Source organism: Pyrus communis, chromosome 11 (assembly GCF_041283825.1).
Source record: "Pyrus communis isolate YQ-2024b chromosome 11, ASM4128382v1, whole genome shotgun sequence".
NCBI lineage: Eukaryota > Viridiplantae > Streptophyta > Magnoliopsida > Rosales > Rosaceae > Pyrus > Pyrus communis.
The window spans coordinates 29,366,146-29,420,160 of record NC_142575.1 but is presented as its reverse complement, the minus strand read 5'-3'; the positions used below and the strand labels follow the sequence as shown (position 1 = coordinate 29,420,160).

The 54,015-nt window shown below is 36.7% G+C and overlaps 7 protein-coding genes and 1 long non-coding RNA gene across 15 annotated transcripts; 1 reads left to right on the top strand and 7 right to left on the bottom strand.

Annotated features, from left to right (window-relative positions):
• Positions 1–5,563: 5,563 nt before the first annotated feature.
• On the bottom strand, positions 5,564–7,953 carry LOC148693249 (F-box/LRR-repeat protein At3g59190-like). Its single transcript, XM_088680375.1, has 4 exons — positions 7,832–7,953; positions 6,599–7,545; positions 6,049–6,183; positions 5,564–5,953 (listed from the first exon to the last, which is right to left on the bottom strand). Exons 2-4 carry the CDS (start codon positions 7,535–7,537, stop codon positions 5,639–5,641), a joined length of 1,389 nt encoding a protein of 462 aa, XP_088536501.1. The 5' UTR covers positions 7,538–7,545; positions 7,832–7,953; the 3' UTR covers positions 5,564–5,638.
• Positions 7,954–10,468: 2,515 nt separating this feature from the next.
• On the bottom strand, positions 10,469–12,946 carry LOC137741341 (F-box/LRR-repeat protein At3g58900). 2 transcript variants are annotated; one of them, XM_068481067.2, is made up of 4 exons: positions 12,794–12,946; positions 11,386–12,344; positions 11,009–11,143; positions 10,469–10,915 (listed from the first exon to the last, which is right to left on the bottom strand). In XM_068481067.2, exons 2-4 carry the CDS (start codon positions 12,334–12,336, stop codon positions 10,613–10,615), a joined length of 1,389 nt encoding a protein of 462 aa, XP_068337168.2. In that variant the 5' UTR covers positions 12,337–12,344; positions 12,794–12,946; the 3' UTR covers positions 10,469–10,612. The 2 variants fall into 2 exon arrangements, with proteins under 2 accessions (XP_068337168.2, XP_088535277.1); XM_088679151.1 differs by lacking the exon at positions 11,009–11,143 and having other exon boundaries at positions 12,794–12,927.
• A 1,410-nt stretch (positions 12,947–14,356) lies between these two features.
• Positions 14,357–17,092, bottom strand: LOC137743417 (FBD-associated F-box protein At5g60610). The gene is made up of 4 exons (XM_068483304.2): positions 16,876–17,092; positions 15,569–16,550; positions 14,865–14,999; positions 14,357–14,788 (listed from the first exon to the last, which is right to left on the bottom strand). Exons 2-4 carry the CDS (start codon positions 16,535–16,537, stop codon positions 14,537–14,539), a joined length of 1,356 nt encoding a protein of 451 aa, XP_068339405.1. The 5' UTR covers positions 16,538–16,550; positions 16,876–17,092; the 3' UTR covers positions 14,357–14,536.
• Positions 17,093–22,797: 5,705 nt separating this feature from the next.
• Positions 22,798–25,156, bottom strand: LOC137741396 (F-box/FBD/LRR-repeat protein At4g26340-like). 3 transcript variants are annotated; one of them, XM_088680107.1, is made up of 5 exons: positions 24,999–25,156; positions 24,737–24,837; positions 23,606–24,624; positions 23,270–23,404; positions 22,798–23,189 (listed from the first exon to the last, which is right to left on the bottom strand). In XM_088680107.1, exons 3-5 carry the CDS (start codon positions 24,608–24,610, stop codon positions 22,911–22,913), a joined length of 1,419 nt encoding a protein of 472 aa, XP_088536233.1. In that variant the 5' UTR covers positions 24,611–24,624; positions 24,737–24,837; positions 24,999–25,156; the 3' UTR covers positions 22,798–22,910. The 3 variants fall into 3 exon arrangements, with proteins under 3 accessions (XP_088536233.1, XP_088536234.1, XP_068337219.2); XM_088680108.1 differs by having other exon boundaries at positions 23,270–23,401; positions 24,999–25,122; XM_068481118.2 differs by lacking the exon at positions 24,999–25,156 and having other exon boundaries at positions 24,737–24,838.
• Positions 25,157–26,763: 1,607 nt separating this feature from the next.
• Positions 26,764–28,908, bottom strand: LOC148693248 (uncharacterized). 3 transcript variants are annotated; one of them, XR_015953078.1, is made up of 5 exons: positions 28,636–28,908; positions 28,466–28,534; positions 27,754–27,815; positions 27,002–27,069; positions 26,764–26,856 (listed from the first exon to the last, which is right to left on the bottom strand). It is a non-coding gene; the product is annotated as an uncharacterized LOC148693248 (long non-coding RNA). The 3 variants fall into 3 exon arrangements; XR_015953079.1 differs by having other exon boundaries at positions 28,466–28,508; XR_015953077.1 differs by having other exon boundaries at positions 28,466–28,904.
• A 4,550-nt stretch (positions 28,909–33,458) lies between these two features.
• LOC137741893 (putative FBD-associated F-box protein At3g50710) lies at positions 33,459–34,534 on the bottom strand. Its single transcript, XM_088680342.1, has 2 exons — positions 34,151–34,534; positions 33,459–33,953 (listed from the first exon to the last, which is right to left on the bottom strand). The coding sequence occupies exons 1-2, from the start codon at positions 34,532–34,534 to the stop codon at positions 33,459–33,461; spliced, it is 879 nt and encodes a 292-aa protein (XP_088536468.1).
• A 7,024-nt stretch (positions 34,535–41,558) lies between these two features.
• Positions 41,559–44,637, top strand: LOC148693247 (copper-transporting ATPase PAA1, chloroplastic-like). 3 transcript variants are annotated; one of them, XM_088680318.1, is made up of 5 exons: positions 41,559–41,787; positions 42,176–42,215; positions 42,833–42,930; positions 43,731–43,964; positions 44,389–44,637. In XM_088680318.1, exons 3-5 carry the CDS (start codon positions 42,919–42,921, stop codon positions 44,470–44,472), a joined length of 330 nt encoding a protein of 109 aa, XP_088536444.1. In that variant the 5' UTR covers positions 41,559–41,787; positions 42,176–42,215; positions 42,833–42,918; the 3' UTR covers positions 44,473–44,637. The 3 variants fall into 3 exon arrangements, with proteins under 3 accessions (XP_088536444.1, XP_088536445.1, XP_088536443.1); XM_088680319.1 differs by lacking the exon at positions 42,176–42,215; XM_088680317.1 differs by lacking the exon at positions 42,833–42,930 and having other exon boundaries at positions 41,559–42,215.
• A 3,976-nt stretch (positions 44,638–48,613) lies between these two features.
• Positions 48,614–49,703, bottom strand: LOC148693246 (uncharacterized). Its single transcript, XM_088678938.1, has 3 exons — positions 49,452–49,703; positions 49,242–49,301; positions 48,614–48,908 (listed from the first exon to the last, which is right to left on the bottom strand). The coding sequence occupies exons 1-3, from the start codon at positions 49,544–49,546 to the stop codon at positions 48,713–48,715; spliced, it is 351 nt and encodes a 116-aa protein (XP_088535064.1). The 5' UTR covers positions 49,547–49,703; the 3' UTR covers positions 48,614–48,712.
• Between the last annotated feature and the right edge of the window lie 4,312 nt (positions 49,704–54,015).

Here is a 54,015-nt window from a genome sequence, read left to right as displayed (position 1 = left end):
TACATGTTTATTAATGATTGTCTTTAATTTTTTTACTGTTAGTTTCTATCTATATGTGTTAACTAGGTACATTTTGAGCAATGCTCATTACGTCACCCCCCACCCCCATCTATTTATAACCGTAAGATTGAATAAATCAAGAGTGAATTAATGGACATAAACAAGGAGGGAAGCACAGGAGAACAAATAAAGAGTTTGAAAATCATTTCCCTTCTACCTTCCTCTTAACATGGTATCTTTCGAAAATTATTTCGTAAAGTAAATCCCGCCCAACAAACTTTGAGATCCCGACTATGTACTCGTGAAATGCCCCCTTTTAGAGAGGTAAGGAAAATAAATTATACGGAAACAAGCAGAGCCAAGAACAAAATATTGAATGGAACCTTATTGTAAGGGGAATATTTTTGCTTCCCACATTCAAGTAATGTTAACGCTCACAACCATATTTACCAACGTTAAATGAGTTCAAATTTTGAAATCTGTGTGGTGGATAGTCACAAATCTCAAAATTTAAACTTATTCACGATAGTTAATAGGGTGGTGCGCATTACCATCACTCCAGCGAGCAAAACTGCATCCTATTGTAAGAACTAAAAGAAAAAAAAAACGATTACAATTTCTAGTTAACCAAACAGATGATAGAGAATTTACAGGGTTACGAAAAGAAAGGTACCTGAAACGGTCCAAGATAGCTGCCCCAGTAAAACCCTAATGGCTGCGAACGGTAGACTGTGTTTGGTTGATGAGAATCGGCGAGAATATGAGAGCAACGTGAGTATATAAAATACACTAACACACTCTTTTACTAAACTCACCGTTTTGTTCCTTCCCTTCTATAATCTTCTAGCTAATTATAAAATACACCCTGAGGTTTGGGTCTCATTCAAAACATGACCCAACCTTTCAAACATTTTAACTTAATCAGATCAATTTTTCCCCCGCTCTGTCCTCAGTTAATGGAATGTACTAATAGTTTCAACTTTGAACTAGTGTGGTTTCAATTGTTAACAATTTTGTATTGTCACATCCCGGCCCGGGCCCGCTCCACCACCGTAGCACGATATTGTCCGCTTTGGGCCTCGACCACGCCCTCACGGTTTTGTTTCTGGAAACTCAGACGAGAACTTCCCGATGGGTCATCCATCCTGGGAATGCTCTCGCGCGCTTCTCGCTTAACTTCGGAGTTCCTACGGAACTCGAAGCCAGTGAGCTCCCAAAAGGCCTCGTGCTAGGTAGGGATGAGAATATACATATAAGGATCACTCCCCTGAGCGATGTGGGATGTCACAAGTATGTTAGGTAGTAAACTGAATAAATTGAAAGGTTTTATCCCTTTTACTTATATATATTTGTTGGTTTGGGTAACCTGACAGCGTGACTCACCCAAGGGGAGCCGAGGACGCAATACCTTGGGGTGGGAACCATGGGTTTAATTAATTGAAGGTAACATCCAATCGAAGGTATATAACATCAAGTTCATTAGCATTACGCGTAATGGCAGTGCGAATCCAACCATCAATACGAGTGTAATCCCTAACATAGGAACAATGAAGACAAATTTTCTGAATGCCTGTTGAGCCGGGAAAGTAAAGTACACGGCCAACAAAACTCATACAACCAACAGTGTCAACTTATCTTTGTTTTCGTAGATATGTTTTTCCATCTTGTAGACAGAATGCTGCACCTCATCGCGTATTTTGTTGGAAGGAAGGAAAGCATGTGGCAAAGAACTGGTCCGGTAATCCATTGATCCTGTCTTTAACTCTTGCTTTACTCATTTGCACCCTAATGCTTTTTTCACAACAAAAAGTATATTCAATTCAATCACTTTTGTAAATTTGGTACTCAAAGACATTTACACTTCAAAATTTCAAGGAAAAAGTAAAGCATTTATGTGTTTTAGTTTGTTATCAACTGAAGGAGAGGAGAATAGTACATGATAATTTCTTGACTTTTGTATATCTGAACATTTTGATGAAGATGAAAACAAAACTAATAATTAAAAAACTACTATTATTCCGCTCTATTTTGCTACTTCATTCTCCTTAGATATCTACTCCATGTAAACCCAGCGAGAGCCGAGAGCAAAAGAAGAGAACGATTTCAACTTCAGATTAAGATGGAGGACGGTTTTATAACAGTATAGATAATTAAGGGTTTCAACTCTTATAATGACTCGAAGGGAGCTACTTATTCAATACGGGTTTGTATTTGCATTGCATGTTTATTTATAATTGTCTTTTTATGTTTGGTTTCTATCTATGCATATTAGATGCATTTTGAGCAGTAAGGCTCGTCGTGCCAGCCCGATTAGATGTATCCTTTTTTGTTATAAACGAAGTTCACTCATACGGTCGATAAGAAATGCTGTCCACACTCCCCCTTGCACTCCTCCTATTTATAGCTACATTTGTATAAGAATGTTAGATAAGTCTTTTTGCGTGGGATTCTTTTTTTTTTTTTTTTTTTTTTTTTTTGCAGCAATTGTTTTATTAGATTGATTAGATTGGCAATTGAAAGTTGTAAACTCATAAGAATGACGAATTCCAGAGATTATTTGGCATGGGCAACCGGACCACCTGATCACCCGGCCAAAGAATCATCCAATGCGATGAGTGCCTTTGGCTTCCTTAAACCTAAAAAGAAAAGTGATCCTCAATCTTTTTATTTCTAGGAAACAATAGGACTGGACCGTTCAAGCAGAATTGTAGCTTTTTTGATATAGACAACAAAGCTTTTAGTGTGAAAATAAATTCACTTGATGCACCACTCCGTTTCCGCTTGCTTAAGAAATGATATTAAAAGAAACCATCATCCTGCTATCACCACCCTAGCCATAAAGGAAAAGTATTCCCTTGATGTCCAACATGTCAACTTATTGCAACTCAAAATATCTTGATGTTCTTATGCAAAACTTCACTATTCTTCAACAAATAGATTGAAACTTCATGTTTAAGATCGGAACCATTAATTTTTTAAATCATTTTGTGAATATCATCTCTGCTAAAAATCAATGAAACATGAGATCAATTAGTCACGGAATTGTATAAAAAACAGACAGTCTATCTATTTACTACAATTGATTGACTAAACGACCTTAGTTTTAATTGACTTTTTGCATAATTGATCTTTACAAAGTGATTAATAATATGAACAATTTCGATTATAAACACTTAGTTCTGTAAATTGGCCATGAAGTGTTTTGAAGAGGAGATCCTCCTCAATCCTCCTCAACCATGTGGAGCTAAGCATTATTCCTAAAAGAATCTAGAGAGCATGAAAACTGTGAGCAGATTAACTTTCCTTGATCATGTTCTAAACTACAGTCTGCTACCTTAATCTCCTTCATCATGTCCTACACACACATGTAAATTTTAGCATTTTTCAGATATATATATTAGCATGCCATCAAAATTCCGAGACTTTAAGAAGCTAAACAAAGTGGATAGGAAACATTTGCAATGGAAAATAAATGATTGAAAATCTATTCATCTTCAGATTAACAAGGTGTTGTGCCTTGGCCCGTTCGTTAGTGCGGAACCGAGATTCAGATTACAACCTCACCAAAATCACACACAGTTGAACAAAATAAAATACAAGAAATAAAGACACCGAGAAATTTACGAGGTTCGGCAAAAACCTGCCTACGTCCTCGGAGAGATATTGCTCTTCACTATGAGAAAAACAGTACAAGTTACACATGAGTTAAATCGACATAACCCAATCCCATAACCCTTGTACACCCACTCACAGAATTTTCCCAAGAGCCTCACTCTACCCCAAGAGTTCTTTCACAAGAGATCTTTCACTCTAGCTCTCTTGATTTCTCTCACCCTTGCCCATGGTAGAGCCAAATGCTCACACCATCTCTTTTGGATGCTTTCCTTCTCTTATCCATATCCTTATTTTGCCAAATGCTCTCTTTTTATGCTTTTCTTAATCCAAGCCTTCTCCCACAAAACATGGCTTTGAAAAAGCCACAAAACATGGCTTTGAAAAAACCACAAAACATGGAGCAATTTAAGCCACAAAACAAGCCACAAAACAAGGAAACATTTGGCCATTATCCAACAATCTCCACCTTGGCCAAATTGTACCAAAGTCCATTGGCCTTACGTACCAGCATGCACACTTTGAATCAACATCGTTGGTCCTGTTCCGATTCAGTTACTGCCAATGCATGTGCAGCTGCTGCAAGCTAAAAATCACCATTTAGCTTCAGACAGGATCTCAACACATCCTCGTCTCCTCCAGCAGGTTTTCCTCCTCTTCATTGTCTGCAACCTGGAAACTCTGCAGCGCGCCTATTTCCAGCAACAACCTATCGAGCCAGACAAAATTCCCGCACTTCCTCCTACCTCAGGACCTTCTCATCACCTGTGAATCCCATAGCTCCACCTGCTGCAAAACCCCTGCAACACTTGAGACTAAACATCACCAGGAGAAGTGTTGCTTCGAGTACCTAGAGGGCATACTCAAAGTCTTCCACCACAAACTTGCTAACCAGGCCTTGCACCCGTAGCACTGTGGACCCTTGCCTCCGGAACCGGATCTGAACCTGCTGTCTCTCTCAGATCCTTTTTCCAATTTTCTTCCACGATTTCAACCTTGAATAGTTTAAGCAGTCTTGTGCCCACCATCATCCATGGTCTCTTGTGTGTATCATTCCACACCAAAGAAGCTTGCACCTGCTCCAAACTTACTGTTTCTTTCCTTGCAGTAAAGTTTCACAAGGTTCTCGTACAAATCTGAAAGTGAGGTAAGAAGAAAGAGGCCTTTGTCTTCTTCCTCAACATCAATTTTCGCAGTTGATCCAAGCATCCCTAAACACGGCTTCCATTTCTTCAAGCTTCCATTACTCTCCTTTACCAAGAGCAAAACCGCCTCTCCCTTTAAACTGCTCAACTGAAAATTCCATGGTGAACAACAAATCTGGACCTCCAACGAACCAAAGCCACCAACGATGCTCTGATACCAATTGTTGTGCCTTGGCCCGTTCGTTAGTGCGGAACCGAGATTCAGATTATAACCTCACCAAAATCACACACAGTTGAACAAAATAAAATACAAGAAATAAAGACACCGAGAAATTTACGAGGTTCGGCAAAAACCTGCCTACATCATCAGAGAGATATTGCTCTTCACTATGAGAAAAACAGTACAAGTTACACATGAGTTAAATCGACATAACCCAATCCCATAACCCTTGTACACCCACTCACAGAATTTTCCCAAGAGCCTCACTCTACCCCAAGAGTTCTTTCACAAGAGATCTTTCACTCTAGCTCTCTTGATTTCTCTCACCCTTGCCCATGGTAGAGTCAAATGCTCACACCATCTCTTTTGGATGCTTTCCTTCTCTTATCCGTATCCTTGTTTTGCCAAATGCTCTCTTTTTATGCTTTTCTTAATCCAAGCCTTCTCCCACAAAACATGGCTTTGAAAAAGCCACAAAACATGGCTTTGAAAAAACCACAAAACATGGCTTTGAAAAAGCCACAAAACATGGAGCAATTTAAGCCACAAAACAAGGAAACATTTGGCCATTATCCAACACAAGGAAGGTGCTTTAATTTACAACTTTGATTAATCCTTCTTACAACAAGAATTACACGTTGTAACAGCTAAAAATCGCATCTCAGAAAAATTCGACTTGGCAAGTCCCTGAACCAGTTTGGAACATCACGATTTCCTTGTCTAGCTTCTCACTTCCACAAGAGAAAACGAAACTATAAATAACCATCTTATTCAGAACTTTGCCGTTCTCTAACAAATACTTTGCCACTTCCATCTCATCATAGCCTCCACCGAATCCCCTTATCGTGATAGTCTTGAGGTGTGATGACACACAAATAGCCACCGTCTCTGGTGTATTCCATTGAGGTCCTAGGTATACCGTTGAGTATTCTTCAACCTCTTCTTCATCGTCAGAGAATGTAGTGCAGCACAGTTCCTGCAGGTTATGTAAAAAAGAATGATGAAATGAGAACAAAATATAAAGAGCTACATGTTGGTATCATATAGCACATATGGAAATACACATCTTACGTGTTCATGTTCTATGACAAGATGTTCCAGTTTAGGCGATCTCTTGAGCAGCTCTGTTAGCAATTCCCAATGGTAGCGATTACGAACAACCAGCTTCAGTTCGCTCAAGTTACCAAAAGCAGGCAGACTACAACCCTTTGTGTAAGACGAAAGTGTTAATCAAACATAATCCGGCCCATGAAGAAGTTTAGCATTGTTCATACATAACAAACTATTTCAGATCATCATAAAATTCCAAACTGAAAGGCATTCTTTCAGTACAAACACCGTCTGGTACAAAGAAAGATTATGCATATATGGGGTATAAATTAAGACTGGCATAATGCAGGATGAAACGGATGGTTTATCCCTCATGTAGTTTGAAATATCAAGAAAGGAAAGTGTACAAACTATTTCTAAGTTGTCTTGCACGTAAAAAGGGTTTTTTTTTTTTTTTTCTTAATACTTAACAGTTCTCTTTCTGTACTGTTATTCCAAAACAAAAACAAATTTACTTCCTATAGTCATTTCTACGAAACAGCTTGAATGGAACAAGTTAGGGCATGCTTACCTTCAACAAAAAAGCTGAAAGATACATATCTTTAACCTTGGAAATTCGGGCAAGAAGCGAAGCTGAAAGTTTAGGGAAGCCGTGATGAGAACATCCACCAATGAGATAGAGATTAACTATAGACTTTGAACTCTCCAAATTATAGTTTGAAAAAATAACCTCCATCACATCAAGTGTTTCAAGCTTCGGAGCATTAACAGAGAAATTGTTACCATCAATGCCAAGGGCCCCCAATCTTAACCTTATTCTTAGCATCTTCAGCTCAGGCGCAGAGATTTTAAAATTCAAAGCATCATATCCAACAAATCCATCTATCGTCAAATCTTCAAGTACAGGGCAGCATGAAAAAAGCTTTTCCGCTAACTCATTGTTAGGAAAACAGACGGTAACATGTAGGAACTTCAGACTTGGGAAACACCCTGACTCAGGAGGAACATAGCTTAGACAATTTGAATTCAGCTTCAAAACCACCAGTTTTTTGTACATGAAAACACTTTGAGGCAACTGAAATATCTTATTTCTGAATGATTCAATACAAAGATCAAATTCAACTGCATTACGACCAATGGCAGAGCAAATCCAACCTTCAATGGGAGTGAAATCTTCAACAATTGAACAATGGAGTCGGAACATATGAATATCCGTTTCATGTAAGGAAAGTACATGATCAACAAACATCGCGAAATGCACATAGTCATTTCTGTCCCTGTTTCTCTCAGAAAAATGCTCATGCTTGTCGTCTAAGTCTATATTGGGAACAAAAGCCCATAATTTCTTCCATCTTTTAGAGAGAACGCTGGTCCTCACAGCATATTTTGTTGGAATTAAGGAAAGTATGTGACAAAGAACTGGTTCTGGCAATTGACTGATCCTATCTTTAACTATTACTTGTGGCTTTGGCTTCTTTCCTAGCATGAGAGGCTTTGACTGAGAACCCATTTTTGTCTCTGTAAATTGTGATAAATTTGAAAATAAATAAATGAAACTCTATTCATCATCTTCACAGATATCATGCAATGCTGTCTAAAAGATGGAAGAAAAAGAAAATTCAATGAAAACTCTTGGGGAAAGATTGTTCCATATAGAATTAGCAATTGAAATTTTATTGCCAACAAACAACCCATAGGAGAAGGGCTTGAATCTTCAATTAATCATTTCTCAGTTTTCTGAGAAAACTTTTCTCAGTAGCCAAATAGATGGTAGAGGAAGTAAAAGGGTTGTGCAGAAAATTACCTGAAACGTTCTGAGATGACCCAGAAAAAACTTGCTGTCTTTGCTGCAAAGTAAGAAGTGAGATATGAGGCTTGAACCCTCTAGGCTCCCAAGGGCAAGGTTGATAAAATTTGACTCTGACAATCATTTTTAAGGTGTATGTGTTGTGACTTGTAAGCCATTGCTACGTGACTTTGTAATGTTGTACAACGTGTTAATGTAGTGTCATTTTTGTGACCATGTAAAATATAATGCTTCAGACTTTGTCGTGTTTTACAACGTGTTAGTATCGTGTTATATTTGTGTTAGTGTAAAACAATGCTATAGTCCGTCCAAACCCATTAATGTATCCTTCCAAATATGCAAATGGAAGCTCATTGGCAAATTTGTCGTGTTGTATTGTTTCCATATTTTTTTTTTCCAATTTTTTTTTTGTCAATCGAACACCAAAATATAATTAAGGCTAAGTATACTTCGTATCTCTGGCAATCCTTTTTAAGGGTTTAGGGTATATGTGCTGTGGCTTTGTCATGTTGTACGAGTTAAATATCGTGTCATCTTTGTGTCAATGTAAAATATACCGTTTTAGACTTTGTCATGTTTTACAACGTGCTAATGTCACATCATCTTTATGTGAGTGTAAAATGTAACGCTTTGGTCGGACCAAACCCATCAATGTATCCGTCCAAATATGCAAATGGAAGCTCATTGGCAAGACTTGTCATGTTTCAAATTTTTTTCATTTATTTTTTTGTCAATCGAACACCAAAATATAATCAAGTCTAAATATGCTTGGCGTCTCTGTGATCTAGTACTATATAGTACATCTTGGTCCATATCTTTTAGAAACTGAAAGAAAAAAACCTACAGATGCTATAGTAATTTAGGGGAGGGGCCGGGATGGATTGGTAGAAAATAAATCCCATCTAGCTTTTATAGTACAATGATAGTTAGGATGAGTTTCTGAAAGACATCCTGCTAAGGACCTCTACTGCGAGTAAATCCTGTTGGGCTTCGTTGCTCCGAATTGGAAGTTCGATAAATTATTATAGCCTCTTTTGTCCCCAGAATGGCTTTATGAAGCAGCCTTGAGGTATGACAACAAGCAAGTAGGCACAAATTTTGGGGTGTTCCAATGTTATGCTCCGAGACCTCTACATCCTTTCTGTATTCTGGCTCTGGGCAAATATTTTCTTCGTTCTGTCGGTAATTTTAAAAGAACAAATTGAATGGGAATACACAATATTATAGAGGTGATATTGGTACCACATAACATAAGAGAAAATACATCTTACATCTTTATGTTTTAAGATGAGAGATTCCATATTCTGTGATCTTTTGAGAAACTCCGTTAGCAGTTCCTAGATGTATTAATTTTGAAGAACCGAATTCAATTTTCTCAAATTATCAAAAGCAGGCGCACAACGAGGCTTGGAATTAGGTCAAATGAAAAACCAAGAATTAAAAGTAAAGACTTCTAATTTACAATCCGCTCGGTTACTTGGAAACTTGAAACGTTTATAATTTATATATGAACTGATATTCTACTCTTTAGAGAAAATCTTTTCAACCTAACATTATCGAGAATTAGCAACTGAAATGAAAGATTGCACTTGCAGATAATGCAAGGGGCTAGGTTTGAATTTCCTATTCATCGTTTCCAATTTCTCAGTAACCAAACAGATGGTAAAAAAACCAACAACTTATGAAGCAGCACAACAATAGTGGCAGCGAATGATTTGATAAAAGTCTGAACCTTCTAAGCTCATGCATATCATCATGTGTGGAGTTTGCTAGTAACACTCTACTATAGCATAGTCATTCTGCGTTTATTCACTTGTTAGCACTTTGAACAATACACATTCTGCACTCCGAGCAAATGGACACACAAACAACGGGGTTCCCTATACGCTTTTTGGGACGAATTATTATGAACACACGAACCCCGAGCAAATGAATGATTATAATTAAGATAGATTACACTTATTAGTACTTTAAAAATCTCATTATGCACTCCTCGTTATTGTATTTTTCTTTTTATTTATAGAGAGTTTAGAGTGCAAACTAAGAATATTTTAGTGCTATGAAAACAAATCTACTGTAAGACGCTAGATTTAAGATATATTTAATAGTATATTTGACTGCGTTATAATGAAAATAGAAAGTGTAACGGTTATTTTTTATAATTTTTGAAAGAGTCATACGCAACATGCTATTGCACAGAAACAACACGTGTTTAGATTGAAGCTTATTGAGACATATTAAAAATGAATAGATCCTTTGAGTTCATTGGTTGTGTCATGAACATTACATACTACACTCATTTTAATACGTTGAAATCCATTGATTTATAAATATATTAAAATTTCGATTAAATACACCCCTTAAATTATTTGTTAATTTAGTGCGCAATTGTAGACATCAAAGTTTCGGTGGTCAAGTAATGAATCCCACACAATCTACCACTTGCAACGCTGCTAGAATGTTAGAGATTAGCATGCTGATGACAATGCTTTATATGTTGGATTAACCATACATACGTAGGTATCCGCTTCGAACGAGTGTCAACTGGTTCACCATGTCCAGAGTTTCCAGATTTTTTATTACCTACCAAAATCGTAAGACTTCACATTCGATATGTTAACTTCACACACCAAATTGGTCCATCAATCATCAGTTAAACTACATTAAATCAAAGGGGTTTTGTGCATGAATGTTTGCAGTTTACAACTTTGAGACAGCCTTCTTGCAGCCAGAACTGACTTTCAACAATACAAATGTTTTGACGGCTAAATTTGCATCTCAGAAAAATTCGACTTGACAAGTCCTCGAACCCATTTGAAACATCATGAATTCCTTGTCTAATTTATCTAAACGAAACAAATTCCCGGTATAAATGATCACCTTATTGAGAACTTTGCCATTCTCTAACAAATACTTTGTCACTGCCATCTCATCATAGTATCCTTTGAATCCCATCACAGTGATAGTCTTGAGGTGTGTTGACACACAGATAGGCACCGTCTTCGGTGTATTCCATTCAGGCCCTAAGAATATGTCTGAGTATTCTTCTTCTTCATTGTCAGAGTATGTAGTGCATTCCTCCTGAAAGTTATTTAAAAAGAATGAATGAAATGAGAACAGTAAAGAACTTCATGTCTGTATTACCTCGGATAAATGCAAAAATACATATCTTACTCCTTCATATTCTACGACAAGATGTTCCAGTTTAGGAGATCTTTTGAGCAGCTCCGTTAGAAATTCCCCATTGTAGCAATTATGAAGAACTAACTTCAGCTCGCTCAAATTATCAAAAGCAGGCAGACAACAAACCTTTGTGAAAGACATAAGTATTAAACGTAAACTTGTGCATAAAATTAGCATTGCTCATGCATAACACACCATTTCAAATCCTTAATTTCCAAACCGAAAAAACATGCTTTCAGCTATATCTTACGAACTATGTCTGGTACAAAGAACTAAAGACTAATAAGACCGGTGCATAGAGTGAAATAATGGATAATAGAGTACTCTCTACCAAACATTATCAAAGGAACAAGTTAGCACTCGCTTACCTTCAATGAATGAGCTGAAAGGCACAGACATTTAACCTTGGAAATTCCTGCCAGCAACTTAGCTGAAAGGTTAGAGAATTCTCGGTGTAAACATGCAACATGGTGATAGAGATTAACACTGGCTTTGACAAGGGACTTTGAACTCTCCAAATTGTAGTTTGACAGAACATCCTCGGTCACATCAAGTGTTTCAAGCTTCGGAGCACTAACAGAGAAATTGTTGACAACACCGATAAGTGCCACATCTCTTAATCTTATTCTTAACTTCTTCAACTCGGTTGCAGAGATTTTAAAATTCAAAACACGAGGTCCAACATCTCCATGTATCGTCAAATCTTCAAGTACAGGGCAGCAAGAAAAAAGATTTCCAGCTGACTCATTATCAAGAAAACAGAAGGTAACATGGAGGAACTTGAGACTTCGGAAACATCCTGACTTAGGTGGAACGTAGCTAAGACAATTTGAATTCACCTTCAAAACCACCAGTTTTTTGTACATGAAAATACTTTGAGGCAACTTAAAATTTTGATTGGTGAAAGATTCAACAAGAAGATCAAATTCAACAGCATTACGACCAATGGCAGAGCGAATCCAGCCTTCAATAGGAGCGAAATCCTCAACATTTGAACAATGAAGTCGGAACTTATGAATGTCCGTTTCATGTAAGAAAAGTACACGATCTACAAACATAGAGAAACGCACATAGTCATTTGTGTCTCTGTTTCTCCTATAAAAATGCTCATTCTCGTCGTCTAAGTCTATATTGGGAACAAAAACCCACACGTTCTTCCATCTTTTAGACAGAACGCTGGTCCTCACAGCATATTTTGTTGGAATTAGAGAAAGCATGCGACAAAGGACTGGATCCGGCAATTCACTGATCCTATCTTTAACTATTGATTGCGGCATTGGTTTCTTGTTTAGCATGAGAGATTTTGACTGAGAACCCATTTTTGTCTCTGTAAATTGTAATGGAAAAATGAAAGTAAATAAAACAAGCTCTTAATGTATGCAAAATTCTTCTCATTATCTTCACAGGTATTATGCAATTCTATTTTCTAGAGATAAGTTGTCCTCAGGAAACAAACATCATGAAATTCTACTTTCTGTAGAGTTATTTTCTCAGGAAACAAACAGCCCAAAGAAGAAAGAAAACAATGAAAAAACTTTGGGTGAAAGTTATTCTATTTAGATCTATTTAGAGTAAGCAACTGAATGGAAAGATTGCATTTTTTTCACAGATAAACAAACTAAAAGGGAAAAGTTTGAATATTTTATTAATCATTTCTTGAGTTTTTATTAATCATTTCTAAATTCTTTTTTTCCTTTTGTCATTCTACATTTCTCAATTTTCTCAGTAACCAAACAAATGGTAAAGGAAGTAAAAGGGATGTGAAGAAAAGTGTACCTGAAAAGTTCAGCAAGCATTTGCTGTCTTTGCTGCAAGTAGGAACTTCGATCTGAGGTTTGAACACTCCATCCTCCCTAGGGAAGATTTATAAAATTTGAGTCTGACAAAAAGAAGTTTTGGTCCTTTTTAAGCTTATGTGTCGAGAGACTTGTAAGCAATGGCTGCGTGACCTTGTCATGTTTTACAACTGTAGGGTCATCTTTTGTGTCAGTGTGAAATTACTATTTAGTCTAACTCGACCTATTAACATATCGTTCCAAATATGCAAACTGTAACTCATTTGCAAATTTGTCGTGTTTCACATTTTACCGTTTATTTTCTGTCAATACAACGGTTAAATATAAATTCTGGTTAATCACTTTTTTTAAATTGAACAAAAATATCCATTAAGTTACAAAATGTTCTAGTGTTAGCCCCTTAGTCCACTTAACTACTATTTTTTGAGTTAGGACGTGGCGGGCAAAAGTTTCTTGAGGAACAAGAATCAATAGTTACAAAATGTTATAGTGTTAGCCCGTAGACAAACCTAACAACAATGAAGTCAATCAGTGGGGTTGTTTTTGCTGGAATGAGATCGTCTCATATCTCTGGTTTTGAAGTAGACAGACCTCAAAATTCAGATCATTCAATTTAAATCATGCGGCATCCATTAGTCTATCCCACTAGTTCACCTCACAAACAAAGTCAACCTCTCTCTCTCTCTCTCTTGAATGGCCTGGATTTCCCAATCTGGCTGCTCCGGGGGTAGAGATCTGGAGATGTCCTCATGGCATTTTTGCTTACATAAACGTTTGTATTTCTTGCCTAAAAAACGTTGTATGTGGAATATGAGCCAATTTTTACAATTTATACATTTCAACGTTTAAGATTTTCGTTGATAAACCGTGAATCCACGTGACACCAATAACATTCATATATAAGTACAAAATGAACCAAATGAGTAGCAATTAACTTAATAGTTCGATGGACTAAGAGAATAATAGTGTAACACATGTGGCTTGAAGGTTTGTTTTGTCAATTTCACAAGGCAATGACCAAACTGTTACTAATACCAAATTAAAGGGGTGCAAAGTGAGCACACATAGATGTGTAGAAGTTGAAGTACACTACACGCACTTGTATGATTGGACCCAGAATTAAAGATAAAGGAAAGAAACGGCAAATACAATCATCCTAATATAAACAAGAAGTTGCTTGAATCGTCAACTTCCATTGCAGAATCCTTCTAAAACCCAGAATTAAAGTACCAGAATAATATCTTTGTAAACGCTAAAAATTGCATCTTAATTAGATAAATTTGACTCCTAAACCCCAAAAGTAGACTTACAAAATAGAACCCCCCTTGCAGCTAATCATCATAAACAAAACTTGACTGTTCTCTAACAAGCACTTTGCTGCTTCCATCTCATGGAGAACGTTTTGAGTTGTGAGAACAAATAAATAGGCACAAACCCTGGGGTATTCCATTTTTTTTTATACTCTGAGGATTCATCCAATTCTTCATCATCTGAGCACATCTGTATCCTGCTGATAATTTTAAAACTATAAACAAAATACGAATGGTATAGCGGCTGTCCGAAACTTGTTGATAAGAAATGTATACAATACAAAACAAACATCTGCAAATCTTTACATCTTCAGATTAACAAAGGTGCTTGTCTCATTTCCAGCTTTGATAGCAGAATCCATCTAAATCAGCAATCCAAAATTGTAACGATGTACAAGCTAACCTTCAACTGGTCAAGTCCTAGAAGCCCTTCTAGGTATGAAATCTTTGTAAGCCCCATTCTTAGCATAGATAGTCATCTTGTCCAAAACTTTACCGTTCTTCATCAAATATTTTAGCACTTTCTGCTCGTGCGGATATATCTTTAATCCCCTTATAGTGATGGTCTTCAGGTGCGATATCAGACAAATGGGCACAGACTCTGGTGTACGCCATCTATCTGCCGAATTTAAGACATCTCCACGCTCCTCAATGCATTCCTTGTCCTGAAAAGTACGAATGATGAGAATGGTAAAGAGCAGCATGTTGTTATGACTTAGTATGAGTGGAAATACTTCTTACTTCTTTATGTTCGACGACAAGAGATTGCAAATTAGGTGATTTCTTGAGCAACTCTGTTAGCAAATCCCAGTGATAGCAATCATAAAGAACCAACTTCAATTCGGTCAAATGATTGAAAGCAGGCAGACAACCATCCTTCACAAAATACAAAAATGTTGATCAAACAATGCATAACTTAATCGCTCATTTATTTTTCTCAAATCATCAAAATGCAGGCAGACAGTAACCCTCTAGTGAAAGATAAAATATTGATCAAACATTCCATAAACCATGCATAAATGAAACATTTACTAATGCGTATATTGTTTCAAATTATATATTGTCAAAATGTAATAAGGTTTCAGTTACAAACACTACTTGTGGTATAACGAAAGAATGATGTATATGGAAATAGGAATGGGAAAAGACGGCATGCATTTGCTTCATTTAGTTAAGGATAGGACAAGGAAATACGTGCATAAACTTTTCCTCATTTGTTTCGTACATAAAGATCTGATTCAGAAAAAATAAAATAAATAAAATAAAGAATAGGAACAAGACGAGAATTTTATTATTTCTTTTCTTAACACAAAACCAAAATACTATATGTTTTACAAATGAAGGAAAACAAGATACTTCTTCTTTTAAAGGTCCCCTGCCCTCCTTCCTATTTTTCCTCTTTACCAAACATAGTGTAAAAGAAACGAGTTATGGTGTAGACTAACCTCCACATAATGAGCTGAAATGAACAGATATTTAACGTTGGAAAACGCCTCCAGAAGAGCAGTTGCTCGTTCAGAGAAGCCAACCTGGGTTTTCCCAATATGGCAATAGAGATCGACACTGCCTTTGGCCAGGGATTTTAGATTCTCAAATGTATAATGTGACAAATAGTCCTGCTTAATGTTAAAGTATTCAAGCTTTGGAGCATTCACAGATATATCGTACTCAAAATCTTCAGCACCATTGATAAAACTGAAGAAAGTCATTCTTAATCTCTTGAGTTCAGGCGCTGAGACCTTAAAATTCTGACGATTATGATCTGGAACAGTTGCCTTTATAGATAAATCTTCAAGTACAGGGCAGCATGAAAAAAGCTTTTCCATTGAGTCATTTTCAGGAAAATCAACTCTGACATCAAGGGACTTCAGACTTGGGAAACAACAGCCTGATGTAGGAGGAGCATAGGTAATAAAATTTGACATCAGCTTCAAAACCACTAGCGTTTTGCAAGTGAACACGCATCGAGGCAACTCCAAAGGCGGTTCCTCAATATACTCATCATAATGTGCTTGAACACAGAGATCAAGTTCAACAACATTATGGCTAAAGGCAGAGCGAATCCAGCCATCAATACGAGAGGCATCCTCAACACGACAGTAACAATGCAGACGTAATTTTTTAATATCTGATAAACCACGAAAGTAGAGAACACGATCAACAAACGCCAAAAATCCAACATGGTCAGACAGATCTTCGGCTTCCCATCTGAAACCATCGGGGTCAGGCTGATTTTCATCTCTCCATACAATAGGTATGTTTTCGAATTCGAAGTCAAGAATGGGGACAGAAGCCCATATGCTCTTCCATCTAGTAGACAGAACACTGGTCCTCACAACATATTTTGCTGGAACGAAGGAGAGTATATGACAAAGAACTTCATCCGGCAATTCACTAATCTTATCTCTACCCATGGAGAGTATGGGCCTGAAAATTTCAAAGAAAAGTGAAATTCTAATTTCTAAATCTGATCAATTGATACATTAAGAGAGATGAATGCAACAAATTTCTAAAGAAAATTATTTCGGCGGAAACATAAACCCTAGACAATCTGCCTTGGACATAGATCATGAATTGAATGTAGCAATTTCCGGAAACAATATTGAAGCGATAACTAGTTGCATTTTTATAGCAGATAAACAAATCAAGGGGCATGCAAGACTTGAATTTGCTATACTATCAATCTTTCTCAGTTTTCTCGGTAACCAAACAAATGGTAAGGAATCAACAAGTTCACGAAGTAAAAGCATACCTGAAACGTTCAGGGATGGACCCAGTGAAACGCTAGTGGCAACGAATAGTGAAAGATGGTGTTTGGTTGCTGAGAAACGGTGGCAAAATCCAAGAAAATCAACCTTCCAAATTTAAAGTTTAAAAGTATGAACCTTCCCCTGAAAAAATCTGAACCCCTTTTCTGCGACCTTATGTTTCCATGCTAGCTCTGGTTTGGGCCTCTCTTGCCTTTTCATAGGGGTTTTCTTATTGGGCTTTGCCAATTTATTTTTGTCAAATTTGGCATTTGGAATTTTGAAATAAAACTATTTGTCTTCCTTACTATTCCGTAAGAATTTGGATTAGTAGAAAAACTATGGAATCGGATGCTAATTACTAATTAATCTCATAACCCCTTGCCTAGTGAAAAGCGAACGAGGGCCCAACCCAAGTCTAAACATCTACGGATGCGTTCTTTAGGATCATCTGTTCTTCGTCGGGTTTACTTTAGCGAACCGTTCCATCCAAAAATCAAAAATACGTTGTTGCCTTAAATGGTATCGGAGCTACATGATGAAGGATAGAAATTGTGTGTTACTATTATCTCCCTTAAAATTATCAACTAGATATAGATAGTGTACTAAGAACGTGCATTGATACATAACAGCTAATCACATCGATTAGAAAACCCACATCAACGCATTTGCAAAATTGATCCAGCTCAAGATCAACAATGGACTTGCAATTTAAAAGTTAAAGTCTGCGTTTTAGACGATTCAACTCGGCTCCTCCATTTTAATGCATAGTTGTCGTTTTAATCTTTGTAACTAGTTCTGTAAGTGTCGTGGAACTTAAATTCATCAACTCCTCCATTTTAATGCGTAGTTGTCGTTTCGTTTTATCACTTTGATCATCAAATTAGTTGATTATGATGTCCAACTTCCTCCAACGAATAAAGTGACGCATCACGAAACTAGTAAGGGTTACAAGTGTAAATCCTTGAAGGATAAAACTCTGAAGTCCACCAGTTTGGTGGAAATCCCAAAGGATAATTTGATTAATTGATTAAAAGATTGATAGATGATTACAATGGATAACAAACATGGCTTTAATAAACCATTTACAATCTCTTTGGACAACTCAAAAGACTCAGGAAATTAAAATGAATATAAATGACATTAATCGGACTCAAAACTAAAAGGTCCAATTTTTATTACATAAATTAAAATACCATTTTGAAAACCAAAACGATCGATTTTGGCTATAAAGCTAACGGGCTCTTAGTATATCATGAGTCTTGTTTGGCTCGCAATGCTCTTCAAAATCGACATATTATGCGCCCAATTTTGACACCAGAATATTGGTTGCTGCCTTTTCTGTCACCATATCAATTTGAATGCAATATTTTTCAACTTTAATTATTCTCTTCCAAAATTTAAAACATTTTATTTTCTTCATATTTTTCCATCGGAATTGACTCATACCTTGTCCTACACCACTCTCCTCCACTTGAAAGCACCTCACCCTTGAGTTGATCTTGAAAAGAACTAGGCTTGATATAATCTTGATGAGTAAATAAATCCTTCAATCCGAGGACCCTATTCCTGATATTTAGTTGAAATCACCAATGAACTAATATCATACAAAAGATTAGAACATGCAACTTGACAATCCAACATCTTCTTGTACTTCATATTTACTTGTTTTCCCAATCTTGCAATTTAAATCCGTATTAATTTTATCACCTCCAACCATGTCAATCATAATATTTTCATATTGAAGACTACCTTGATTTTCATGGATGTATTGTTGTGGGATATCAACCTGCAAGATCTCGTCTTCCTCAATCTTTGCTTGTTTGAATTTGGATATCCCTTAGATAAATAAAAATCGTATTCATAAGGAAACAATTGTTCCACCAATAGCCGTTTCATCTTCCTCCATGTGTTGAAGTCTGATTTGCCTTCTTGTTGACGAGCTTTCTTTATACTTTCTCATGATATTTTAGTGGTACCCTTATCCATAATTTGAAGTTATCTCCACGATTCTCTTCAAAAATGACATATTATACACCCAATTTTGTCACCAAAAGATTATTTGTTGCATTTTCTGTCGCCATATCGATTGAATGTAATATTTTTCAACTTTAAATTTTCTTTTATAGAATTTAAAACATTTTATTTTCTTTATATTTTCCGTGGTTTTGACATCGTAAAGAAACCCTACAATAACAAGGAAAAAAACTAATAATCATAAATAAGGGGTAAGTAGACATAAATCTCAAAGCAACTAGGAAACGATAAGTTTAAAACTGCAAACTACATTTCATACCCTTTACTACTGCGTGAAAGTTTTATTTTAATTTTTTTCATTTTGCACCATAACATTGAAAATTGTATCACTTTATTCTTCTCGACGAATAATTTGATTATCATTCAACTGATGATACGGTGAGCCTGAGATCTTATATGGGCTAAAGTGGGAGCTTCATTTGCACCACATTATTCTCAGCTTTTATTTTTTATTTTTCAGTTCAAAATAAGAAAATTGAGAACCAAAACTAAAAATAGAAATCCGTATTTTAAAAACTTGAGAAAATAGTTTACTTTTTGGTTTTTAGTTTTTGTACTTTTTTTACTTGAGAAAATAGCTCACTTTTTTGTTGCTTATAGAATTTTGCTAACCATACCAGTTACGAAAGAGGGTTTTCAAAATTTAAGTTGATAAAATCTTATCTTCAATCAATTACATGTGACAAGAAAAACTAAACAAGAAAAACTAAATGGGTTAGCTATTTTATTAATTAAAAAATAATTGGTTAAAAAATTAGACCATGTAAACTTTATTAATACATTTACGCTTAAAAACATGAGACCTGTAATATTTAAGTGTTGTTTTCTTGTTTTGATATTAATTTTTTGGTGATGCTATCTAGACACCCATTTTTACCTACCATACACATTTTGTTAATTTTTTTCTTTGATCTTCTATAATTCATTTGATCCAATGGCCGAAAATTAAGAGAGGTGTATATGGGAAGTAAAGAGGGAAGTGTCGATAGCATCACCCAAATTTTTAATGATATTTATATATAAATAGAATTTTTCATGTATTTAGTGAAATTTTTTTTATACATATCAATGTATAAAAGATCGGGGGTCAGAAATAATTTTAGAGTCCCACTTAAAAAGCTCGCCTATAATCCCAAGTTTTCAGAACCGGCCTAAGGGATCAACCTGCACCACAGTACATGCCAAAATGGTATTTATATAAGAATTTATGTTTACACTCAATTTTCATTTTTTTTTCGAACAAACGATATTATCTACACTAAGGGGATGGGGGAGTGAGCTAAGCTTGACAGTGAGCTAACAATAATATGGTTCAACTTCACCTTTGACGAGAATCGAACCTAAGACCTCTCACTTACAAATGAACAGGAATATCACCAAACTGTAGGCCGTCTCTGAGATTTCAGGGCCCTGTGCGAAATTTATAAATCGGCCTCTCCTTAAGATATTTAAAAAAAAAAATAGAATAATGTATTGATGCTAGAAAATAATCACTTAAAAGTAAAACAAAGTTTAGCACTCACAGATTGCAAGTTTATAAATATCATTCATTATAAGTAAAAAGAGTTATAAACATAACATTAACTAAATAAGCAAAAGAAGTTCAATCTGAAATAACTAAACATTAAAAAAAAAAAATCGAAACCCTAAACTTTAAAGTTTCACTTGAATATAACCCATTATTATATAATAAAATTGAAAAAAAAAAGAAAAAAAAAAAGAAATTGTTATTGGCACTCCAAATTCCTCATTCTACACTCCAAACTTTCTATATTTAGGAAAAAAAATAACCCTTATGAGGAATGTATAATGAGATTTTTGGAGTGCCAATAATACTTCCCAAAAAATATAGCTTTTAGAGTGTTATATACACTCAAAAGCAAGTGGCCCACTACCACAGTGGTGAAGATGAGTGTTGCCTTGTACCACGGCATAAGTTCGAAACGCGTCGACATCCTAATCTAACACATAATCTAACAAATCTATCGTTTGACAAAAAAATTATTGACAATCCAAATATCTCATTGTACTCTATATTTTTATATTTAGAAGGGAAAAAAAAAACTTTTATAAAGAATACACAATGAGAATCATCGTCAATTGTAAAAGTACAACATTTCTGAGGCCTACGTTTATCCAAAGTGTGATTTATCTAGTTTTATCCAAAAAATATATCAATTTTTGGAATTAAACCTCAGTCTCTCATGCTCTAATTTCACCTATTTCTGTTTTTATCCCCACTCATCGACTTCTCTAACTCCAAATCCCTAAGTAACGAGAAATTTTTCATTACGATCAAAATATAGGTGGTACATCATGTGTCATGATATAAATGAAGGAAATTTTTACTTTATATGTAGTTAATTATTTAACACAAGTATCACATTACTTGTATAGTGACATGTGGTGGACCGCATTATGGGGACTCCGAAATCTCTCCTAAGACCATCTCCAATGGTGACCTAAAACCTAAATTTTCCCTTTCACCCCCCCCCCCCAAAATCCACTCCAACCCAAAACCTAAACCCCAAAAGGAAGGCAAATACCAGTCACAATTTAGCCCACAAATTCAAGTGGGACCCGCGGATGAGAGTGAAATCTGGGCTGTGAAGCCCACACCCCAAAACCCACTCGCCCAACGCGCTACACGCGCCAAGGACCTTTCCAGTCGAGGCCCATCCACGTGGGGCTGTCCCCCTTGCGTGTCAACATCACTATAGCCCAACGGCTACTTTTCTTCATCCAACGGCCAATTTAATTGCACCGTTGGTTAATCCAACAGTCCACGTTCAAATTTTTTTTATTATTTATATATTTATTGAATCCAACAGCTTAGATCGAATATAATCAAATCTAACGATAAAAAAAAAAATCTAACGGTCCAAATTTAAATCCAACAGTTAAATTAATTTTAAAAAATTATTTAACTTAAAATTCAACCAAAAACTCTATAAATACCTATATATTTGTTCAAACATCCACACAAAACTCACTTTTCCCCTACAATTCTTCCAATTTTTCTTTCTACCATTTCTTCTCATTTCCGAAATTTTCAAGATGGCAAAAGAGCATGTTAGAGGTCGTAATTGGACATTTGACGAAGATATTGCTTTATGTTTGGCATGGATTTCGGTTAGCGAAGATGGTGCCGTCGGCACCAATCAAAATAGAAAGGTTTTGTGGGGTAAAATCATTGATAAGTTCCATGAAAACTCCAACGCCGGTCGAAAGGAAGTTGGTGGTGTTTATGATCGGTGGAAGATTATCAACAAAGCGTGCACTTTGTGGAAGGGAAGCTTGGAGAGAGTCATGGTTGACATGCCTAGTGGTATTAAGTTTATGTGGTTTATCTTGATTTTCATGTATTGATTAAGTGATTTTTCAAAATTTATCGGAATTTAAATATTTTTAGGTTAAAATGTTTATAAAATTAATTTAGGATAGACTACATAAAATTTTTTTTTAAAAAAGTTAATTTTAAAAAAAATAACCTTAATTCATTCTTTGATAATCTGGGGCTAAAATTTTAAGCCAGAAGGGTTGGAGTAGAAAAGCTGTTTCTGGGCTAAAACCTAAATTTTCTGGGCTAAATATTTTTAGGTTTTAGGTCACCATTGAAGATCGTCTAAGTGTACAATAAGTCATAAATCACTTATATTGTGTGGAAAGAGTAAATTTGAGGAACAAATGGTCGACTATGATAATTCTAAAGAGGGAAATGTGAAATTTTTCGTATATGTTTGCACTCACCGTTTTGGTTCTTAATTTTGAAAATCTAAAATTTTCAATTTGAAACCCCCAGAACGAAGGAAAAGAGGAAACAAACTTTGACATTCTTTCCTCTTCCGAATTATCACACAATAGTTGTTTCGAGTGGCCAAAGGAGGAAATGCATTCCAAAGTCATTTCAAATTCAAAATTTTGAGAACAGAATCCATCGAAAACCCGACATTTGAGTTTGGAATTACAACGTCAAAATGTCCTAAAAACTACAGATTACGTTTTACACAAATTCAAGTTCGCAATCCTTAGAACCCCTTCGCTGCTTCAATTGTTTGTGAAACTCATTCTCCACTGTCATCTTTTTCAAAACTCTACCATTGTCTAACAGGTACCTTGCCACTTTCGCCTCGTGAGGGTATCCCTTGAATCCCCTGATCATGATACTCTCGAGGTGTGATGTGAGACAAATTGGCACAGATTCTGGTCTACTCCATTGATCCTCCGAGTATAAGACACATTCGAAGTACGATTCCTCGTAGTCATCGATGCAATCCTGGTCCTGAAAAGCATGAAGTAAGTGAGAATAGTAAAGAAAATTGCACGTCGGTATGAATTAGCATGAGTGGAAATACATCTTACATCTTCATGTTCTATGACTAGAGATTCCAGATTGGGTGATTTGTTGAGAAACTCTGTTAGCAAATCCCAGTAATAGCAATCACGAATAACCAGCTTCAATTCCCTCAGTTTATCAAATGCAGGCAAACAACCCTCCTTCGTGAAGAATAAAATATCAATCAAACAGAAACTCATGAAGCATTACATGTTATTTCATCTCATAAATTGGCAAAATGGAAGAAATGCTTAAATTCATTCCCGTATGCAATTTAGAATTTCATACAAGGAAATGTGCATGTAGTTTGCGAGTGGAGGGAATACACTATGAACCATACAAGTTAGGGTATACACACGTACCTTAAGAGAATGAACTGCAATGGAGAGATGTTTAACATTATAAAATGGCTCCAGAAGCGCAGGTGCATGTTCGGACACGTAATTATGGTATGAACCATAATGAACACAGAGATCAACACTGCCTTTGACCAGGGAATGTACATTCTCAAACGAATACATTGGCAAAGAGTCATGCTTGATGTCAATGCTTTCAAGCTTTGGGGCATTAATAGAAATACTGTAACTTGGACCATCACCTTTCCCGTAATCACGAAATAAGATCATTTTTAACATCTTCAGTTCAGGCGCAGAGACCTTAAACTTCAAAGCTATAGTTTGTGAAACAACATCCGAAACAATTCCAGTTATACATAAAACTTGAAGTACAGGGCAGAATGAAAAAAGCTTTTCCATTGAGTCGTCTTGAGGATATTCAACTTTGACATCAAGGGACTTGAGACTTGGGAAACAGCCAGATGTAGGAGGAGCATATGTTATACAATTTGACATCACCTTGAAATCCACGAGTGTTGTGCACAAGAAAACGCATTTAGGCAACTCCAAGGTCGGGCCATCTTCATTAACCTTATAAATTGCTTTAATACGAAGATCAAGTTCAACAACATTATGCCTAATAGCAGTGCGAATCCAACTAGCAACAAGTGAGACATCCTGAGCACGACAATAACAATGAAGACGCAACCTCCGAATATCTGACGAGTCACGAAGAGAAAGCACACCATGGACAAACCTCAAAAGATCAACATGGTCAGACAGATATTTGTCTTTCCACATACCAGGAGTTGGTGTTTTAATCGTATTTATAGCCCAAACAGCAGACAGTTCTTCGAACACAAAATCTAGTTCGGGGACAGAAGCCCAATATTTCTTCCATCTTTTAGACAAAATAGTGGTCCTAAAAGCATATTTTCTTGGAAGGAATGAGAGTATTCGACTTAGAAATTCATGTGGCAGTTCACTAATCCTATCTGTAATCATGCCTTGAAGTTTTGATGTGGAACCCATTGATTTATATGTGCCTGTAAATTTCAAAGGAAAAATGAAACTCTACTTTCTAGATATGATATAATCCATGAAATTCTACCTTCTACTTGAAAACAAACAGACCCAACAAGAAAATAATCAACTCACCAGAACCCAGGAAATCACTTCTCCATTTTCTCGGTGACCAAACAGATGATAATAAGGAAGAGGAGAGAAGGGTTGTGAAGAAGAAGAGTACCTCAAATGTTCTGAAATTAAGAAATTGAGAAGGTCAATTGCATTCAGAACGACTGCGCTCCGACCTTTTACGTTAATCATTTCTATTAATCATTTCTGAGCTTTCTTTTTTCTCGGTAACCAAACAGATGATAAGGAAGTAAAAAGAAGGGTTTATGAAGAAGAAAAGTACCTCAAATCTTCTTAAATCAAGAAATTGTGAAGCTCAATTGCATCCAAAACGACTGCTTTTCCGCTGCTAACTCACACTCTTTCAAGAAGCTTTGGTTTGGGCGGGGTTTGTTCTCGCTTCTCAGGCCTGTGCATCTAACCGCCTTTCCACTTAGCCTTGAATTAAAAGTAACAAGAGCATCTCCAAAGAAGGTGTCAAATTTTAAACATCAAAATGATAATTGATAGTTTATGTGACAATTTGACATTTTATACAACATTTTGCTTCATCCGATATGTTAAATAATTAATAATATCATTTAATAAATTTTTTATCTTTTTGTGGAGTCCAATGATTAAAGCAACCAATCAAATATTTCAAAAATATAACAATATTTATTATATATTATATTAATCTATTATAAAGTCATTTAATAAATTTGACATTTGTCAAATTTGACAGCAAAAGACTTTGCTTTCAATTGACTCAGCGTCATCTAAGAAATTGAAGACTCGGCTGGAGAGAGTTTGATACCATTTTTTACTGTTGTATGCGTACGTGGCAATTTTGACATCTCCTTTGGAGATGCTCTAACGTTACCAAACTACAATGGCAAAATGGCAACAACAAATTAAATTACATGGACTATTTAGTAATTGGGTTTTCTTGGAAGAGAAACAATACATAATTCGAGTTATCAAGTAAATAAGGAAACTTGTTTAGTTGAAGCTTAGTCAATGGTTTTTTCTCATGAAAATCGATAATATAAAGGATAACGCTAGAGAGACTAAATTTGTAAACAAAATTTTAGAAATTAAAAAAAATATAGAAGTTGATGATTAGTTTATTACTTAAACGTTGATAAATGTACTTATTCCTATGTTGGAGCGGAAAATTTTGGTTCCTCCAATCCTCCAACAAGTAAACCTTGTAACCATGTTGAGAAACCCATAACACCATCTTCCCTCGCCATCAATGAGGGAGGAGGGGACCTGCAAGAAAACACTATGATGCTCTGTATTTGTTCAGAAAATATAGAACGGTCTTATACCTCTCTTTTCCATCTTTTCCCCCCCGTTCTAATGGGATTCTAGGCCTTTTATAGGCGTAAAAAGCTTGGACTTGACTCCAAGTCCCATTATCTCACTCCATGTTCTTTAGTAGTGGCTGATTCATGTTGCTTTATTTTAGCCCCAATCCTTGTTTTTAGGATTCGTGGGAAATCACTAGTTTTTAGGATGCATTGACCCTTAATTTTTGCACCTACAGATGCCCCATTTTCTTCTCTGCAAACACACACCATCTTAGTTTGTAGAGGAAAAATATTTATTTGTGACTTGAAATTTCATCATGAGTTTAGCTTCCAGTTACAGTCATGATTTAGCCTTTGGCTATGATCACATAGTCGCATGTTATCCTTTGGCCACAATCACTTGGTCATTATTTAGCCTTCAGTTTTGACCACACTATCGTAATTTAACCTTCCACTACAATCATAGATCTTTGTTTAACCTTCGACTAAGATCATAGGGTCAATGTTTAGCGTTTGACTATGATCATAGGGTTATAATTTAACTTTCGACTACTATTACATAGTCATAGTTTAGCCTTCGGCTACAAGCATATGATATTCAACCATGGGTTTTGGGTTTTCAACCCTTGGTCTTGGGCTTCGACCATAATTAGATTTAGGGTCTTCGACCCTCAATATTGGGCCTTTAGCCATTTTATGATCTTTGGGTTTTGGTTTTAATGCGGTCGTAACCATTTGATCTTGGGTTTTCTGACACGCCCCGACCCCGATATTCCCCAAATACCAGGATAGGCACGTGCTGGCCGACACCCGAAGGTGACGAAAGCCATTTATTGAGTGCAAATGCTGAAAACAAGGGATAATTAAGGCTTATAAGTATAAAAGAATAAATAATATGCAAATAAGGACCGTGTTCAGAGCACACCTCTAATCTAGAACACTAAAGAAAATAATAATAAAATTGAATGAAACAAAGGAGTGGATCATACACCGAGAGGACTCGAAGATGCCGATGCGGAAGTGCCTGGACGTCGGGATTGTATGCCTCGATTCTAAGTCCTGAAGGGGGCGCAAAACAAACATGAGTGGACCAAGTTGATATATGTATAATAAAACAGTTATCAACGTACTAACCCCCAGGTTTTATGAAAACACAAATATAATGATAAACATAGGTTTTCCGAAACCTAGCATGTCGTGCAATGTCTCAAATCATCATTCGCATAAAAATAATAATCACTAGTGAATGTCCAATATAACACTTCAGGCCCCATGCCGGCTCCCCGTTTCTGAGCACACAGTCAGAGGAAAATGCACTTCAGGCCCCTTGCCGGCTCCCCGTCTCTAAGCAGACAGTCAGAGGAAAACACACTCCAGGCCCTATGCCAACACCAAACCGTCGCCCGGGACGGACCGGATCTATCCCTACGTCCCGTAGCGGAAAGGACCACTAGGTAAGTACAAAACCAGTGAACATACATATATTGAAAATCAACTTCATAGTATAAAGTCATCCATCATCTATACTATAAAGAGGTGTTCTAAACATGTTCTAAATATCATATCGTCATCCATCAGATATGCTATAAGAACATGGGTTATAGGAAAAATAGTAATAATTCAAACTAGCCTCAGTAAGCATGTTATCTCATAAAACGTTCATAAAACATAATCATCAAATCATGCTTTTCATGTATGCATTTATACTATCAAAACATGCATTTTTAGAAGGGGTCCACTCACAGTACTTCGCCGTCGAAAAGCCACGCCACTAGCGAAGACGGAAACGCCACAAATAATTGCCCCTAAGCACATAAATGGTACATTTAGTCAAACTCTACTCAAACGATTGAATTTGGGAAAACGGACATCGGAAACGGGTTCAGGACGTCGAAATTAGCTTAGGAGGGTTCCCGCACGAACACTCAAAAAGTCAACGGTCAAAGTCAACATTGACCGTTGACCGGGTCCGGGTCAAACGGGTCTGGGCTTGGATCCAAGTTGGGTTAAAGGGTTTGGACTTGGGTTGGATCCGGGTTTGGGCCTAAAGGGTTTGGGTTAGGATAATTGGGTTTAGGTTTTAGGTGGGCTGGGTTTAGGTTAGAAAGGAAATGGGTTTAGGTTTTAGGTGGGTTGGGTTTGGGCTTTAACCTCACGGCCCAATGGCCCAATTAAAAAGGGTTTTGGGCTTGGTTCACACGGCCCTAAGGCCTTTGGGGTTTTAAAGTAAACAAAAATAAAAATAAAAACAGAAAGGGTTAGGGTTTTGGGCCAAAAACCAATTCAGGCCTAAGGCCCGTGGGTGTGGGAGATGGCCCGAAGGCCTGGGTGCCCGGAGAAGGACGCCGGAATTCGGCCGGAGAATTCCCAAGCTCCGTTGGAGCTCTAAACTCAACCAAAACATGTCATTCAATATACCAAAATGAAGCCCCGAAGGTAAGGAATCGAAATATACCCTTGGTTCCCGTCATTGTGGTCGGAGTTGGCCGGAAAACAGCCTGGAAGCCACGGGTGTCCGCCGGAACTGGGTAAGATTCAAATGAGCATAACTTCTTCAATACTCAATGAAATTGGGTGAAACAAAAAGGAAAGTTGTAGTACTCAGCGAGACGAAGAGATTGATACCTCGCACGCCGGCCAACTCGCCGTGGTTTGGCCGGAAATTGCCTCGAAAGGGGCGGTGCTCGCCGGAAAACTGGGAAATGTCTCCGAGGTGATTTCTTCATGGTTTGACGTCCAAAACACAACCACGGGGTTAGAAAAGAGTTATAGGTGTGGGCATAGGTGTGTGTGTGTGTGTTCTTATCGGAGGAAGGAGCACCGAGAGGGGGAGAAAGGAGAGAGAGCACGGGAAGAAAGAGAGAAGAGAGAAGAGAAGATTTTTCAGAAAAAGAAAAGAAAAGAAAGGAAAGGGAAAGGGAACCGGGGAACAAAAACAGGGGGTGGGCCCCTTGGGCTCACCAATTAAGGTTCAAAAACAATTTTAAAAAGAAAGGTATCTCCCAAACTTAGTGAAAATACAAAAATACTCATTTCCTACGTAAATCTCGGAACGGGTTATTACATTTTCGATCTTAATTTGGTCTTAACCCACTCAGTCCAGGGGATCTTAGTTTGGCCTTAACCCATTAATTCAATCTTGGGTTTTCGATCTTAATTCGGTCTTAACCCATTCGAACTTGGGTTTTCGAACTTAATTCGGTCTTAACCCATTAATTCAATCTTGGGTTTTTTATCTTAATTCGATCTTAACCCATTAATTCAATCTTAGGTTTTCGATCTTAATTCGGCCTTAACCCATTCAATCTTGGGTTTCGATCTTACCCCTTCGGCTCTAATTCTGTCCTAGGTCTTCGACCATGAATTTTGGTAGTACACTCATGCCCCCAGAATTGTTCAAATGCATTGGTTTTCGCTCTCTGACAACAACTAAGCCAAATTTCTAGAGTAGCATTGCCTGGTTTGATACACCATATAAAAGTTGATGAACATCCAAACATATAAAAAAAAAAAAAAAAAAAAATTCTAAACTTTCTTACTTGTTTTTGCTGGAGTAATAGCTAACCCCAACCTTCATTTTACCCTTAATGAAATTAAGTGGCTCTCGTTTCCGATAGAGGTTGAAGTCTGAATATGCTCCTCGCTTGGAAGCCCTTATCGCCACAAAACATGCCATTATCATGATACGAACATCTCCATCTATTCGGCTCGTTCATGCTCTGATGAGTTCACTTCTCTAGACAATGAATGTCATGAATTTCAAATCTTGATCCGCAACCAAGTGATGTTCAAATACCGTATAGTTATCACACATGACAATCCTAGTAGCGTGGAACGCACACCTACATTGGTGTTTACTTCCTTGGTGGGCACAATCCAAACACTTGTATCTGCTAAGAGCTCCTGATCACGTTAAAATCTTTATGGGTAAGTCTTTATCCAACATGTACAAAATCAAGAACACACAAGACTCTGATTGAGATCAGACCAATTAACATATATTCACGGTGACCAAAGTATTTAGATATTGAGTGAAACATGACTCTTTAACCTTCTACTAAATCACAATTTGATCGCTTCAGCCTAAGACAACGTTTGTAAAGTTGGTTGGTCCAACGTTGAATTCTAAATCGTTGCTTTACACTAGGAATCTAAATTGATTACCACGATTAGTATTGTTGATATTCAGGATCATATATTATCATTAAAATGTTATTGTTAATTTATTGTTGGTAAATACTACATAAATAAGCAAATAAGTCCTTATCTCCTTGTTCACATGGTACACGATGTGCCCAAATTTTCGGTTAGTCTCACATCCAACAACCATAACGCATTTCTGATTTTCCTTCACTTTCGCTCCCATTATAGCAATTAAAAATAATAATGGTATAGCTCAGCCAAATAAAGGGCGTCAGGCAATTACATAATAAACATTGAAATTTGTATGCAAATAAGCCCTAACGAAATCATCTATGCATGTAAACATTGTGAATAATCTACTATATATCATGCGAAAATCATTATGGATCATATAAGAGGATTCTTATCTTGCTGTTGACAGAAGCTTGAGTGTGGCCATTAGTTGTTAGCGAATGCTTAGCTTGATGTAATTCACGACTGAATACTTTTCCCTCATTTTCAACCTTTCCTGCTAATACAAAATTTTCTACACACTGGTATTAATTAGTTTGTGGCTTTGATCGTTCGTTAGCCATTGAACGCCTATTTGAAGTCTTGGAATCATGCCCCCATCCTAACTTGAACAACATCCATGGAACATCTGCATAAGATGGGTTCGCACGCTGCCGAAGTTGGCGGCTGCTAAAGGACTTAGCTGCCTTTTCTCATAATCCGATTGGTTTGCTTTTCTACAATTAATAATCATCATCTTACCATATGTATATTGGTAGAAGTATTTATAAGAGAGGAAGTAGGAGCGCTTCTCTGTTTGATGTCTCAGCCCGTGCCCCCATGGTGCAGTTGGGATGGATACTATTTCGTTCGCTTCTCAATTTGGCTTTTTGTTCAATTCCCATAGACGGCGCCAACTGTTGGAGCAGAAAATTTTGGTTCCTCCAATCCTCGAACAAGTAAACCTTGTAACCATGTTGAGAAGCCTACAACACCATCTTCGCTCGCCAACAATGAGGGAGGAGGGGATCTGCAAGAAAACACTCCAACGCTCAAGTCAGTATTTGTTTAGAAAATATAGAACTATCTTGTACCTATCTTTTTTCCATCTTTTTCTCCCTGTTCTGATGGGATTCTAGGCCTTTTATAGGCGTACAAAACTTGGACTCCAAGTCCCATTATCTCACTCCATGTTCTTTAGTAGTGGCTGATTCATGTTGCTTTATTTTAGCCCCACTCCTTGTCTTTAGGATTCATGGGAAATCGCTAGTTTTTAGGATGCATTGACCCTTAAATTTTTGCACCCACATCCTATTTGTGGACAAAATTTGCAAACTAAATGATATGTCACAAATAGAAATGAACATGTTTATCAACGCTTAAATAATAAACCAATTATCAACTTCTATGTCGTTTAGTTTCCTAAATTTTGTCTACAAATTTAGTCTTCTTAGCATTACTCCTACGCTAATATAAATGTTGAATAAGAATGATTACATCTAAATGAGAGAAGACTTGGTCAATGCCATTAAAGATTAGACGAGGCTCCGAAAGAATTACCTCCCATCCCCTCTGATTAATATGCGAGATCAAATATTTTGCACTCAAAATATGTGAGGCCTTTTTACGATACCAATCATTGTGTGATACATATTAAGTTAAAGAAAACAAAATTAAAAAAAGTTAAATTTATAAACACGTGTCAATGATTAGGACCACAGAAAGATCACGTAGATAAAATATCATATCGGTAAAATATCGACCAATCATTGCGAACTTATGCAGATCGCTAAGCATACCACTAGTTACTCAATTTAGAAAACAACATCAACGCTTTAAAAGAAAGGGTTCATCATCATTTATTCTTGTAGACTAGCATGATATAATCAATTTAATCCATGAAATTTTTTCAGCCGATTTACTCGATGAACTTAGCATTAATTAGCTAATTTCCGCCCTTTAGATCATGCATGTGAAAGTATGTAATTACTTTTGAGGGTGAATTCGTACTTCAACCTCTTCGCAATGGAACATTGAAGAAAAATATGTTTTAGATCATTGTGAAGAGTTGAAGAGGCAAAAAATAGGGAGCACTGTTTTAGTGTAGACGTCATGCCCTCAAAATCGAGTGGCATGACACGCACATGATCCGACGTTAGTGGTAAATTGGCTAGATCTCGTGCTAGTTCGGGACAAATTTGACTGGAGACATTTCGATTGGTGAATTAACAATAGTGTGCTAGCTTAGTGGGTAAATGAAAGTCTAGCCAAAAGAAAAGGAGGTGGTGAATGAAAGTTTAGTGGAAAACAGCGTTCAAGAGTAAGGATGGATTGTTTGAGTGGCTTGTGATACTTTTTAGACTATCTAATGCGTTGAGTACTTTCATGAGGCTTATGAATCAGGTTCTTCATCCCTTTATCGGTCTCTTTGTTGTGGTTTATTTTGATGACATTTTAATCTATATGAAGACCAAAGAAGAACACGTGATGCATTTGAGACAAGTTTTCAGTGTGTCCAAAGAAAATCAATCCTATACGAATCTTAAGAAATGCATATTTGTACAAATAAATTGCTATTTCTGGAATTTGTGGTTGGTGAGAATGCCACCCAGATGGATGATGAGAAGATCAAGGCCATCCGAAATTCGCCAACCCGAAGTCAGTCTGTGAAGGAAGAAGTTTCTATGGACTAGCTACTTCTTTATCGGATATTTGTGTGGCATTTCAGCGCCATCATCGCACCTTCACAGTGTTTGAAGAAAGGCAAGTTCCATTGGGGAAAGGGACAAGAACGAAGCTTTACCCTGCTCAAAGAAAAGCTTTGTACCTCTCCGGTGTTAGCTTTTCAGAATTTTGAGAAAGTATTTGCAAATAAAAGGGATATAAAAATATAAAAAACGCTTGCTATGGGCTGTATTTCTAATTGAAATTGACGAAGATGATTTATTCACACTAAAAAAAGAGGAGTATGAGCGATAAATAGCGGAATGAAATTCCTTAGATGGTATTTGCACACAGACAATAAGTCTATGTGATGACTCCAATTTTCGCAAAATAAAACACCCCTTGAATGTTTGGGAAGTTGATACTGTCAAAACTGATATTTCTTCAACATTTCTTAACACTTACGACAAAATATCGACCAGATATCACCAATGTATAATGCCTACAGTTTGCAAGGCATACCAGTTGATCGCTCCCTTTAGAAATCCAACACCAGCTCATTTACAGAATCAAACACACACTACAGAGAGTCATAGAGATTAAGCAATGTGCAATCCAATAACAACTTTGTAAAAGTTAAACATTTCAGTTTAGATCAATTCAACTCGGCAGTCCCCGGAACCCTTTTTCTGCTTCATCTCTGTGTAAAACTTATTTTGAATAGTCATCTTCTTCAAAGCTTCACCTTTCTCGGACAAATATGCTGCAACTTTCCTCTCGTGTGGGTACCCCTTGAATCCCCTGAAAGCGATAGTCTGGAGGTCTGATATCAGACATATAGGCACAACATATGGTGTACTCCATCCCTTCTCCGAGTATAAGACATCTTCTAAGTAACTTTGATGCATCTCGTATTCATCAACACAATCTTGGTCCTGAAAATTATGAATGCGATCAGAATAGTAAAGAGCTGCATGTTGAAATGAGATAGCATGAGTGGAAATACATCTTACTTCTTCATGTTCTATGACAAGGGATTCCAAAATGGGTGATTTCTTGAGCAACGCTGTTAGCAAATCCCAGTAATAGCAATCACGAAGAACCAGCTTTAATTCACGCAGTTTATCAAATGCAGGCAGACAACCCTCCATGAACGATAAAATATCGATCAAACATAAACTCATGATGCATTATACCTATTTCATATCATAAATTGGCAAAATGGAAGAAATGCTTTAATTCTTTCCCTCGTGCAGTTTAGAATTTAATGGGGGAAACATGCACACACTTTACAAATGAAGAGAACAAACAGTAAAACAAACGAGTTAAGGCAGATTCTTACCTTAAGAGAATGAACTGAAAAAGACAGATGTTTAACGTTGGAAAATGGCTCCAGAAGTGCAGGTGCTTGGTTAAAAATGTAATCCTCATCTTCCCCAAAATGACGAGAGATATCAAGACTGCCTTTGACCAGCGATTGTACATTTTCAAACGAATAGTTTGGCAAATAGTCATGCTTGATGTCAATGTTTTCAAGCTTTGGGGTGTTAACAAAAATATTGTAGTTAGGACCATCACCAACAAGGTCATCATCGCAAATCAAGTTCATTCTTAACTTCTTAAGTGTAGGCGCAACAATCTTAAAAGTGAAAGCCATATCACCTGAAACAATTCCATCAATGGATAAATCTTCTAGTACAGGGCAGCATGTAAAAAGCTTTTCCATTGAGCCACCATGAAGACATACAACTTTGACATCAAGGAACTTGAGACTTGGAAAACAGCCTGATGTCGGAGGAACAGGCAATACAATTTGACTTCACCTCCAAACCTACCAACGTTTTGCTCATGAAAACACATTGAGGCAACTCCAACTTGGGGAAATTATCATCATCAGTATAAAGCGCTTTAACACGAAGATTGAGCTCAACAACATTATTGGTAGTGGCAATGCGAATGCACTGAGCAATACAAGAGATGTCCTCAGCATGACAGTAACAATGAAGATACAAATTTTGAATCTTTGACAACGAGAAGTACACGGTAGACAAAATCCAAGAAAAGATTATGGTGAAGCAGATACTTGTCTTTCCAGGTACTAGACATTTCTTCTAATACGAAATCAAGATTGGGGACAGAAGCCCATATCCTCTTCCATCTTTCAGATAGAATGCTGGTCCTCATAGCATATTTTGTTGGAACAAGGGGAAGTATGTGAGAAAGACAAGGAGAATTAAGTTTTTTTAACATTGGTGCGGCGCAAAGAATATTAAGTTTTTTTAACATTGGCAAGGGCAAGCAAAGAAGAGTGCTAGGGGAGGGAGAACAAATATACTCTAGTTTTCTCTCTTTCTTGTAGGGACAAATAATTACCCTCCGAAGTTGATTTAAACCCCTACTTAAGGTAGGCTTAAATAGGCTTTGGAGGCGATTTATTTCCTTTTCCTAAAATAATCTAATTTTGAGTCAAAGTGAGAATCTAAATCAAAGCTAGAGATCTCTACACCTGCTAAATAATCAAGAAAATTATGGAGGCGACACATGTACTTTTGGGTGTAAAAGGACAATATTACCCTCAAGGCACACTAGAATTTCTACGCCCAAGCAGCAGACAATCATGGCACAATCAAGGTCAAAAGTGATTAAAATAGGTATTTATTCAAAACTTATTTCATCCATCCTTATCAAATCCTTCCCACAAGATAACCTTCAATTATTCATTCAAAATAGAATTAATTACCTAAATTAATTGATTAATTTCCTATCATTGCAAGATATTATTTTGTCATAATATCTTGCAATTACACCCAAAAACCACCATATGTGGCCAGTTCCCATCTCTCAAAAGGGGTCAGCCACACCCCTATAAATACCACCTCATTTCTCCAAAAACCTAATTCCAACTCTTTTGCAAAATTCTCCAAATTTCTCTAAACACTTTTCCCTCAAATTCTAACTTTGGCACCAAAGGTTCTTCGGCCAAAGTACCCCCTCCCATTCATCGTGGGCGCGTGAGGCTCTTGGCCTTGACCTAAGGTGTTAATTGTTTTGCAGGCGCATTTTCGTCCAAGAAGAAGAAGACGGAAATTTGCATCCACTAGACACCTACTCACATATTCAACGATATTATATAAAACCTAACTGTTTTCAAATTATAGTTTATTAAAACGGCAATAGATACAAGCAGTGAAGTCGTTATAAGATTAGTTCAAATGGTGAGGTAGGATTACGGTTAAACTATATATGTTTCGGATTTTCACTTCAATTGTAACTAAAACATAAGGAGTAGTGTCCAACTATATATTAATGTTAGCTAGCTAGGGTTTTTTCCATGTGCGCACTTGCATTGCCAAGGTTCGGTTTTTTTGTTTTGAGTGTGTGCCAAATCATCAATGTCAATTCATGATGATCAACTGTTTTAGCACTTGATTGCTAAAGAGATCCTTTAATCTGGTCCTGATCTCGTCTCTTTCAACGGAACAACAAGAAGAAATGAATTCTCAGAAAGAAAGAGAAAGATTCTCTGTATTTTAACTATGTAATTCTCGATCACACTTACAAATGATATACCTCGATAGCTATTTATGCGAGCAGATTAATGACTTAGAGACTAGGTCACCAAGCCATTCACTTAACTACTAACAAACTATTACACCGGATAGTGACACATGTCACTTAATAGTCTCTTTGTTCTCTTGCATGGTTCATTGAGTCAAGCCATAGATCCACACTGAACGGGTTGTTAACTACATTGAATTATTTGAGAATTGAAGAGAAAATGGAGAAGAAAGAGTAACTGAGAAAGAGTAACTAGAAAGAATTTAGCGAGAGAGTTTAGAGAGAGAAATATGAGACTTGTATTAACTAAACAGAAAGACTACACAACTCTATTTTTATACTAGAAAACCTAACAACTATAACCAAATACTAACAAACTTGTTAACTGTATTGCTAACTATATTTCTAACTGTATTGCTGACTTGTATCGTAAATACGGGTGAGCATATACAATCAGCAGGAGATGTATAATTGTTATTGCCAGTATAACAAACACAATACTGTATATATATTAATGCATATTGTTGGATTTCAATAAATATGCTAATAAGTTTGCTGACCAAACACTTTGTCTCATTATACATTTGAGTTATTATTTGTTAATAAAACCAAATGAAGTTCAAAATTGTTCCACGGTTGGACGATAGAAGAGGAGACTTCAACTTAAAATATATATAAATCATCGTCCTCGTCAAACATGAAGTACCAATCGAATCAAATCATGCGTACAAATTTACCAAATTTACAAAAGAGTTGGTAAAATTTTATCATTTGAGCTGCTGAATCCATTCTGCTCCTCATCCGTCACGGCATATTTTTCAGGTGATTCATTGATTTGTCCACCACTGCCTGTACTAAGACCTGGCCTTGTGTCTCCAGAAGCACATCTTCTAAACAAACGGAAAAAATTGAAGATTAATTGAAGTAAAAACGAAAGTAACAATGCACCTTAATATTTTCTATGATTGTCAACTTAAAGTTCTTTAATTTTATGATACAATCAAATCATTCATTTTTTGCAAGTTATTATCGTTTTCGTTGATGTTTCTCTTTGGGGGTTTTGGCTTAGTCATATGTTTTCCTATTTCTTTTTTTTTCTGTTAATAAAACTTATTAATGCGGAGGAGGGACGGGCAGAAGATTTCTAGGTGTAATAGTCATCTTCCCCTCGAGAAAGGATAGGTTCCTCGCACGCGACCTGCCAAGAGTTAATCTCGTCTAATATTTTTCTACTTAAAATTTATCAAAAAAACAGGATAGCATAGAAATGTTATAATACGAACAATCTTGCCTAGTCTCACATAATCTTTCTCCACTATTGTGGCATTGTTTCATCATAGAAACGTTATAATACGAACAATGTCGTATTACCTTTTCTATGGTGGAAACATTCCTTCAATTTGGAGACCATTTAGTCATCGCTATCAATCAAAGAAATTGGTGGTTTATCATGAGGTTGCTACTTGTTACTATAATTGTCAATTCGTTTGACATATATACTAGTAGAAAAACATGTTTGCGCGACAGCAACTTGCGCGACGGATCAAATTTCGTTGTGCAAAGTATGTTTGCGCAACGCAAAACACAAAACGTCGCACAAACTACCTTTGCGCAACGGCACTTTGCGTGACGAAGACTCGAGTCGCGCAAAACAGCTTTGCGAGACGTATGTGCAACTGCATCACGCAAAGTTGTTTTGCGCGACACAACACCTACGTCGTGCGAAGTTTTTTTTTTTTTTTTTTTTTGTCCTTTTCCTTTTCTTTTGGGGTTCTTGCATTGCCTTTTTATTTTGTGGTATCCACTTGTGTAAATGTTTTAAATTGACGATCAAATTAGTTCATTGTATTCATATAAGGTTAAAGAGTATAGCTGTAAAAAATCATCAAAGTCGGAGTTAAAATAACCGCTAAATCGTGATTTTTCGTTTATAGCCGTCGAAAAGGCTTGTCCCGTTACATAATCTCTGAATGTTTGTTTTTTGCAATTTTTGGCCTATGCGATCTCAAAGCATATACAAACAAGTTTGACGATTGGATCGTTCAAACTAGTTTCGTACAATGCGTTTCCCATCAAAACGATAGATTCACTAACACTTAGAATTTATTAATACTTTCATCAAGTATAACATACGATTTGTGGTATCCACTTGTGTAAATATTTTAAATTGACGATCAAATTAGTTCGTTGTATTCATATAAGGTTAAAGAGTGTATCTTTAAAAAATCATCAAAATTGGAGTTAAAACTACTGTTAAATCGTGATGTTTCGTTTATAACCGTAAAAAAGTTTTGTCCAGTTACTTGATCTCTGAATGTTTGTTTTTTGCGATTTTTGGCGTATACAATCTCGAAGTATATACAAATAAGTTTGACATTTGGATCATTGAAATTAGTTTCGTACAATGCGTATCCCATCAAAACGATAGATTCCTTAACACTTAGAGTTTATTTATACTTTCATCAAGTATAACATAAGATTTTGTGGTATCCACTTGTGTAAATATTTTAAATTGACGATCGAATCTATTCATTGTATTCATAGAGGGTCAAGGAGTGTAGCTGTAAAAAAATCATCAAAATCGAAGTTAAAATAACCATTAAATCGTGATTTTTTGTTTATAACCATCGAAAAGTTTTGTCTCGTTACTTGATCTCTGAATGTTTGTTTTTTGCAATTTTTGGCGTATGCGATCTCGAAGTATATACAAACAAGTTTGATGGTTGGGTCGTTGAAACTAATTTCGTATAATGTATTTCCCATCAAGTTCAACGGTATATATATTTACCAAGTAGATTTTAATGTATTTATTTTGTGCTCATAAGCAAAAGAGCAAAAATAAAAAATAAAAAAAAAAAAAAAACTTTGCACGACGTAGGGTTCTTGCATTTCTTTTGGGGTTCTTGCATTTTTTTTTTTTTTTTTTTTACTTTTGCTTTTCTTTTGGGGTTCTTGCATTGCCTTTTTCTTTTGTGGTATCCACTTGTGTAAATGTTTTAAATTGACAATCGAATTAGTTCATTGTATTCATATAGGTTTAAAGAGTGTAGCTGTAAAATATCATCAAAATCGGAGTTAAAATAACCGTTAAATTATGAATTTTCGTTTATAGCCATTCAAAAGGTTTGTCTCATTACTTGATATCTGAATGTTTGTTTTTTGTAATTTTTGGCATATACGATCTTGAAGTATATACAAACAAGTTTGACGGTTGGATCGTTGAAACTAGTTTCGTGCAATGTGTTTCCCATCAAAACGATAGGTTCACTAACATTTTGAGTTTATTTGTACTTTCATTAAATATAACATAAGATTTTGTGGTATCCACTTGTGTAAATATTTTAAATTGACGATCGAATTTGTTTGTTGTATTCGGTCAAGGAGTGTAGCTGTAAAAAATCATCAAAATCGGAGTTAAAATAATCGTTAAATTGTGATTTTTCGTTTATAACCATCGAAAAGGTTTGTCCCGTTACTTGATCTTGAAATTTTTGTTTTGCGATTTTTGGCGTACGGGATCTCAAAATATATACAAACAAGTTTGACGGTTGGATCATTGAAACTAATTTCGTACAATATGTTTCCCATCAAGTTCGTGGTATATGTATTTACTTAGTAGATTTTAATATATTTATTTTGTACAAATAAACAAAAGGACAAAAAAATTAAAATAAAAAAAAAAAAGGCCTTTGCGCGACGTAGGTACAACTGCGTCGTGCAAAGCTGGTTTGCACGACGCAGTTGTACCTACGTCGCGCAAAGGCCTTTTTTTTTTTGGTTGCCCTTTTCCTTTTCTTTTGGGGTTCTTGCATTGCATTTTTCTTTTGTGGTATCCACTTGTGCAAATCTTTTAAATTGACGATCGAATTAGTTCATTATATTCATATAGGATCAAAGAGTGTAGCTATAAAAAAATATCAAAATCAGAGTTAAAATAACCGTTAAATCGTGATTTTTCGTTTATAGCTATCGAAAAGGTTTGTCCCGTAACTTGATATTTGAATGTTTGTTTTTTGCGATTTTTGGCGTATGCGATCTCAAAGCATATACAAACAAGTTTGACGGTTGGATCGTTCAAACTAGTTTCGTACAATGCGTTTCCCATCAAAACGAAAGATTCACTAACACTTAGAATTTATTAATACTTTCATCAAGTATAACATATGATTTTATGGTATCCACTTGTGTAAATATTTTAAATTGACAATCGAATCAATTCGTTGTATTCATATAAGGTTAAAGAGTGTATCTGTAAAAAATCATCAAAATCGGAGTTAAAACTACCGTTAAATCGTGACATTTCATTTATAACCGTCGAAAAGTTTTATCCTGTTACTTGATCTCTGAATGTTTGTTTTTTGCGATTTTTGGCGTGTGCAATTTCGAAGTATATACAAATAAGTTTGACGGTTGGATCATTGAAATTAGTTTCATACAATGCGTATCCCATCAAAACGATAGATTCCCTAACACTTAGAGTTTATTTATACTTTCATCAAGTATAACATAAGATTTTATGGTATCCACTTGTGTAAATATTTTCAATTGACGATCGAATTAGTTCGTTGTATTCATATAGGGTCAAAGAGTGTAGCTGTAAAAAAATCATCAAAATCGAAGTTAAAATAACCGTTAAATCGTGATTTTTTGTTTATAACCGTCGAAAAGTTTTGTCCCGTTACTTGATCTCTGAATGTTTGTTTTTTGCAATTTTTGGTGTATGCGATCTTGAAATATATACAAACAAATTTGACGGTTTGATCATTGAAACTAATTTCGTACAATGCGTTTCCCATCAAGTTCAATGGTATATATATTTATTAAGTAGATTTAAATTTATTTATTTTGTACGTATAACACTTAAGAAATTGAATGGTATGTATATTTACTAAGTAGCTTTAAATTTAATTATTATTGTATTTCAGATCGGGTTTTTGTTAAAAAAAAAATATTATTGTGGGTTTTATGTTAAAAAAAATTGAATTTGAAGGGAGTAAAGTCACATTTTCAATAAATTTTGTAATATTTAAAAAAAAAAAAAAAAAACACTTTGCGCAACGCACAATGTGATTGTTGCGCAAGAACACTTTGCACGACGTCGAGATGTATACCTGCGTCGCGCCAGTGATAATTCTGGCGGTGCAAATGTAAAAATTAAGCGCTTTTTTTTTTAAATTTTCCCGGACAAATATTTTCGAGACCCGAACTGTCTCTCGCTCATCTCGCCCTTTCTCTCACTCGGTCTCTCTCTTCCCGTAGCCTTCCTCCTCATCTTCTTTCCATCCTCATCCTCTCTCTCTTCCCAACCCAAACCCTAATCCCACTCCACTCCAACTGACTCTCCTCCTCAGCTCAGCTCGCACAAGGCTTTCCCGCCCAATCGCCCATTTGTTTCTCCAACTGCCGCTCGATTTTGTTCATGTAAGTATACGGTCTAATTAGATTGATGGTAATTGCTGATTAGATTTTTTTGTTTCTGGATATGGTTGCTGTCTTTTTGATTTGATATCAGTCGTTTCGTGATGGTTTCACTGTTATGGTTATGAAATTAAGGTTTTTTGGGACTCGGATTGATGTGGGTTGAATGAGATAATTACCATTAGATTTGATTTTTTCATGTGGGTCAGTTTTGTTTTGTTTTGTTTTTTGATAGCTCAATCTGTGAGTTTCTTACCTATGGGTTTTGGTAGCGTGTTACCCTTTAATTATAATCATTGTTCTTACAAAATCAAAACCTAAATCACACATATTCGCCATCTCTTTCGCGGATCTACAACTCTCTTTAGCCATCTCTCTGGCTGATGTGTAGAAACCCTTCGCTACTCTCCCAACTTCGACTTCATCTCACGGTACTCTCTCTCTTTCTCTGTCTTTCTTTCTCTGTCTTACACACACAGGGCACAGAAATATGAAATTTCTTTCAATTGTGCAAGTTTGAAAAGATGAAAGATTTAAGGTAATAGCAGATGTGATTGTTCAATGAATCTTTAGTTTGCGTTGATCAATTTAATTCATATGCATCACTTGAAATCTCAAAGAGAGGGAATTATCGATGGCTTGATCAATGAATCTTTGGATGGATTGGTATGCAAGTTATGCCGAGTGAGGTGTTGCTTGTGGTTGTCTCTATTCACAGGTTATATTTTCTCTAGCTAATGGATTTTATTTGGGACAACTAGATATTGTATCGGTTTGGGAATCTTTGGTCTAAGCACTTTAAGGATGTCCCCTTAGTGTGCCTTCGTCTTAACTGGCTGGATTTTTGTATAGAGTGGTGCTGGAGTTCTACTTTTAATTTCTCCCCTAAGTGAGCTTCATCTCTTACAAACAAAAAGAAAGACTGCAGTTCTGTGAACAAATCCTTGGTGTTCTAGAAGAGGATTATATTATTAAGTGCATGCATTAGCTGGATAAGTTTCCAAAAAAATCATGATGCTCAGATCCTAAACTGTGCACCTTATTCCAGGTTGTGGATGGAACATTCTTGGAAGAACCTGGTTCTAGTGCTGTACCAACTATTGAGAACAAAAAGGTTTATGTTGGGACTTTGGAATGGGTTCAAAGGTAATTACAAGGTATAATGGAATATAATAGTTTGTATCATTGCATATTTGAATGTGAATTTGCTTCTTGTAAAGGTGTAATGCTGATAGGCATTGGCCCTGGACCATTGTTAATAGAATTTAGAATCCTATTATTGAAAATTTAGATTCATATAGGACAACATAGAGTGCTGTCTATGATCATGATGAACTCTTTAGGATATAAATAACAATGTACATGGAGAAGTAATGCTTGACAGATTCGACTTACAGGAGCACTAAAATGAAGTTCTATAAGTAGCACAATTTGTAGAAAACAGAAGCAGCTTAGAGAGACTAAGAAGATATTAGGGGTACTTCAACAGATGCTTATTTCTTTCTCCAATTTGACTTTGGCTTACAAAAGTGAGCCTTATTTTCTAAAGGTTTTTGGCATCAAAACGACTTTAAAAGAAAATCCTAGAGATTCATTAAAGATATGTAGAATCTTAGAAAACTTTTAGGGCTCATTTGGTGTTAGGGAATTGAAGGCAACCAAGGGCGCATGTTTTGTTAAATTTACGGATCTCAATAAACAGATTTTTGATTCATGGACCAATTCTAAATTTTACTCTTGATTGTTTGCCGAACTCTTAAATGACCCCAGAAGATGGATTGACTATTTAGCTTACCATGGAAATTAATTTTGGGAACCAAAGGCTTAGTTGTTTTCATCTTCCAAATAAGATATCTTTTGTTTTTGTTTTTTTCCTTCTGAATATGACAAATAATTTAATCTGGGATCATGTATTGAGGTCCCATTGAAAAACTAAATATATGCAGGCATGGAGTTACCCATTTGAAGAAGTAGAAGCCCATACGAGTCAATCTATTGTATATGTTGGCATTGATAGTACTCTTGCCGGTCTCATTTATTTTGAGGATCAAATAAGGGTAGATGCTGGACAAGTTGTTAAATCTTTATCGAAGCAAGGGATCGATGTATACATGCTATCTGGGGACAAAAGCAATAACACGGAGTACGTCGCGTCTGCTGTTGGTATTTCGAAAGAGAAGGTAAGGAGTTCTTAATTACTTCTTTCTTTGATGGGAAACAAAAATTTTATCGATTTGAAAAAATGTAAAAAATAGGTAATTTTCTTAAAAATATAACATTGTAGTAGGATTATTTGCACGAACACCTCCCGGGTTGTTTTTGAAAGCAAAAATAGGTATCAAATTCTACGGTATTATTTTTGGAAACCAAACTGTAGAGGATTACATGTTGTTGTAGCAAAATTTTCTTTTAGACGTTTACCATCCGCAACTATGAATGAATAATTGAAGAGTGCAGCAGAATTCTTTTCACCATCTATAAAAGATTATTTGAAAAATTTGCATAATGTTGATTGGTGGAGCATTGATGGAAAAAGTAGTTATCTTTCTTTTCATATAATAAGCATTGTTGTGTAGGATATTTGATCTTCACAATTTCTTGCAGTTACTTGATGCCTTGGAGTTGAGCAGGCTAACTATGAAGCAAAATCTCGATGTCCAGTCTTCAAATCCCGATGCCATCACTTGATCTTACTCCATCTTTGACCTCCGAGCCACTTTTTGCCCAGCCAATACCCAGTGGCTTGATGTATCAAACCTAGAAGATAGTTATTGTAGTTTTTTCTATTTTTGTTCGGACATCTTGTATGTACATTTTCATATATTTTATAATTAAATACTTTTTCTTGGTTTATTAATTATTGTTTAGAATTTAATTACAATATTTATTAAAAAGTAAATAAAAAATATTTTTGCCAAAAAAAAAAGGGTTTGCGCGACGAAGAAGTAAGTTACGTCGCGCAAAGTGGCTTTGTGCGACACATGTCCCTACGTCTCGCAAAGCGGGGGAAAGCCACTAAGCCACTTTGCACTACGCACGCACGTCGCGCAAAGAGGCTTTGCACGACGTAGGATGCGCGTCGCGCAAAGTGGCTTTGCACAACGTAGAACGCGCGTCGCACAAAGTGGATTTGCACAACGTAGAACGCGCGTCGCACAAAGTGGCTTTGCACGACGTAGGCCGTGCGTCGCGCAAAGTAGCTTTGCGCGACACATGTTATTTCTTCGTCGCACAAACCCTACCGTCACTGCCTTGGCGCAACGGTTAGCGCGCGACGAAGAAATAACATGCGTCATGCAAACTCTTAGGCAACGATTTTTGACTTTGCACGACGAATGTACGTACGTCACGCAAAGTGTTTTTTTTACTAGTATAGATGGATAAATGGTCTTTAAATCAAATGAATTTTTTGAAAGTCGATCATCTTTAGATGATGATAATAAAGAGAATAAATAGTTTTAATCATTTTCATTAATTATATTGTAAAATGAAGTAACGAGTGGGGAAGGACCCAAGAATGAGGTTTTAAAATGTTCCAACCTATCTCAAGTCATATTTATTGTAAATACCTAAAATTAACTTATGTGGATTAAAATATGGCGATTCTAACTCTATAAATAACAAGAAATTGGGAAGAAAAAAAATCAACCAAAAGAAAAGATAGGGGAAATTGATATATATAGAAAGAGGAATCAACTTACACAGTAAGAAATTTCCATTGCATGGCCTTCAACATGGGTATTTGGAGCATGGCCTTTGACATGAAGCCTCTAACAACAGCCATATGTTAGCAACTACAGATGGTTCTTACTTCTATTGCTAATTCAAAGTTTGCTCTAAGTTATTTCATCTCTTGACTTGAGCCCAAATGTTAGATTTATAGGCTACTAGCAACCAGCAAAGTCGACTAACAAGACAACCGTTATAAAAAAGAATAAAAATGTAGCACTACCATATACAAAAATAATTGATAAAAAAAATTAAAAAAAAATAAAACTATCGTTTTTGATATATTTAACATCCTTAAGAAAAATAAACCATCAGTGATCAAAGTGAACCTAATTAAGTTGGCATGTATATATACTGTGGTCCTCAAGTTGTTTTCCCATTGACGACCAAGTTTTTATTTAAAACAAATGGAGTTGGCAGCTGATTAACAAGGATTCAGTCTTCAGACTTGAATTGGCCTGAGTCATAGACTATAGGAAGACCTGACTTCTCTCTCTCTCTCTCTCTCTCTCTCTCTCTCTCTCTCTTTCTCTGCCTGTGGAACTTATATGAATTCACATGTGTGCGCGACTTTGATTAGTCCTTCCCAAGTTTTTTAAATCCCACAACAGTGACTTCTTGTTGAAGATCATTTGATCGTCTTGACTTCGTCTCTTTGATTGTTTTGGAGCACGATTTCTTACAAGAAGAAATATCGCCAAAGATTTCTAACAAGATTCTGTTGGCGGAACAACAATCAGTATCAATTAATTTAATGGAAAATAAAATCTAATACAACAAAATAATACTACGAAATAGATACGTAAATAATCATAGAGAATAAAAATATGAAACACAATGAACTAATGGAGTTTGCAAATAGAGGCTTGCGTATTTGCAATGTTCTTGAAACAGAATTTGGCCTTAGTGCTTGTAGTTTTGCTGACGTCTACTCCATTAGGATTCAACAATGAAACTTTAATTCTGGCGAACTTTTGTCTGTTTCCGTTTCTTTCAGGAAGTTTGTATAAATGAATATTGCAAATTGACGTATGAAATGCATATGCAAGTTAGAAATATATAGGCAGTCTGATGCCTTTTCACAAGAAGTACCACTATTTGATTCAAATTCATATAGACACAACTGTTTGAAATAATCTGTAAGTTTAAAAATAATTTAGTTAAACATTTAACCAATTAACGTCATAATCCAGAAAAAGGACGTAACGGAAATTTGTAACTTTGTTGTCCGAGTTTCGAATTGGACCTATGATACCTTTTTCAGAAAAGAAACAACACCACACGTCATAGCTTTGCCATGACGTACGATAGATTTTGGTCATCTGAGGTCGTGTATTAGTCCAAAAACGCATTTAAAGTTATGTAACAAAAATTGGACTTCCATGTCACATCCGTTGTTTGTTCTAGATACTCCCGAGCCTTTCCAAAGTTGAAATTTTAACTCAAACATTGTTCTTCAACACGAACAGGTTCCACACGCCTCTTGCAAAGCCGGGAAAGGAATTCCAAGTAACGTCCACCAATCAAATGTGGGGGAGGGCCACCTGCATAAGACACATCTAAGCTCAAGTCACTGTTTTGCAGGATATCTCTTGTGCTTCAAGTGGTATTGCTTGCATACCTTTCATTAAAGCCAACCCCTAGCTTTTATCATCGTGAAGCTTAGGAACCAAGCTCCGCCAACCTCAGATTTTAGCCCCTCAATGCATTGCGCACGCACTTTGTGCATGAGCAAGGTTATAAAACGCATTAACCGCTAGTTGGACGGCGGGTAGATGTCTAACGCCCAAAAGTTTAGTCGGGAGCTTTGGCATTTTTTTTAAATTTTAACTAAACTTATTTTATAACATATAAAAAAATGTCTTTACACTTTATATATATATATATATATATATAATTGTATTGGAATACATAATGATATATAAATTATAAAGTACTAGAACATATTGAAAACATGGGGAACATCCAAGCATCCAACAAGTCTTTTAAATTGATTGAAAAAATAAAAGTTATCTATTTTTTGTTTAAGTAAGAGACGTGACCTAAGCAACTCAAGTAGGTGCCTAGATAAGTTTAGACGCACTTTCTTAATTTTTAAATGCATGAGAATTAATCATATCGGTAATCAACTTGCTAGAGCATAGGTGGGACCTAGACAACCCTAAACGGGGATTTTTAGAAGGGTAGGTGAGTGGGTGTTGCTTGCTACGTAGTTCCCAAGTAAGCCACAACACCCCCTTTTTAGGCACACTCGCTTATACCGTTATCGATTCACAACTACCTTGGGCAAACCTCTCGTCCTTCCTTGGACTTTTATCTTAGGTCACCTTCACGCTAACCTTCTTCAGCCCACTAGTAATAAAAAAAAAAAAACTAGTCTCCCACAGGTTGTATGAATGCATGATTCAGTCAAGCCACATGTTCACACTGGAAGAAAAAAAAAATATCACAATTAAGCTGTACGTTCCAGCTTTGGTATTTTCTTTAGCTAGAGATGATAATTGATAGCTATTCCGAACTGCAATACAATAAAATTCCAGTCGCTAAATTTGTTTACTAAATAATTTCTCAAAGGTTAGGATTTGGACATACTTATCCCCTTTTAATTTTGTTTTGCATTGACTGAGGTTTAATTACACCAAGAATGTCTACGACTTTGAAACTAACTAGCTAATAGGTTGTTTCCATTAAACTCAGTCAAGCTAGATTTTTCTCTCCTGGTCACGTCCGAGATGTTTCGGATAAACAAATTTTAGTCTATCTTGAATCTTGACTGAGTTGTGTAAAACTTCTTCTATTGCTCTAGCATCTTCCTTCGTATCCATGGGTGTGAATACGGTTGGGCTTGCTAAGGGTAAACTAGGTCCTGTAGCTTGTGGCGTACGCCCTCTTATTAGTTTGCGTATCAGCACTCAATATATAATATTTTGCTATAATATTAAACTGAAAATATAAATCACATTTGTGTATACGAATGAAATACTTCTAGTTCCACCACTGCATAAAACACTTAACATGCTTGATCATTATTTATAAAACACGTCTGCAAGCTAAAACACACTAACCAAATTACACTTTCAAACACAAACACACCACACAAACACACCACACAAACACAAACATCTAAGCTATGAGGGACGGGAGACTTAAATCCATCACAGACTCCACACAGCTGGTCACTTAATTAAAAAAGAGTAACTTATATGTATAGTACTGAACCAGTAGACCCGGTCTTTGTTGTAGTTTTGGCATCTCCGTTAGTTTGCTTGCTATCGTTCTGATCAGTCTTTGAGCTGCTGATTTGATCAGATACATTCCGCTCCCTCAACTTCGTCGTCCCATTAATTTTCCCACCGCCCCCTTTGCTGATCGGTGGCCTGCTTTTAACTCCACATCTTAAGATCAATAACAAATAAATAGTAAAACGTTAATTTCTCCATAATATTATAATAGATTTTTTAAAGAATAGTACTTCATAATTATATAAACGTACACCAAACAAAGAAAACAATATTCTCACGAGGGAATTGACTGCCGCACAAGGTTTCATTTTTGTGCACTCTTGATTATTTCCGCCTCTTAGCAATCCTTTGATTCGTTTCATCAAAAGACTAGAAATAACCATGAATGTTTAAATAAAGAAAACAGATGAGCAGAAATCACTTCATTCGAGTACAAAATTGTAATTACCAATCTTATACATGCAAATTATAATGAAACCACCATACTTTATGGAGTGACTAGTATTCCTGCGGGCGTACATGCGGTCGTAATGCGTGATCTGCAGCCTGCACATATATAATCCAATACAATCATATAAATAATTGGTAACATAATTCACAAATAAATGATGATTTCTATTTCTTGTAAATATATATTGCTAATTAAACAAACAAATTATGTGCTTACAAAAGAAATTAAATTTCGTTGTCACTTACGAATTCACAGGTCGATGTCGGTAGGACTCGCAACTGGGAATTTGGACGATGTTGGTCTTTGGCATGACGATGAAACCACGCATAGTTTGAGCCATGATCTTAGCAATTTAGAGAGATTAGTTTACTAACTGTGTGTATTTCTGAGTGTGAGACCGAAAGTCTGAAGTTTATAAAGATTGAGCATGCATGGCACAATATATAATGCAACTTGAACTATTATTACAACTTTGATTCTGATTTATTTTTGCCCCATTTTTTCCCCTCTTATCCCTATAGGCTATAGGACGTGGAGGTAAAGATAAAGGCTTATATAGTCATGGTCCATAATTGAGTTGGGTCCTCAATCAAAGGCTTGTATAGGCATTCTTTATTTGAGTAGAGAATATATGGTCACACAGTTATTCGATCAACCAGTTCAATATACGGGTGGGACGACTTTGACTATGCCTTTCCCAACCTTTTCCTAGGGTTCGTGCATAGTTTACATTTTGAAGTGCTAGCAATCTTTGTATTTAAACTTTTTCATGTATTGCCACTTAGTATTACAATCTAGTGGTATTCCTCTTTACTTATAAGTGTAAGGTTTTAGGTTCGATTCTCGTCAAATGTGAATTTAAACCACATTATTGATAGCTCATTGTGAGGCTACGTCCACCCCCTCCCCTTAGTGTAGATAATATCTTTGCTAAAAATAAAAAAAAATAAAAAAATTTCACTTCTTCAAATGACACATGTCATTTTATTTCACACAAAAATCTACCCCCTTTGCATTTCTCTTAACAAATTAGCAACAGTTAGGATCAGGGCCTCCACGATATTTCAGGTTTTTCTAACTGAATTATTGTCCCTACATGATTGCTCTAAAATACATAGGGAAAATAAGGATTTAATTGCTATATTAAATCATGCAACATTTGAAAATAATCATGAAGCACAATACAAATGAACATGAAAATTAGGATAGAAATTGTGGATGCAAATTTTCGCCTTCTCCTTATTAGACAAAAAAGCACCTGCAAAACAATTAACACCTAACGTCAAGGTCAAGTGCCTCACGCACCCACGATGAATGAGAGGGCTTTGGGCAAAGAACCTCTGATGCCAAAGTTAGAATTTTGAGGGACAAGTGTTTGGAGAATTTAGAGAATTTTGCAAGAGGATTCAACTTAGGTTTTTTGAGAAAATGGGGTGGTATTTATAAGGGTGTGGCCAACCCCTTTAGGAGAGATGGGAACCAGCCACTTTAGTGGTTTTTTTGGTGTAATTAAAAACTTGTTTCCCCCTCCTCTAGCACCCTTCTTTGCTTGGCCGTGCAAAGAACCATCTTCCATTGATTTCTTTGTCTTCTCTGCGCCGCACTGATGTAAGAAAAACTTAATTCTCCTTGTCTTCTTCTTGGGTGGTGCTGCCATTGGGAAGCCGTCAGGGTGGTACGACACGTCAGCTGTCAGGGGCCAGGAGTCGGCTTGGCATAGACCAAGAATGAGGTGTGGCAGGGGCCATTTGCTTGTGCAGTTGAGCTTGACTGAAGCCAAGGACTGGCTCGGCATTGACCAAGGAAGTGGCATGGCATAAGCCACGGTTTGGGCTACCACGTTTGGGCTGCTTGCCAAAAATGAGGAAATTGCTTGAGTTTGATTTCTCAGCTGCAGTAGATAGAGTAGTCAAGGATAGAGTTGTCAAGATCGGAGCTACTGAAGATGAAGTGTCGGATGAGCAAACTGTTTGGTGCAAAGGTGGCTGCTGCCCCCTGACCATTTGTTGCTTAGTTGGTCATCAAGCATTTGATCTTTTGAGCTATATGGCCTTCTCGCACTTGAGAGCTTACCCAAATGGGTGTCAAGGAATTAGTTTACCCTTTTGCACGAGAGAGTAATTAGTTTACCCTCTCACACTAGAGAGCAATTAGTTTACCCTCTCGCACTGGAGAGCTTACCCATATGGGTGTCAGGTAATTGGTTTACCCTCTCACATTGAAGAGCAATTAGTTTATCATCTCGCACTGGAGAGCAGACTCTTTTGGGTGTCAAGGAATTGGTTTACCCTTTCGCACTAGAAAGCAATTAGTTTATCCCCTCGCACTGGATAGCGAACCCTTTTGGGTGTCGGGGAATTGGTTTACCTTCTTGCACTGAAGAACAATTAGTTTATCCTCTCGTACTGGATAGCAGATCCAGGTGAGGGTTTGAGCAGTTGTTGTAGATAGCGGTTGAGCCAAGCTTCTGAATAACTTCTTGAATCTTCATTGAGAATAAAGAAATAAATCAACTTTGCTGGAAGGTAGAAACTACATAACAAATTGGATAATCTTTGGTTTGCAAGGCCTTGTTCGCCGAGCTGCTTGAGACTTCGAACTTATTTGGAGAAGCCCTAACGAGGTTCATGGGGTGATGGAGACTTCCCATGTTTGTGCAGGCTGTATCGTTGACTTGTTAAGATACTCGTCGCACCAGCCCTCATTTGTCAGCTTCTCAAGGTACTGCTTCCACTTTAGGCAGTCGTTGGTAGTGTGGCCCAATCCTTGATGGAATGCGCAATACTTTGTATGATTCAGCCTAGTAATATCGCCTTTTATGGGTAGCGGCAGTTCGAACCAAGGTTCGTTCTTGAGTTTGCAGAGAATTTGGCCGATTGGAACTGTGAATTTTGTGAATGGTTCGGGCACTGAGTCTTCTCTTGTCAGTGAACGTTCTATGCGTTTCTTTTCCGACTCATTTTTGTTAGACTGCTTGGCCTCGTCCCATACTGCGTGTTTTTCCGCCAAAGCATATAAAGCTGCTAAAGTCAGTTCTTTTCCTATGATCAATTTTTTAAATAAAAGATGTTCGGTGGGAAGCCCATTTTTGAATGTTGTCGTTGTTATGTCCTCGTTATAGCCAATAATCTTGGCCTTCTCCATTTTGAACCTCTTGACATAGTCACGAATTGTCTCCCAATGGTTTTTTACGATGCTGAAGAAATGGTCGGATGTTATTTTCATTAAGCGATTAGACGAATACTCCTTAGTGAAAACTAAGGAAAGTTCGTTGAAACTCTGAATCGACTGCGGCGGTAGGGTGTGAAACTAGTCCTGGGCCTTGTCGTTCCTGAAGAGGATCATGGTACTGCAATAGTGCTTGAGATGTCAATCTAGATCTTCGCCTCCTTTGTACGGAGTGAAGTGAGGCATAGTGAATCCACGAGGTGGATCTGTTCGCTCGATCTCATCCATGAATGGTGACATGCTTATATTGGCCATGTCTTGTCGAAATGCATTATCAGCAGCCTCATTACGCTGGAAATTGCACAATCGTTTAGTTAAGAGCCTATCAACTTCTTCTTGAATTTGCCTCTGCTGGGGCAGTGGAACTTTCGTCTGTCCCCGATCGTGACTTATTGTCTAAGCCGCTCTTCCCTATGCTTGACTTGTCTATGTCGTGGCTATGGTGTATATGGTACATTCCTGGCAAGCGAACGGGCTGTTTGCAGGTTGCCGATTGAACTTGAGCTGGATTGAATGACTGCTTCTCTCCATCTGTTTTGCTGTTTACTGTAATGTGAGGTAGATAATGCTTATTGAGAGCCTAATTGTGAATGAACACTTCACCTAGAAGGTTGTACATGTTAATAATCGAAGTGTGGCCTTAACCATGAACGTATGCTCGTTCGTGGGCTTAATCATGAGTACACACTTCTCTGTGCGCTAAGATAAGAGTATACGATATCCCAAGCACCCATGCGGGAGCGTAAATTACTAGAACGCTCGAATCGTGGCTGGTTGAAGGGCTGCTTGCCAGGACGCTATTGGAGAGGTTCGTCATCTGCCCTTGTCATGCTTCAGGACACCTCATCTAGGGCACGTTGCATCTCAGTGCGCTGCAAAAGCTAATTCACCAAGGTCTTCTGTTATGCAAGGGCGCATATTAATTCTATGACTTGTCGAGCTAACTGTGGTTCACCATTTATGTTAGAATAGCTTAGACAGTATGTGTCTTCTTGATTAGTGGAAATGTAATGGACTCTAGATGCAAGATTTGAATTGGAAAATGTCAAAAATACTAATTCGAGACGGTTAAACTGGTCTTGGACCTGTCGGGATTGCCAAGTGAGCCAAAGGAGCAGGTTGGGTCGCAGAAGTGAGCCGTGCCACGTGCGAGTAGTGTAGGCACGGTGCGGCACTGTGAGCTTATTGGATCTAGGTCGAGGGAATGGTCAGCGCAGCTTGGGTGTAACATCCCACATCGCCTAGGGGAATTGATCCTCTATGCCTTATATGTATATTCTGATCTCTACCTAGCACGAGGCCTTTTGGGAGCTCACTAGCTTCGGGTTTCATCGGAACTCCGAAGTTAAGTGAGTAGCGCACGAGAGCAATCCCATGATGGGTGACCCACTGGGAAATTCTCGTGTGAGTTCCCAGAAACAAAACCGTGAGGGCGTGGTCGGGGCCCAAAGCGGACAATATCGTGCTACTGTGGTGGAGCGGGCTGGGGATATGGTGGACCCCGGGCCGGGATGTGACAATTTGGTATCAAAGCATAACACTGGCCGCGTGTGTATTGACGAGGACATCGGGCCCCTAAGG

What these genes read in the sequence shown, in the direction of transcription:
- LOC148693249 (XM_088680375.1), bottom strand. Translation starts at nt 7,537, where the DNA reads ATGGGTTCTCAGTCAAAGCCTCTCATGCTAGGAAAGAAGCCAAAGCCA. An exon ending in TTTCAGCTTTTTTGTTGAAG is followed by an intron (nt 6,184 to 6,598) that starts GTAAGCATGCCC and finishes TCTTACACAAAG; the next exon opens with GGTTGTAGTCTGCCTGCTTT. An exon ending in TTGTCATAGAACATGAACAC is followed by an intron (nt 5,954 to 6,048) that starts GTAAGATGTGTA and finishes CATAACCTGCAG; the next exon opens with GAACTGTGCTGCACTACATT.
- LOC148693247 (XM_088680317.1), top strand. Translation starts at nt 42,168, where the DNA reads ATGTGTAGAAACCCTTCGCTACTCTCCCAACTTCGACTTCATCTCACG. An exon ending in AACTTCGACTTCATCTCACG is followed by an intron (nt 42,216 to 43,730) that starts GTACTCTCTCTC and finishes AAATATATGCAG; the next exon opens with GCATGGAGTTACCCATTTGA. An exon ending in TTGGTATTTCGAAAGAGAAG is followed by an intron (nt 43,965 to 44,388) that starts GTAAGGAGTTCT and finishes AATTTCTTGCAG; the next exon opens with TTACTTGATGCCTTGGAGTT.
- LOC137743417 (XM_068483304.2), bottom strand. Translation starts at nt 16,537, where the DNA reads ATGGGTAGAGATAAGATTAGTGAATTGCCGGATGAAGTTCTTTGTCAT. An exon ending in TTTCAGCTCATTATGTGGAG is followed by an intron (nt 15,000 to 15,568) that starts GTTAGTCTACAC and finishes TATTTTGTGAAG; the next exon opens with GATGGTTGTCTGCCTGCTTT. An exon ending in TTGTCGTCGAACATAAAGAA is followed by an intron (nt 14,789 to 14,864) that starts GTAAGAAGTATT and finishes CGTACTTTTCAG; the next exon opens with GACAAGGAATGCATTGAGGA.
- LOC137741396 (XM_088680107.1), bottom strand. Translation starts at nt 24,610, where the DNA reads ATGGGTTCCACATCAAAACTTCAAGGCATGATTACAGATAGGATTAGT. An exon ending in TTGCAGTTCATTCTCTTAAG is followed by an intron (nt 23,405 to 23,605) that starts GTACGTGTGTAT and finishes TTCTTCACGAAG; the next exon opens with GAGGGTTGTTTGCCTGCATT. An exon ending in TAGTCATAGAACATGAAGAT is followed by an intron (nt 23,190 to 23,269) that starts GTAAGATGTATT and finishes CATGCTTTTCAG; the next exon opens with GACCAGGATTGCATCGATGA.
- LOC148693246 (XM_088678938.1), bottom strand. Translation starts at nt 49,546, where the DNA reads ATGGCTCAAACTATGCGTGGTTTCATCGTCATGCCAAAGACCAACATC. An exon ending in CGACATCGACCTGTGAATTC is followed by an intron (nt 49,302 to 49,451) that starts GTAAGTGACAAC and finishes ATATATGTGCAG; the next exon opens with GCTGCAGATCACGCATTACG. An exon ending in AATACTAGTCACTCCATAAA is followed by an intron (nt 48,909 to 49,241) that starts GTATGGTGGTTT and finishes ATTGATCTTAAG; the next exon opens with ATGTGGAGTTAAAAGCAGGC.
- LOC137741893 (XM_088680342.1), bottom strand. Translation starts at nt 34,534, where the DNA reads ATGGAAAAGCTTTTTACATGCTGCCCTGTACTAGAAGATTTATCCATT. An exon ending in TTTCAGTTCATTCTCTTAAG is followed by an intron (nt 33,954 to 34,150) that starts GTAAGAATCTGC and finishes TCGTTCATGGAG; the next exon opens with GGTTGTCTGCCTGCATTTGA.
- LOC137741341 (XM_068481067.2), bottom strand. Translation starts at nt 12,336, where the DNA reads ATGGGTTCTCAGTCAAAATCTCTCATGCTAAACAAGAAACCAATGCCG. An exon ending in TTTCAGCTCATTCATTGAAG is followed by an intron (nt 11,144 to 11,385) that starts GTAAGCGAGTGC and finishes TCTTTCACAAAG; the next exon opens with GTTTGTTGTCTGCCTGCTTT. An exon ending in TTGTCGTAGAATATGAAGGA is followed by an intron (nt 10,916 to 11,008) that starts GTAAGATATGTA and finishes AATAACTTTCAG; the next exon opens with GAGGAATGCACTACATACTC.